The 72,089-nt window shown below is 38.5% G+C and overlaps 1 protein-coding gene across 5 annotated transcripts; it reads left to right on the top strand.

The window, feature by feature from the left end:
• Positions 1-24,062: 24,062 nt before the first annotated feature.
• Positions 24,063-52,266, top strand: CPSF6 (cleavage and polyadenylation specific factor 6). 5 transcript variants are annotated; one of them, XM_068970678.1, is made up of 11 exons: positions 24,063-24,158; positions 32,025-32,234; positions 33,607-33,710; positions 37,035-37,180; positions 38,082-38,255; positions 38,385-38,495; positions 38,944-39,448; positions 41,827-41,942; positions 42,901-43,054; positions 44,896-45,085; positions 51,761-52,266. In XM_068970678.1, exons 1-10 carry the CDS (start codon positions 24,099-24,101, stop codon positions 45,080-45,082), a joined length of 1,767 nt encoding a protein of 588 aa, XP_068826779.1. In that variant the 5' UTR covers positions 24,063-24,098; the 3' UTR covers positions 45,083-45,085; positions 51,761-52,266. The 5 variants fall into 5 exon arrangements, with proteins under 5 accessions (XP_068826779.1, XP_068826777.1, XP_068826778.1 ...); XM_068970676.1 differs by having other exon boundaries at positions 44,893-45,085; XM_068970677.1 differs by lacking the exon at positions 51,761-52,266 and adding an exon at positions 45,166-45,222 and having other exon boundaries at positions 44,893-45,085.
• Positions 52,267-72,089: the final 19,823 nt, after the last annotated feature.

Raw genomic sequence — 72,089 nt, 5'->3', positions numbered from 1 at the left:
TTAAAAATAGTAATAATAGGTTATAGTAATAAAAATTAGAGGAGAAATAGAAGATTTAACAATTAAAAAAAAAAGGTTAGAAAAAAAAAAGAAAAAAAAAAAGGAATGATTTTTAAAATAGTAAAAATATATCTGGCTCTTCTCTGATGTTTTGGGCCGTGTGGGATCACTTCCAAGGTGGTTCCCTCTGTTTAACTTCTTCCGTTTGCTGGTTTTTCAGGCTCACTAGTTCAGTCGCGCTGTGGGGAGGGGGGATGCCGCAAACAAATAGCGCTGTCGTGTGCTCACAGTGTCTCAGCCCCGCTTGACCTGTCCCTTCTCGCGGCACACAAACCGCTCCGGCTCTACGATGCTCAGCCGGGAACCGTCTGGGGCCGGCCCTAGGCTGCGTGCACTTCCCGGTCCAAGCCGCTCATGTTTGGCGCTCAGGCAGCCCTCAGAGGCACAGATTCGGCTGGGACTGCGCTTTGTGCCCTTCCCAGGTCCAAGTAGCTCAGGAGTTTGGCGAGCGTGATCGCCGCGGCTTGTCACCTTTTCTGTCACTGCTGCTCAACTTTCTGGGTGGACCGCTGGCGTCCCCCGTGAGGCAGATTGTGACTGTCCAGCACCCCCAGAAGTCTTAGCAAAGAAGCCCGCTTGCAGTTAGGTAAGTAAAGTCTCTCCGGGTCTGCAATTGCCCCTTTCCAGTCCTTACGGCTCTGGCTGCCTGTCCCCGGCGGGGGATGATCTGCAGCCAGCTTTTCCCGTTCCGTCCTTTGTTCTGTGCTCGGTCCTGGCGGCGTCTTATGTTCGAGCTTTTCGTGCTGTAGCTATCACACAGTCTGGTTTGCTAGCGCAAGTTAGATCGTTCTGGTTGCGCGTGGGGCGTTCCTGCCCGATTCTTACAAAGCACTGCAGCCCGCGCCTCCCGCGCGTCCCTGCCCTGCCCCCACTTCCCAATGGCGGATGCAGGCGTCTGTGCTGCTTATCCGCTGGGGGAGTTACTGTTGGGCTTGTAATCTCTTGGTTTTAATTATTTCTTTATTTTTCCTTCCTGTTGTGTTGCCCTCTAGGTTTCCAAGACTCGCCACAGACTCGGCAGGGAGAGTGTTTCCTGGTGTTTGGAAACCTCTCTTCTTAAAATTCCCTTCCCAGGACGGGCTTCCCTTCCCGGGACGGAGTTCCCTCCCCACCTCCTTTGTCTCCTTTTTCATCGTTTATATTTTTTCCTACCTGTTTTTGAAGACAATGGTCTGCTTTTCTGGTTGCCTGCTGTCCTCTGCCAGCCTACAGAGGTTGTTTTGTGGAGTTTGCTCAGCGTTGAAATGTTCTTTTGAGGAATTTGTGAGGGAGAAAGTGGTCTTCCCGTCCTATTCCTCTGCCATCTTTATGCTCCTCCCTGCCCAGTGGATTTAAAACTTGCCTGGTAGATCCTCATTTCACATTACTCAATTTCTTGCAATAAATCTCTTAATATATAAATTTACTGGTTCGACTTCTCTGGTTGAAAATTGACTAATACCACTGCATTGTTGTAAACAAAGATTTTTTAAATCAAAAAAGCACTACTACGAAAGAAAACATTGTAATTTGGACTTCATTAAAATTCTTTCAGGAATTCCCTGTCAGTCCAGTGGTTAGGACTCAGCACTTTCACTACTAGGGCCCTGGTCAGGAAGCTGGGATGCCACAGATCACATGGGATCAGCCACAGATCATGTGGCATCAGCCACTGATATATATATATATATATCATTATATATATATATATATATATAGTCACACTAGGAAAAGATATTCATAATACATATTTCTGTCAAAATATTCATGTTCAGAATATGTAAATAACTTCTACAAATCAATAGGGAAAAAAGTAAATAACTAAACTAAAAGTGGACATAAAATTTGAATTAGCATTTCACAAAATAAGATACCCAAACATCCAATAAACACATGAAAAGATACTCCACATCATTACTCATTTGGGAAATGCAAATTAAAATCACAATGAAATACCACAGACACCAATCAGAATGGCTAAAATTAAAAGGATCAATAGTGTTAAATAATGACAAGGATTTGGAGGAACTGGGATGCTTACCGTAGAAGGCAATGGCACCCCATTCCAGTACTCTTTCCTGGAAAATCCCATGGACGGAGGAGCCTGGTGGGCTGCAGTCCATGGTGTCGCTAAGAATTGGACACAACTGAGCAGCTTCACTTTCCCTTTTCACTTTCGTGCGTTGGAGAAGGAAATGGCAACCCATTCCAGTGTTCTTGCCTGGAGAATCCCAGGGACGGGGGAGCCTGGTGGGCTGCCGTCTATGGGGTTGCACAGAGTCGGACACGACTGAAGCGACTTAGCAGCAGCAGCAGCAGCAGCAGGGGTTTCTAGTTCCAAGAACTGTTGGGTAAAACGAACAGTATCTACCACAGCCACTTCAGAGGGTTCTGCTTTCTCTACATTGTGCTGTGTGCTTGCTGTACTAAGTTGCTTCAGTCCTGTCTGATTCTATGTGACCCTATGGACTGTAGGCTGCCAGGCTCCTTTGTCTAAGGGATTCTCCAGGCAAGAATACTGGAGTAGGTTGCCATGCCCTTCTCCAGGGAATCTTCCTGGCCCAGGGATCAAACCCAAGTCTCTTATGTCTCTTGCACTGGTGGACAAGTTGCTTACCACTAGCGCCACATGGGAAACCCCTCTCTGCACTACTTGTGTGCATTTCGCGCTGGGTCTTTGAAAGAGAACTGTGTGAGAAATACTTTCTCAGGACATCCACCTGGGAGGCTGGTGGGATTTGGAGTCCTGGGAGTTCAGAATTCTAGTTAATATTCCTCTGATCATTACTTGGAGTGGTGCAACAGGGTATAAAAGGAACACGAGGGACCAGATAAGATCTCCTTAAGTTTAAACTTGTTGCCTAAAATTCAATTTAGCAAATGTTATGGGAGGCCTGAGTTTTTACTGTCAGAACCAATAATGAAGATAGATCTAAAGACATAATTATTTATGGTTGGCATAAATAAGCACAACTTGCAGTTGACAACTGGGAACTGAAGAGCTCCACATGTATTTCATTTGGTTAGAAAGCTTAATTTAAATAAAGCACCAGGTGAAGACCTTCTGCTATCAAAATTATTCAAAGCTTGTCCCAAGTGACGTTCTCTAAAACATAGACCCATCTGTTTGTTAAACGTTCCATTTAAACCTGATGTCTATTTCTTCCTTATTTCAGACTGAGGATTTCTAGATCAATATTTTATTCGAGTTTCAAGTATAGATACTCCACTATTATCTAATAGAAAAAAAATCAATAATAATATAATAGACTGTTTGTATGTGCTAAGTTGCTTCAATCATGTCCGGCTCTTTGAAACACTATGGATTGTAGCCTGCCAGGCTCCTCTGTCCATGGGATTCTCCAGGCAAGAATACTGGAATGGGGAGCCATTTCCTTTTCCAGGGGGATCTTCCCGACCCAAGGATTGAACCCGGGTCTCTTGCATTGCAGGAGGATTCTGTACCATCTGAGCCACTAGGGAAGAAGCAATAGACTATTAGTAGCATCACCTTCTTCGAACTAAATGGGCACAACTAAAAACTTAAATACAGTAAATGCAAATTTTTACCATTTGAACCACCAGGGATACCCAAGTGAATTAGAGTTGGTGTCTCCTGTTTGCTTTTTAACCTATCTTTCCTCTGCCTTTAACCCTGAACTAGAATGATTCTAGGTTAAGCTTCCTGAGCACAGCATTGACTCCCAGTTGTTGGTCCTTACATAAAAGCTGCATTATAACACCATAGCAAGAGTCAGTATCTGTTTTCTGACGGATCTGTCTCCTGGCAAACCAGATAACTACGTTGAAGAGCCTAAAGCAGGACTATGTTCTCCTCCCTCCCATGCTTTCTTAAACTGTTCTTTGACAGAAAACCCGTAGATGACCTGGGTACATTCCTTCCTGCTGGAAGCATGAATTAGGAATGCCTTCAAAATTGCTCAAAGTTGGAATTTTCATGGTAGATTATGCCCTTTTTCCTATTTCTGTGATGAGTGATTAGTAAAACCTCTTTGAAAATTTTCCTTGCTAAGTTACCTCAACCATACATGATGATGAAAAAACAAAACAAAACTTCAGGGACTTGAATTTGTTTATTTATTGAAAGACCAAAATAGGTTCTTAAGAATGATCCTGTCTTGGTTATAGTTACTCCTTTGGTGAACCTTTGAAATGAGGAGGGTGTGGGAGACTGTAATTTACAGATGTGGCTGCAATAACATTTTTGTTCCCAAATGGTCCTCTAAACTCTACCACTTCCCCATCAGTACCTCCTGGAGTCTGTATCCCTTCGTCTTCACCTGGGCAGACCTTTGTACATTGCCTCAGTGGATGGACTGTGATAGAAGTGACAGTACATGGTTTCCAAGGCTAGGTCAAAAAAGGTAACATGATTTCTACCTGACTTTCTCTCTCTTTCTGCCCTTCTTCCTCTCCCTCTTTCTTTCATTCTGAGCCACCATGTAAGAAGCCCAGCTAGCCTAGAGCCATGCTGCTGGAGAGATCACATGTAGAACTACATAGAGATACAGTTACACAGTTGCACGGGGGCCCAGCTGTTCCAGCCCCAAGCTGGATGAGTCTCCTCAACCTGATACCAGACATGTAATTGAGCAGACCGTCAAGTGATTCTAGCCTCAGTCACTGTCTGCAACTGCATAACTGCCTAGCTAAGCCCATCCAACACCTAAAACTAGGAGAGATACTAATAATAGCCAGTTTTACTTTTAATTAGTTAATTAGTTTTTGGATGCACTGGCTCTTCATTGCTGTGCGTGGGCTTTCTCTACTTGCAGAGCGCAGGGGCTACTCTAGCTGCGATCTGCAGGCTTCTCATGGCAGTGGCTTCTCTTGCTGTGGAGCACAGGCTTGAGGTACGTGGGCTTCGGTAGTTACAGCACACAGGCTCAGTGGTTCTGGCACACAAGCTTAGCTGCTCTGGAACATGTGGAATCTTCCCAGGGCAGGGGTCAAACCTGTGGCCCCTGCACTGGCAGGTGGATTCTTTTCTACTGTATCTCACCAGCGAAGTCCACCAATGTTATTTTAAGCCACTATGTTTGGGGGTAGTTTACTAGGCACTGACAGGCTTCCCAGGTAGTGCTAGTGGTAAAGAATCCACATGCCAATGCAGGAAACACAGAAGACTTGCGTTTGATCCCTGGGTTGGAAAGATCCCCTGCAGGAGGGCATGGCAACCCATCCCAGAATTCTGGCCTGGAAAATCCCTTCTTCCCTGGAGAAGCCTGGTGGGCTACAAAGGGTTGCAAAGAGTGAGACATGACTGAAGCAACTTAGCCTGCACATACTGCTGCTGCTGCTGCTAAGTTGCTTCAGTCGTGTCCAACTCTGTGCAACCCCATAGACGGCAACCCATGAGGCTCCCCCGCCCCTGGGATTCTCCAGGCAAGAACACTGGCATGGGTTGCCATTTCCTTCTTCAATTCATGAAAGTAAAAAGTGAAAGCGAAGACGCTCAGTTGTATCCGACTCTCAGCGACCCCGTGGAATGCAGCCTACCAGGCTCCTCAGTCGGTGGGATTCTCCAGGCAAGAGTACTAGAGTGGGTTGCCCTTGCCTTCTCCGTTGCACACACTAGGCAGTGATATATAACCCCCACCCCCCAAAAAGGGAGAGAGAATTAGTCATTCATTCTGAAGAATGTTTTGGTTAGGTGCCTCAGTTTTCATAAAAGCTTGAAAAAATCTCTTTGGATAACTCTTGTATGTGTTACCATCCTAAATGAACAACATAGAACAATCACCCTTCAGGCTTTGAGAGATGATAAAAACTCCGATGATCTGCTCTCAACCATTGTAAGAGATCTAGTTCAAAGAAGTGATCTTCATGGAGAAAGTGTCTGAAGGACTTCTACTCCTCTGGATTTTCTGGATGTATTATTTGATGTAGCTAAAAGTTTAGAAAGTTTCGATCTCAAACCATATTATCCTGGTTTCCCATAAAACTGCTTTTGGTGAGTTGCACTATGGGTCATGCACCAGATTTAAAGCACTCTGTTAAGAAACAGAGCTTCCCAGGTGGTACTAGTTGTAAAGAACCTGCCTGCCAATGCGGGAGACACAAAAGTCAAAGTCCCAGGTTTAATCCCTGGGTCAGGAAAATTCCCTGGAGGAAGGCATGGCAACCCTCTCCAGTATTCTTGTCTGGAGAATCCCATGGACAGAGAAGCCTGGCAGGCTACAGTCCATAGGGTCACAAAGAGTCAGACATGACGGAAGCAACTTAGCAGGCACACATTAAAACACAGCTTTAGAAACACTTTATTGAATTTGTTGTAAGAACATCATTAAGGACACTGTTTACTACATTACTTAATGTCCCAGGTATAAAACACCATATCAGAAAAAAATTTTAGAGCCAAGTTCCAATAAAATCTTAAAAAAAAAAATGTTTTTCTTTTGTAGTGAAGAAAAATTATGATTGACCTTTATTTTTTCAGCAGAAAATTCAAATTCTTACCTGTGGCTCAGCTTAGATAATTCTGTGGAACCCTATTGCTTATATAATTTATTCCACTCCACTGACTTGTTTTTGCCTAATAGATGTTTCTAATGATCCTATTTATTATTTATATTTTCTAATGGATCATATGTATTCTTGTAAGCTTTTCCAAACCCTTACAGAAGAGGAGAGAATAGAAATAAAGTGAGAGGAAAATGAATATATATGTAAATTACTCTTCTGAGACCTTACCAGGCCTCCCACAGGTCTCATTTAATGATTTATTCATTTACCTCACAAATATGGATTAAACGTCTACTATGAGCCAGCTTGGAGTAGGAAATGGCAACCCACTCTAGTATTCTTGCCTGGGAAATCTCATGAACAGAGGAGCCTGATGGGCTACAGTCTATGGGGTCACAAAGAGTCGGACACGACTTAGCAACCAAACACATGACTCAGCGACACAACGACAAGTGAACCAGGCATCGTATACAGGGAGAGTAAGGGCTAAAGCAATTGTAACACACACACACACACACACACACACACACACACAGAGAAATAGCATGCCTGAGCATGGCCCAGAGGTTTGGGTGTCAACAGCATCGGGCAGCAAATTCAAATGGTGACCTCCTGATCCTTCCCACAAAGGGGCCCAGGGTAAGGGTGCGAGCGGGAGTGAAGGTAGATCTTGGATGAATACGCCCTTTCGGTTCTTGGCCAGGAACGTCCAGAGGCTACCATCTCAAAAAAACTCTTTCCAGTTCTGGAGAAGGCCTTGCTAAACTTGCCCTTAGACCTGGATTGCCACATCTACACTGACCAAGTCCTTTATCCACCGCAAGACAACACTTGCAACTGGTTTGTCCCACTGCTGCCAATTAGACTTTACTGATTTGTTTGGCTCCTCCTCTGGTCCTCTGGTCTTCCCTGGTGGCTCAAATGGTAAAGAATCTGACTGTAATGTGGGAGACCCAGGTTCAATTCCTGGGTCGGGAAGATTCCCTGGAGGAAGGAAAGGCTGCCCACTCCAGTGCTCTTGCCTAGAGAATTCCATGGACAGAGGAGCCCGGTGGGCTACAGTCCATGGGGGTGCGAAGAGTTGGACACAACCAACTAACGCGACTAACACTTGCGCTGGTTCTCTGCTATCTTCATTTGGACTGATTGCGTCAACTTTTGCATCTGTGTCTCAGGATGATCCCTCAGCTTCTTGTGCCAAGGGTGACAACAAGCCTAATCTTCCTTGTCAACCTTAAACCTTCACGTTCTTATACATTTCACTATTTCTTTTTCTTTCTTTCTTTTTTTGGCTTGTCCGTGGAAGCCTATTTATTAACTTATCCTCTTTTTTGCATTAAGGTTTATTCAGGATATTGAATATAGTTCGCTGTGTTAGAGAGTAGGACCTTGTTGTTCATTCATTCCCTATATAAATAGTTTGCATCTCTTAATCCCAAACTCCCAATCCATCCCTCCTCCTCCCACCTCCCCCTTGGCAACCACAAGCCTGTTCTCTGCGTCTTACTTCATTATTTCTGACAGCATTTCCGTGAAACGTTTCTACATTTTTTTGGTCTCTGATTTTCTTTGCTAGTCTTTGCCAGAAGGGGGCGCTGTACTCTTGTCTCCAGGCATCCCCTCTATCACTTGAGATATTTTTCTGTCTTCTAAGAGGGCTGTCCCTCCCTATTCTAAAGTTGGCAAATGTGGTTACTAATCATATTACCCTAGCATTGAGAGTCCAAAGACCATGATGTTTGGTTTGCTAATGAGAATATTCATAAATATTTTGTAGTTAAATAATAAATCTCTGTTGGCTTCTCCAAATGCTGGGTTCTAGGTACTTAAAAATGAAAATAAGCTTGGGATTTCCCTGGTGGTACAGTGGATGAGAATCTGCCTACCAAAGCAGGGGACGAGGGTTCAATCCCTGGTCCAGTAAGATTCCACATACAACTGAAGACACTACTGAGCCTGAGCTCTAGAACCCAAGAGCTGCAACTACTGAGCTCAACAACAAGAGCAGTCACCACAACTAGAAGCCTGCGCCCCACAACGAAGAGTAGCCCCCACTCGCTGCAACTGGAGAAAGCCCCCACACAGCAACGAAGATCCAGCGCATCCCCCCACCCCCCCCCCCCAAAAAAAAAGAATTCTGTAAAAAAGAAAGAAAATAAGCCTGTCCCGTACAGGCCCTTATCTATGGAGTTTTAACAAACTGCAGTATTCTGAGCTAAATTTAAATAGATGCGAATTGCTTTTTTTTTTTTAAATATTCACATGCTGTCTTCCATTTACCTAATAAGAGATGCATGATCTCAGCTAATTTCTCTGACAAATTGCTGTCATAAAGTATGAGTACTCTTCCTGGCAAATAGTCCTCATGGCTGCCATTTTTTCCTCAATGGTGCATGAAAAGGGATAGAAGTTCCCCTTCTGCATATAGGGAAATCATCGAAGAGGTGACTTTAGTAATTGCTCACATCACTGAGCACTCTTTGCTTAAAGTGTCAGTGCTACAGAATGAAGCTGCATTCAGATGATGATGGCCCCGTGAATTCAATACAACCTTGAAGGTTGAGGTCATCTCGCATCAATATGGTACGTTTCATCTCTGTTCTAGCTCTCCATTAACACCATCCATCTGCCGTCCCCCTAACATTTGGTCAAAGAAATATCCACCTCTAAGAACTGCTGTGTTGGCTGCTATTTTGAAGGATATGACTCAAAAAGATATAATTTTTCATCTTTTGTCCACTTGGTTGGGTGTATTAGTTACATCTTAGAGCAATACGCCATGTTGTGCTTCTACAGAGAAGAGCTAGGTCTATCCCATAGCCAAAGTGGATTTTATACACAACTCACTGCATTTCACTACACAGAACACTTTTTTTCACAGCAGCTGGTTCCATGTTTGCTATTTATCCATACTTTTGAGTACCACCTTTACCCGCATCAACTGGGCAGTACCTGAAGAAGATATAAGCCCCTAGAGAGAGCCTGCAGGAAATCCTCCTATTTGCCAGAAAGCAACCTGTGTTTATTAACACTGACCATCAAGGAAATACATTGAGTGGAGGACATCATCATCTAGTTATTTGTCTAATGCAAACATATTACCTGCCCATTATAAAACTGTCATTCCTCCAGGTCTTTAAAAACCTTAACCTCATGGCTTACTCTATCAGTTAGAACACTCTGCATTACAAGTGACAGAAAATCCAATTTAAAACCATTTAAACAACAAAGCCAAAGCCTTTGGTACATCTTAACTCAAAGATCCAGAGTGAGGGTTGGTTTTAAGAAGCCTGAACTAATTATATCATTAAGGACTGGGTTTTCTTCTCTCTGTCTCTCCACTTAGTGTTGATTTCATCCTCAGCCTCTGCAGCAAGGTCCTCAGTAGTTCTAGAATGCTCTCATGATGACAAGATGGCTGCAGCAGTTCCAGCACATTCCATCATATCACATCACCCGGCAGATGCAAGTAGTTCCTCAGGAACTGAGTGGATTTCTTAGAAGCATATATTCCTTGGATTTCATCAGCTGTGACTAAGATATACGACCCCTGAACAAACAACTGGTACCTAGGAAATAAGATTGGAGCTTTCTACACCAAAGGAAGTCAAGATGTGGAATGGATTTGGGGCAGTGAAAACAAAGTCTATGAAGTATCTTACTCACGTGCTTTTACCCTATCTTCTACAATGCTCATGCTACCTGACACCAAGTAAAGAAATCTTTGCTTCTCTAAACTGATAAAATTTTTCTCCTTTCGACTCAGGAGGTCACCTTCCATGAGTTATCTCATCTACCACCAAGGCCTTAAATAACCACTGTGAAGATGCCTCTCAAAGTAGTACCTTCAGGCCAGACCTTTCTCTTGAATGTTAAAGAGATATGCCCAGTTGTCTACTAGATATCTACATTTTTTTACTCAAAAGCATTTGAAACTCTTTAAAAAATCCACATGCTTTAGAGACACATGCTAAAGTATTTATAGAAGAAATGATACAATATTTGGAATTGGCTTCAAAATATTCCAGTGGAAAGAGGGGGATGTGTGAGTTTAGCTTAAATCAGATAGATGAAGTGGTTGTTGTTGAAGTTAAAGTTAAGTATCTATGACATTACCTACTATTCTTTCTACTTTGCATGTGTATAACACTTTTCATAAGAAATTTTAAAGGCACCTCAAACTCGACATGCATATGAAAGTTAAAGTATGGTTTCAGCCATACAAATAAGACTTCAAATAACAGTGGCTTCACAGGAGAAAAAGTATTTATCTTTTATGTAAGAGTCTGATAAATCACTTCACAGTGTCAGGGGCCCAAGTTCCTTCTATCTTATTGTTTCCCTATCCCTATGGTGTTCTCTTGGACTTCATGGTCCCAGATGTAATATCGTATCACATTTCAACCAACAAGAAAGAAAAGAGGAAAAGAATATGCCACTCCTTTTAAGAGTGCAACCTAGAAGTCACAAACATCACTCCCTCTCAGATCCCATTCAGTTCAGTTCAGTCACTCAGTCGTGTCCGACTCTTTGCAACCCCATGAACTGCAGCACGCCAGGCCTCCCTGTCCATCACCAGCTCCCGGAGTTCACTCAGACTCACGTCCATCAAGTCGGTGATGCCATCCAGTCACCTCATCCTCTGTTGTCCCCTTCTCCTCCTGCCCCCAATGCCTCCCAGCATCAGAGTCTTTTCCAATGAGTCAACTCTTCTCATGAGGTGGCCAAAGTACTGGAGTTTCAGCTTCAGCATCATTCCTTCCAAAGAACACCCAGGACTGATCTCCTTTAGAATGGACTGGTTAGATTGCATTACCTAGGTCTTAATAAATTAGGTGTAAGCAGGCAGGGAAATATACCATCTTCCTGGGTAGTCATGTGCCAAACTAAAGAATTCTAATATTAACAAAGACTTCTCTGAGGAGCATACTGAGGGGCAACTAACAGTCTTTGGCCCATTCTGTCTCTCAAGTCACCCAAATATTCACATGCACCTTTCTTCTTATACATTTATTTCCTCTCTGAGGGCAGAAACCACCAAAGTCCCATCTAGTTTCCGCATCCAGCTCAAAGTTCACAATCTCTGGTTAATTCTCATTCCTATTTATAACATCCACCCATAATTCCTTATGGTCTGGTAGCCTCCAAACTAAAAGAAAGTCACCTGCTTCCAATGATCCTGTTATAAATTGTAAAACAAGAATAGGATTGCCTATTATATATATAGAGAGAGAGAGCGAGAGAATGAGTAAAGAGAAGAATGGGAAAGAGGGAAAGACACAGCAGCCTCTGGTTCATTGCAACCATCAAATCCTACAGATCAGTAATTGCAGAGATTCCCTGCCCTGGTATTGGAATGAGTCCCTAGGTTATCCCATATAGCAGTTGCTATTATTGTTGCCTGGGGGATGTGGAGATCTCTCTTCTGAATCCTTGCCCTTTACTCTCCATGACCCAAATTTTACCCTATGGGAGGTTCTTTCTGCCTATTCTTGTCTCTGGTTACATCTAAAATAGTCTTTGTAGAATGTGCTATACTTGGGGCTGCTTAGTTTTCAAAAGGAATATCTCTGCTACAGGCTTGGGGGCTATTGTGCACATAATTACACAGTCAAGGTTTCTGCTAGATATTTTTAAGCTGAAGACTGATCTTTTATCAAAAAGGCATGGAAACAGATTCTCCCCTGAAGCCTCCAAAAGGAATACAGTCCTGCCAACACTTTGATTTTAGCCCAATGAGACCCATTTCAGTCTTCTGACCTCCTGAACTCTGATTTTGGAGGTTACCTTTAATTTTCTGAGTAACGTATTTAGCGTATATAGCAATACAACAGAATCTGTATCTGCCTTTGTCTGAAGTTTTTCAATAGTTCTATCATAATGCAGAACAGAACCTTAGCACAAGCTACTGTATTCTGCCATCATTATTGTGCTGGCTTTGTTTATACGTTTACTGCCTTGTGGTTGCCATACTGTTGCCATGACTCCATTTGGTACCAAGTTTACATTCAAGGCAGAAAAAAGGAGGAAAGCATGGCAGTGAAGAAAAAGGTTATATCTATCCTATTTATTAAGAAACCAAAACTTTTCTCACATGCTGCTAGCAGAGTTCCAATTAGTTTGCATTGGCCAGAATGAAGTCCCTAGCTAGAAAGGGGAAATTAGGAAAACTAAGGCAACAAAGTATGCGTTGATAGATTAGGACTCCAGCTCCACTTTGTAAAACTTGATAATGGATTTTAAAAAGGGAACAAAATGCATCCCTTCTAATTATGATCTGGAGCAAGTCACCTTCCTCCATTGTAAAATTAGCACATTGTATCAGATTATCTTTGTTGGTGATGAAGGCCTGGGGCAAAATAATAAAAATAACAGCAGAATGGAAAGTATTTGAAAAATAGTTAAAGAAAAATGTAATAGGTTTGAGACTGAATGAGCCCAGGCTTTTCAAGAATTTGCTTTTTTTTTTCTTTTCCTTTTTTCAACATACCTAGTGAAAACCTATATCTTAGTTCTAATTTCTTTTACTTATTTATTCAAAACTTTGAATAATCTCTCTACTACTAACCTGTTTAGGATTAAATTTTCTCTTCCATTAAAAAAAGGGGGAACTTGGGTTTATACATCCTTCTTAGCTCTGAAATTTCTTGATTCTTTTTTAAGAAGTCAATTCAGCCAGCATTCATTTAATACCTTTTAAAACTAAGACATCCTTCCAGATGTTGTCAAAATATAAAGATGAGTGAAATATGTTCCTTGACCTCAAGAAATTCACAGTATAGTAAGTATGACATTACGGTTTATCATCATCACCATCAACAATGCCAATGTTCTTTTCTTCAGGCCCGCTTGCTTCCAAGGTCAGTCTTAACATCATTGTAGCCTAGTGCAGAGATAGTTTGCAACTTCACTCTAGGTATTTCCATCCCTACTGTTGTTTAGTCGCTAAGTCGCTGCAGTCTGCCAGGCTCCTCTGTCCATGGGATTTCCCAGGCAAGAATACAAGTGGTTTGCCTGGCTCACAGACTCTAGTTGTATCTCACAGGCTTAGCTGCTCCCCTGCCAGTGGGACCCTAGTTCCCTGTCCAGGAGTGGAACCCATGTCCCCTGAATTGTAAGGCAGATTTTTAACCCCTAGACCACCAGGGAAGTCCCTGGGATTGCTTCTTGAAGAAGGGAGACAGCACACAGAAAAAGGAGTGGGTGGCAGGATTAGCTTTCTTTTGGAAGGATCCATGAAAATGAGGTGGGACTGAAGCCCCAAACTCCATAATAGCTCTCTTAACTCCTGAGATGAAACATTTCTTCTTGACTTTGAGTGAAGAAGAGACATTGAAAAAAAAAAAAAAACAACTGGTATAAATGCTCACTAGTGAAGAATTAAATCATTGAATTGGTCATGTGGAGGGCTTAGCCATATCTGACTAACATGTTTTCCTTTTTTTTTTTTTCTTTATGGCTATGCTTTGAGACTTGTGGAATCTTATCTCCCTGACCAGGGATCGAACCCACAAATCAGGCAGTGAAAGCTGTTGACCAATACATTTTAATCTCATTACTCTTAGGCTAAGATGTGAAGTAACATTAGCCTTGAAAGATCCCTTTCTGAAGTCCCAGTCTCCAAAAAGTTGAATTAAAGCTTTTTGATCCCACAAGTGAATGAACATAAGAGGTAACACTTCATCTCTTTACATTCTATGCTACACTTTCTTCTTGGTCTCTCTAGATCCACTTTCTGCCATTTGGCACCCTGCTCTCTACCCCTTTATGGTACATCTTCCACCCTCCCAGTTGGCTTCATTCAATGAAAGGCCCTACCAGGAGATCCAAGGTCAAGAGAGGAGAAATAACAGGCTTCCTAGGCTTTCTCTGCTGTGTGCCTCTACTGAAGGCTACAGCCTAGGCAAGCAGTCTTCTCTTAAAAGTTAGATTTATCCCTGAGTTTTAGCAACTGATTGCTCTCTTTGTCCCTTCAGGCTTGCCCTACAGTGCTTCATCATCCTTAACTAGTTTCTCTTATCCCTGCCTATGCTCTCATAAATGATTGCTCAATTACATTCTCTATTTTCCCCAGTGAGTGTGGCATCCCTTTCCTGCTGGGTTCTGACTGGCACATGTTCCCAGAGAATTCCAAAGGAATATCTGTGCTTCTAAGGATTACCAGCTCCCCTACCCCACACTGTGCATATACTTTCTAGTTTGAGTTGATACTTATAAAGCATTCATCTCAGGGGCACATATTACTAGATGCTTAATAATTGTTGGCTCTTTCCCATTTCTCATGTCTTCAACCTAGAACTCCAATTGAGGTAGATCGTACTAATATTATTCTTACTTTTTTTCAACAGGTCTCATTGAGGTTAAGTAACTTTTGCCCCAAATGTCACAGTTGGGTCCCAAATGACGGAGCTGGGTATCAAACCAAGACCTGTCACATTGCAGGCTACCATGCCACTTCTTACTACAACATGATGGAATTTTATTTACATTTGTAACACTTGTTACTACCTACCACAGTGGTCCACACACAGTAGTTGCATTAAAAATAAGTGTTGAGGGAATACCCTGGTGATCCAGTGGTTAGGACTTGGTGCTTTCACTGCTGAGGGCCCAGATTCAATCCCTGGTCTGGGAACTAAGGTCTCTCAAGATGCAAAACAACAACAACAAAATGTGTTGAACAACGAAACAAATAGAATTTATTTGTTTCATTATTCAATTTTCTCTTTTTTGTCTTGTGTCTTGCAGAATCTTAGTTCCCGGACCAGGGATTGAACCTTGGCCATCAGCAATGAAAACACAGAATCTTGGGCTTCCCTGTTGGCTCAGACAGTAAAGAATTTGCCTGCAATGCAGGAGATCTGGGTTCAGTCCCTGGATCGGGAAGATCACCTGGAGAAGGGAATGGCAACCCACTCCAGTATTCTTGCTTGCAGTATTTCCATGGACAGAGGAGCCTGGCGGGTTACAGTCCATGGGGTCGCAAAGAGTTAGACAAGACTGAGTGATTAACATTAACATTATACATTTGTTTAGTTGCCATAGAAATTGTAGGAAAAAAATAAACAGTATGATTACTAATTTTGAGCCCCATTACTCCATAAAAAGTGATTTTTGATGTTGAAAAATACTTTCATTCACATTAATATTATTGTATTTTGCTGAAGTACAATCCTTCATGTGGATTGCATATTTCCATTTCACCTCCAATAATTTCCAGAAACAAATCATTAAAAACACAGAGACAGGGAGAATGGCAGTGAAACATGTATAATATCATATGTGAAATGAATCGCCAGTCCAGGTTTGATGCATGATACAGGATGCTCTGGGCTGGTGCACTGGGATGTCCCAGAGGGATGGTATGGGGAGGGAGGTGGGAGGGGGGTTCAGGAGGGGGAACACGTGTACACCCATGGCGGATTCATGTTGCTGTATGGCAAAACCAACACAATATTGTAATTAGCCTCCAATTAAAATAAATAGATTTATATATATATTTTATAAAGTAGTTTCCTACGGCTACCTACAAATTAGTCTTAGTTTTTAAAATAAGTTTTAATATTTAATAAAAGCTATAATTAAAAAAAAAAATAAAAACACAAAGACAAATACATTTTACAAAGCTCAAAATAAGACTAATTGCAACAAACAATACACTTTAAAGTCATGGAGAGAAGCTTTTTTTTTTCTTAAACATTCAGTTCAGTTCAGTTCAGTTGCTCAGTCATGTCTGACTCTTTGAGATCCCATGGACTGCAGCATGCCAGGCTTCCCTGCACATCACCAACTCCTGGAGCCTACTCAAACTCATGTCCGTCATGTCGGTGATGCCATCCAACCATCTCATCCTCTGCCATCCCCTTCTTCTCCTACCTTCATCTTTCCCAGCATCAGGGTCTTTTCCAATGAGTTGGTTCTTTGCATCAAGTGGCCAGACTATTGGAGTTTCAGCTTCAGCATCAGTCCTTCCAGTGAATATTCAAGACTGATCTCCTTTAGGATGGACTGGTTGGATCTCCTTGCAGTCCAAGGGACTCTCAAGAGTCTTCTCTAACACCACAGTTCAAAAGCATCAATTCTTTGGTGCTCAGCTTTCTTTATAGTCCATTTGTCACATCCATACACGACTATTGGAAAAACGATTACCTTTGACTAGATGGATCTTTGTTGGTAAAGTAATGTCTCTGCTTTTTCATATGCTGTTTAAGTTGATCATATCTTTTCTTCCAAGGAGTAAGCGTCTTTTAATTTCATGGCTGCAGTCACCATCTGTAGTGATTCTGGAGCCCCCCAAAATGAAGTCTCTCACCGTTTCCATTGTTTCCCCATCTATTTGCCATGAAGTGATGGGACCAGATGCCATGATCTTCATTTTTTGAATGTTGAGCTTTAAGCCAACTTTTTCACTCTCCTCTTTCACTTTCATCAAGAGGCTTTTTAGCTCCTCTTCACTTTCTGCCATAAGGGTGGTGTCATCTACACATCTGAGGTTATTGATATTTCTCCCGGCAATCTTGATTTCAGCTTGCGCTTCTTCCAGCCCAGCGTTTCTCATTGTACTCTGCATATAAGTTAAATAAGCAGGGTGACATTATACAGCCTTGACGTACTCCTTTTCCTATTTGGAACCAGTCTGTTGTTCCATGTCCAGTTCTAACTCTTGCTTCCTGACCTGCACACAGGTTTCTCAAAAGGCATGTCAAGTGGTCTGGTATTCCCATCTCTTTCAGAATTTTCCACAGTTTATTGTGATCCACACAGTCAAAGGCTTTGGCATAGTCAATAAAGCAGAAATAGATATTTTTCCAGAACTCTCTTGCTTTTTTGATGATCCAGCGGATGTTGGCAATTTGATCTCTGGTTCCTCTGCCTTTTCTAAAACCAGCTTGAACATCTGGAAGTTCAAGGTTCATGTATTGCTAAAGCCTGGCTTGGAGAATTTTGAGCATTACTTTACTAGCGTGTGAGATGAGTGCAATTGTGGGGCAATTTGAGGATTCTTTGGTGTTGCCTTTCTTTGGAATTGGAATGAAAACTGACCTTTTCCAGTCCTGTGGCCACTACTGAGTTTTCCAAATTTGCTGGCATATTGAGTGCAGCACTTTCACAGAATCATCTTTTGGAATTTGAAATAGCTCAAATGGAATTCCATCACCTCCACTAGCTTTGTTTGTAGTGATGCTTCCTAAGGCCCACTTGACTTCACATTCCAGGATGTCTGGCTTTAGGTGAGTGATCACACTATCATGATTATCTGGGTCATGAAGATCTTTTTTGTACAGTTCTTCTGTGTATTCTTGCCACCTCTTAATATCTTCTGCTTCTGTTAGGTTCAGACCATTTCTGTCCTTTATTGAGCTCATCTTTGCATGAAATGTTCCCTTGGTATCTCTAATTTTCTTGAAGAGATCTCTAGTCTTTCCCATTCTGTTGTTTCCCTCTATTTCTTTGCATTGATTGCTGAGGAAGGCTTTCTTATCTCTCCCTGCTATTCCTTGGAACTCTGCATTCAAATGAGTATATCTTTCCTTTTCTCCCTGCTTTTCTCTTCTCTTCTTTTCACAGCTATTTGTAAGGCCTCCTCAGACAGCCATTTTGCCTTTTTGCATTTTTTTTTCTTGCTCCGTCTCCTGTACAATGTCAGGAACCTCCGTCCACAGTTCACCAGGCACTCTGTCTATCAGATCTAGTCCCTTGAATTTATTTCTCACTTCCACTGTATACTCATTAGGGATTTGATTTAGGTCATACCTGAATGGTCCAGTGGTTTTCCCCACGTTCTTCAATTTAAGTCTGATGTCAATATAACATTTCTCAATAAAATAATATTTATATTTTCATATATTATGGCTGCATGTTTTAAAATATACTAATAGGGGTAGGTATTTTTAAAAGTTTGGGGACCATAGGGCTAAACTATGACCTGTGGTATGTTAGAACCAAAATCATGTTCCTGTAGAGTCATGGCCTTGACGTGTTTGGGGTAAGTAAGAATGATAGCCCGTACTAAGTATTTATGGACTGGATTTGCTGTCCCCAACCATCAGGCTTTTGTCTATGTGATGTCATTCAATAAGGGGAATGTGTTAGATAACAAGTGGAGTGTCTGCTTGGCTCAAAACAACCATCTTTCGCTCACAAGTCTCCACACTTCCCTAACTAACACGGTAGAAATTGTAAGCCAAGTTGTTATTCTGGGACCCCACTGCCTTAGACAAACTTGGCTGGACTAGGAGTAGACTTCCATTACAGCTGTGCTAAACAGTTGCTTTCTCCTTAGGTTTTATAATTGAAACTAAGAAAGATGGCCATTTTCTTGAATAGTAGTTATTTGAAGTTTGCAGCTGAGGTTGCCATTGTTGCAAGACCATGTGCATGGAAAAGGAGAGAAGGTTCTTCCATACAGAGAAAAAGCAGATATACAGGGAACCTTAGAACATGATCTCTCTTCTAATCCCTTTGCTAATCTTAAATATTTTAATTTTATATTATTCATATTATTAGAGTAATGGAAAGGGGGTCATAAAGAAAGCATGTGGGCAGCCTCTAGGAGACAGATAAAGCAAGAAAATGAATTATCCTCTAAAGCAGGGTCCTCAACTCCTGGGCAACATCAACTCCTGGGCAACAGACAGGTACCAGTCTGTTACCTGTTAGAAACTGGGCTGCACAGCAGCAGGTGAGCAGTGGGAGAGTAAGTGAAGCTTCATCTGTACTTACAGCCACTCCCCCTCACTCGTATTACTTCATTCTCACAATGTAATGATAATAAAGTGCACAATGAAAGTAATGTGCTTGAATCATCCTGAAGCTATCCCCATCCCACCCCTACCAGACACACTGTCTTCAACAAAACTGGTCCCTGATGCCAAAAAGATTGGGGAACGCTGCTCTAGAGCCTTCTGGAATGCAGGCCTCCCAACACCTTGATTTTAGCCCAGTGAGATACATTTTAGACTTCTGATCTTCAAAACTGTATGATAATATACTTGTGTTGCTTCAAGTCACTCAATGTATGGTAACTTGTTACAGCAGCAATAGGGAACAAATGCAGGTGGGCTAGTAGGAAACTCCTCTACAATCTTTAATATATGATTGTCACAAGGCACCTTGAACTTTCAGAGAATTCTCTGTAGTTTTAAACAACAGAAATTTAGAACTGAGAGGGAACTTCATGGAGAATTTGAGGGAAAGGACTTGTCTAAGGTTACTTGGCTAATCAGTTGTAAAGCCAGTATAAGAACCCAAGTCTCCTATCTTTCATCTATGTACAGTAACAACTGTAAGATGCCTAACAAAGAGACTGTTATGTAGAAGATACTCAATAAGCTAAAGAGTTTGTCACTGCTGTCATTATTATTATGCTTTTCCTTTGTAATTCACTACAATGCCATTTTGTGGCCAAATAAAGAAGTACCCTGGAACAACATTTTTAAATCATCAAAATGTTGGGGGAATGTGAGATGCAAATTACTGGGTGTAAGAGAGGCTCAAGGATGTATTTTAAAGTACAGGGAATATAGCCAATACTTTGTAATAACTGTAAATGGGAAGTATCCTTTAAAAGCTGGATATGAAAATTCCCTGGCAGTTCAGTGGTTAGGATGCCACACCCTCACTGCCAAGGATAAGGGTTCAATCTCTGGTCGGGGAACTAAGATTCTGCAAGCCACTCAGCATGGCCAAAAGAATTAAAATTAAGAAAACAAAACTGTATAAAAATTATTTTTTTAAATAAAATAATCAAAAAGATAACCAAGAAGTGAGTTAGGAATTATCTGACCAAGAAGCAGAAGGGAATAGTGTCTATACATTCACAGTGATTTTGTCCTAGGGGCCATTTTAATTTAATTTTTGTGTCTTTCCCTTTTTTTCCCCCTTTTCTTTATTTCTTCTTTAAATTTTTTTTAATTTTTTAAAACTTTTTATTGTATATTGGAGTATAACCAATTCACAATGTTGTGATAGTTTCAGGTGCATGGCAGGAGCAACTCAGCCATATATACATATGTGTGTGTTCATTCTCCCCTGGGGGGCATTTTTAGATTCAAAAAGAGATGACTGAGAGGTTGAACTCCACTTTTGACAACTAGAAGAACAAAATATGGAGTCTTGGATCTGTCAAAAGTGTAATTCTGGACACATCAACAGCGGGTGATTTTCGGGACTTCCCTGGTGTCCAGTGGTTGGGGATCCGCCTTGCAGTGCAGGGGACGAGGGTTTAATCCCTGGTTGAGGAGCTGAGATTCTACATACTATGAAGCAACTAAGCCTTCGTGCACCAACCTGATGTAGCCAAATAAATAAATAAATAAATAAATATATATATACACTACTGCTAAGTTGCTTCAGTCGTGTCCAACTCTGCGTGACCCCATAGACGGCCTCCCACCAAGCGCCCCCGTCCCTGGGACTCTCCAGGCAAGAACACTGGAGTGGGCTGCCATTTCCTTCTCCAATGCATGAAAGTGAAAAGTGAAAGGGAAGTCGCTCAGTCGTGTCCGACTCTTAGCGACCCCATGGACTGCAGCCTACCAGGCTCCTCCATCCATGGGGTTTTCCAGGCAAGAGTACCGGAGTGGGATGCCATTCCCTTCTCCAGTGATAATTTTGGTATACCACGTTTTGGGTTGGTCTTCACAAGGGCAGTACTCTGGGAAGTAAAGGCCAGCCAAACTAAAGCAGTCTCCCCAAGGTCCCCAATCACCTGGGTTAGGCTGATCCTGTTTGTTGGTACTGCAACACGCCTCAAAGAAAATGAAAATCATCTTCCTATCATGGAAGAAAATCATATGCATCTCACATTATTTCTTCATATGTTTCAATTACGATGCCCAGCTTACAGTCAGGTAACAAGACAACATGAGTGAGAATCAGCACAGTGAAAATAAATAACTAGAACAATGAAGCAATAACAGATACAAAAAGACTCCAGATAATGGAATTATCAGTGATGCCCACTATATACAAAGAGATAAAACCTAAGACTGACAGTTTGAGCACAAAAAAAAAAAAAAAAAAAAAAAACTGATGCCATTAAAATGAACCTAAGTTTAAAAAAGAATCAAATAGAAGTTCTAGAATCTAAAATTTAAAAAAAATTTAAAAACTAAATTATAGTTCAGTAGATGAATTTAACGCTATAGGAGAAAGAATTAGTAACCCAGAAGAAAAGGAAAAAGCTATTCAAATGAAGCATAGGGAGATAAAGATGTAGAAAATAAAAGAGAGAAGGCAGGAGAAATAGTGGATAGAAAAGATCTAACAAACATTTAAATGGAGTTATATGAGAGAAGAAAGAGTGGGGCATAAACAATATTAAAATAGGTAATATCTGAGAATTTTTCAGAACTCATGAAAGGCATCAATCAATATATCCAAAAGGCACAATGAATTCAAGGCGTCATAAATAAAAAGAAATACACTTCCAGACATACATAGTAAAAGGGCGGATAACCAAAGTGTAACAGAAAGAAAATCAGCCAAACAGAAAGAAAGCAGCCAAAGGGGAAAAATACTCCAATGACCTTCAAAATAACAGTCACACTAAGAGCTGATGTTTCACAGGTAGCAATAGAAGTCAGAATCTTGAAATGATTTTTAAGTGTCCTGAGAGAACAGAAACTACTTTTATCCTCACGGTCTCCTTAGACTCTTCACTTGCTCTTTCACTTGTCAGGACTCTTGGGATTCCTTTGGGCCACCCCCAGGAAATCCAGTATTCAAGGTTTTTGTTTCAAGGTCCATAACTTAATCATATCTGCAAAGTCTGTTTTGGAATGTAAGGTAACATAGTCCCAGATTCTAGGAACTGGGATGTGGACCTCTATGACAGGCCATTATTGTACCTACCACATTACTAGTCTAAAAAGTGCTCTTGCCTTTTATCAGGAGTGGTTCTTTTTTTCCTATAAAGCCTTTTGGAAAAAGAGGAAACCAAGTGTTTCCAAGAAGCAAAAGTGGATAGGCATTTTTTCATACATTAAACCACTATCAACCTTCAACCTTGATGCGGTAAACATTACCACCCAAATTTTAAAGATCCTGAGATTGAACCTGAGAGCCAGTAGTTATCTTGACTGAGGTCATCTAGCTGGGAAAGTAACTGACTAGAAATTTGTATCCAGATCACCAGACCTGTCTCTAAAACTTCAACCAACCAAGGTTTTCCACCATATCAAGTACAGTTATCACTTTTTGCTTACCATTGTATCAGTCATTTCTGGGCAGGGTGTATCTTATAAACACACTCTAACTTGGTGGGGTTTTAAAAGGATGAGAAAGAATAGGAAGAAGTTTCAAACTGGAGAGACACCTTTGAATTAAAGTGGAGTAGTGCCCACTTGGGGCTTCCCAGGTGGCTAGTGGTAAAGAACCCCAGAAGGGATATGCTCCAAGACCCCTAGTGGATGCCTGACACTGCAGTAGTACCCAAACCTAAATATACCATGTCTTTTTTCTGGACTAACAGGTAGTGTATAAAAGGTGTTAGACAAAAAGATGATTCATTTCCAGGGATGGTTGGTGTAGGATGGCTAAAGATTTCTTGGATGCTACTCAGAACTGTAGCTACTTAAAACTTAGGAACTATTTCTGGAATTTTCCATTTAACATTTTTGGACTGCAGTTGACCTCACGCAACTGAAACTCAGGGCAGACTACTACATTGGCTGGCAAACGCTTTTTTATTAACCACGTGACTCCTGTTAAGCCACTTAAGATTCTTTAGGCCTCAGTTCCTTTTATCATCTGTAAAATGAGATGTTTGGACCTAAAGTCATCTTTTCTAGTTCCCCTCCTTCTCTGACATTCTATGAGTCTAAGAGAGGAGTCTCCTCGTCTGAAGATACCTCCACTTTATAGGGTGGGCCCAACGGGGACCGCATTCAAGTCTGAGACATTTAAACTATCCCAGGAACAACCAACTGCAGCTCAAAGGAGGTTAAAAATGACGGGCGATGAAAAGGGGGCGGGGGAGGAGATGAAAGAAGACGATGCAGAAGATACAGATGGAAAGATAAACGGTATGCAAATGACATAAGTAGCATGCAAATAACTCAAGAAAACCATCAACCGGTAACTAGTATTTACAAGGCAGACGAGATTCTGCTAGTCTTTTAAGGATGCAGAGGTAAGACATCCTCTGGAGGCGCTCATGGAAAGCCGGGCTACACTTTTGGTGTTTCATCTAGACATAAAACTTCCACCTCCCTAAAAGCCCTGGCTGTGAGAAAAGTAAGAAAAACTGAGAAATGAAAATATCACAAAATGCTTAAGTGTGCCAAAGACAACGTGGAAACCGTCTGGAGACAACTGGGACCACCCCCGCCCCGCCCCCCAAGCCTAATCCAGACACACAAAAGAAACCGCCAGCGCCTTCGGAGACGCAGTTTCCCCTCTCCGCCAGCCAAGCAGGCGGTGGCGGAGACCCGCGCCCCCGGCTGCCCCCGCCTCGGCCCTCGGGCCTCGGAAGTGACGCAGCGCGCCCCGCCCCCGCCGCTAGATCCGCTGCTGCTGCCGCGGCGGGCGGACCTGCAAGAGGCGGCGGCGGCGGCCGAGGCCGAGGGAAGATGGCGGACGGTGTGGACCATATAGACATTTACGCGGATGTGGGCGAAGAGTTCAACCAGGTACGTGTGGGCCCGGGCTCACGCCGCCGAGGTGGGCGGCGCTGCGGCCGGGACGCGGACCTCGGGCCCGCTGCGGGCCACGAGCCGGCGCGGCTGCAGACCGTGCGCCCTTGGCGCCAGTGGGCCGCGCCGCCCGATCCCGGCGCAGCGCCCGCCTCGCCCCTCGTTCTACCGCGTCGTTTCGTGGGCGGCGGGCGCCGCCACCCTCCGCGGGGATCCGAGCGCGGACGCCGGCCACTGTGCAGCCGCTGCCGGTTCCTCCCTCGCCGCCGCCTCGCTCCCCATTGTTGGCGGAGGCCGGCGGGCGCTTCCCGCCTCGCTAGGCCCGGGCGGCGGGGCGGCGTGTGCGCGGCGGGGAGGACGGGCCGCCCCTGCGCCCCCTCCCCCGCGGCTAGGTCGAGGAGGAAGCCCGGCGGGGCGCGCGCCGGCCTTCATCTTGCCCCCGGCCCTGCCGCTCGGGCTCCGATTCCTCCGGTCGCTCCATTTTGTGTCTCTGTCGTCACTGGGTCGCCTCATGGAAGGCCGTGTTCACGGCCCTTTGTATCCCGCGCGCCCAGCTTCCTGAGCTCCCCTGCCCGCGTTTGCGACAGGTTTCGGCGTGGCGCCATCCCTTTCCTTCTCTCACTCTTTGGGAAGACGGCTTCGGTGCGGGCACGTTTGCAACAAGTCCTTTGACTTTCGGACCCATGGATCGTGTTTGAAAAGTCGGTGCACTGGCCCTTCCTCGGTGTTCGAGGGCTTGCAGTGCCTCTGAGGCCCAGTCGTTCTCGGTCTTTGTGATGAAAATACCAGTGAAGATAGGTGGCCCGGGCCAAAAGGAAGACTTGGAAGCGCGAAGGTTGGATGGAACAAAAAAGATGGTAGCTCACCAAGAGAAGAGATCAGAGTAGTGATTAAAGAATCTCACCCGAAATTCACATGGTGTTTGTTAGTTTTATAGCTGTTTCCCGATTTCCGAAAGCAAAATGTTGACTGTTCTCCGAGGGGTTTGGAAAGGCTGGAGAAAGTGAGAATGCAAGGTTTTTCCGGTATCTCACAGGCCACAGTTGCCTAGAAGGACTATCCGCGGAGCTATGATGTCTGATGTTGTGCATCCTTGCAAAAGGTTGTTACTAGACCAGTGACGTTTAAGCTGTAAGCATTCTGGTCACATCTGCTGTCTTTTATATAGTAACACATTTAAAAAAAGCAAATTGTGTTTAACTGCAGTGTTCCTAATAGCTTTTTTACATTTTCCAGGTCCATGTAAGCTTAGTAAAATTCTGGTTAATATGTTTTTGTGGGTTTTTTCCCCCTCCTTTAAGGATTTTATTTGTGCTAGGAGTTAAGGATTTTTTTAAATAGGGAAAACTAGAAATCCTTTTTTTTTTTGTTTTGAGGGATGATGGTGCCCTTAAGTTTAAAATTAGAAGAAAAGTTCAATTAGCTTTAAATGTTTTCTACCCCATTAAAAAAAGAGTATATTTAAACGTAACTCATTGTTATCAAATGTTAAGTTTTAAAATCTTCATTGTGTTGCGCTTAAGGTTTTTTTTTTTTTTTTGCTATGCCTGAGTTGTGTCAGTGACAATTTAGAAAGTTACCTTGAGTGCTAAACACAGTCGGATTCTAATGCTTTTTTTAAGGTCAGTAAACAAAGACCTCTGGGAAATTTCTTTTCCTTTTATTTATCAAATGAGTGTAACATTCCATTGACAGGAGGTCCATATCTGCAAGTAAAAAAAACAAATGTTCAAGGGAGTCTTCATTAGCCCTCTTCCAAGAAATATATTTCCTTTTGTCTTTCTAGTTACAGTAAAGGAGTGCTGGACTACAATTTTAGAAGTTGAGCATTGTTCACAACCTTTTAATGAGATACTTTTTAGGCTTTTGCATACTTCATTTGGGATGGGCATTTTTGTCATCTGTGTAGCTGGATGGAGTGATACTTGCTTATCCCCGAGCACCAGCTAGTGCTGACCCAACAGGAGGTAAGAAGAGATTAAAATTTGGTAGCCCTGATGAACTGCTTAATAGGGTTCTTTTAAAAATAACATTTTGTGGATTTTACCTATAGCATTTATATTGCACATGTATTTGAATGGTTTTTACCTCTAGGATCTTCATACTTTTTAATCAATTAATGGCATTAAATAGAGGCTTTGTTTTTGTTATTACTTTGTGTATCACTGGCCTTTGTATATCTACTGCTTGCTGTGATAATTGCTGTTCACAATATAACCATAAAAGGATAGTTGATGGTTTTTTAAGGTTCGTTCTTAATTTTTTAAAATGTTACTAGTATTGAAATATTTACCTGAAATTTTATCAGAATTAGAAGCAACTACAAAATTGTTGATTTAATTTGCATTCTTATTAGCTGGTGACATTACTTCTATTGGTTGCTAAACTGGCTTTATTTTGTTGTAGTTGAGTAAAATGTCTTGCTAAGTATAACAGGTTTTATTTCGGCTTCTAAACTGCTGTAAACATTTAAAAAGTCTTCAATGTGAGCTGTAGTTTTAATTGCATTGTATACTTTGAAATTCTTTGTAATATATGTGTTTTTTATTTTTTCTGTTTTAAACAGTTATACTTGTATGATGTTTATTTCATGTATGTACTTTGGTAAAGAGCAGTGTAAACCTGTTTCAAAAAGTGAGACATTCAATTGTTTTAGAAACTTTAATTTGGAGATGGTGTGAGAAAAAGTTACTGAAGCTGTAGTTCTTCACCAGATGAGTTTAGAATGAAGAATAAAATTGGAAAAGGGAAGAATGCACAAGGGCCTCAGTTATCCTTTATAGCTGCTCTTTAGTTCTTAAATTGAAGATCTTTGGATGGAACCAAATTGAGAACAGTTGCTCAAGTGGAAGAACTTCAACTCCTTCCAAACCTCTATATTACTTGGATTTGGAGTTGGAAAGAAAGCTGCTGGTTTCAGTCTCATACTATCAGCTGAATTGATAGTGTGTATTAGTTCAGTTTGAACTGGAATTTGTACTTGAAGATAGTAGTTACTAGTCTCGTATTTAATAATTACAGACTTTTATTTTGACCTAAACTAAATTTTTTAAACTCAGTTGTTCAGTATGCATTTCTTGAGTATTTTATATGCCAGCAAGATAGGGCTTTCCTGGTGGCTCAGAGGTTAAAGTGTCTGCCTGCAGTGTGGGAGACCAGAGTTCGATCCCTGGGTCAGGAATTCTTCTGGAGAAGGAAATGGCAACCCACTCCAGTATTTTTGCCTGGAGAATCCCATGGAAGGAGGAGCCTGGTGGGCTACAGTCCACTGGGTGGCAAAGAGTGGATAAGACTGAGCGATTTTCACTTTCTCTTTCACTTTCAAGGAAGGATACAAAGTATATAGATAGTGTCTAGACTAAGTGCACTGTAGTGGGATTACATAAAGAATGGCACACTGACAGGTCATGTGTTACAGAAACCACTCTTTTATGTCTTTCTTATGTGTAAACTTTTTGTTGGCAGAGGAAAGGAGAGGGAAGTCAAATTCTGAACTTAAGGAAAGCTTATACTGGGTGCACTGAAGTAGTGTGTATTTTGCTTGTTTGGGAAGCAAAGCCCTTCATGTAGAATTTAGTTTTTGATGTACCTGGTGGTAGGTCACTGAGAGCAGTGCTCATTCAGTGATCTGACAGTCAGACTTTAAAATGAAAATGTATGTAGATAGTGGGAACAAAGTCATTCGGAAGTTACAGACTTAGACATCCTTATAAGTGTACTGGTCTTTATACCATGACTCATTATACTTTACATTTAGTTATTGTGTATCTACTATAGCCAATGTTTAGCTAATTTTGGAAAATAAGTTTTATTAGGCAAATATCTATGGAATCTTATTTCTACCAAATATATATTGAATAGAGAACCCTTGAAGATAAGGCATGTAAGATGGAAACTGAGGTAGGCAGAGACTGATTCAGAAACTTGGGTAGAAATGTTTAGGGGAGCTGGAATTCTTAATTATCTTATTATTTATAAGTAGTTCATTCTGTTGTTCACTTTGTGATTTATGTGCCATATTTTTAATACCAAATTGGCTTCCTTACCATTAGTTGAGCTTTTAACAGGGATTGGAAACTGGTTTTAATATGTACTTGAAATGTAAACAAAATCAGAAAGTGAAATATTTTCTAAAAAGATAGGTATGTATTAAATTATCTGTTTTGTGGATTTTGTGTGTTAGTGTATTCTTTTCCATGGTATAGAAAACATTTTATAAGTGCAAACTTGTATTTGCTTATATTTCTCTAAATGGAATTTTTTTTTTCCCCCAATAGAGGAACTTTGAACAAGTGGCCTTTGCTGTGACATTAGTGGTGGTAACATATAATGCAGGAGTGGCATTAATACAATTTTAGGAACACCAAAAGTAGTGTTGTGCCTGTCAGGAAGACTGAAGGTTATAGGACAACTACCACAGTCTTCCCAGTGATGTACAGTATATCTGACATTAAAATTATATGGGAGGTGATTAGTAAAAGTATGTCCCTCTTCAGAGCAAGGGTATGGTGATAATGCAAAAAACGTTGAGAAACGTTTCTTTTAAGAGGAGCTAATTGAAATTTGGTTATTTTACTATCCGTCTTAATTTCAGCGTTGTCTCTGACCTGGCTACAGCTGCTCATGTGTCATGAGGAACATGATCTTGAGAGGCAGAATCTTAAAAGGCTACCTTGCCTTTAAAATGATTATCGTAATTAAATGTAGGGAATGAAATAACTTAGTAGATTTTTTTTTTTTTAACAAAACCTAAGAGTTGTTGCTTACTGGAAGTTAAGTATAGTGTATAGTTCTATTGGTTATTAGTTGCTATGAACAAATTGGGCAATATTTGGTAATCTAAAATAATTAGAGGGGTAATATTGATTATTTTTTGTTTTTGAGTAGCATTAAAATTTCCCAATGGTAATAACTGAAAAGACTGCATATAGAACTTGACACTGTTGACTGCTTTTCTTTGACAGAGTTTGTCCAATAGACTTTCAGAGCTCACCTTCTGTATGTGTGATCTGTGGTATTATTGTTGTTGTTTAGTCCCTAAGTCATGCCCAACTCTTTGTGACCCCGTGGACTGTAGCCTGCCAGGCTCCTCTGTCCATGGTATTCTCCAGGCAAGAATACTGGAGTGGGTTGCCGTTTCCTTCTGGGGATATTCCCGACCCAGGGATCGAACCTGGATCTCCTGCATTGCAGGCAGGTTCTTTACCACTGAGCCACCAGGGAAGCCCTGACTTGTGATACTCATTTTACATAATTGTAGAACGTGCGTGTTTTCCCCCCTTTTAGAGTGGGAACAGAAAGTAGGATGTGTTCTGTATAGAAGTATTTTTTTAATCTGGAAGATAGGTGTGATATGGTGAAGTTGAAAAGGAAGGTTACTGATAACTACAGAGGAGTGTGTGTTTTAAGTTGCCTCGTAGTAATGGTGGTAATGTATTCAAATTCATTAATATTTTTTCACCAAGTCCAAATGCATACCATAGGGCTAAAAGTACAGGCTGTGGCCTTGGAACTGAGCGAAGCTAACTAGTCTACTTGGAAATCAAACCCCAGGACTATGGTCTCAGTTAGTATCATATTTCAATTAGTTGGGAGCAAAGTACCAGACCAAGTGACTGATCGTAAATATTGGTAGAATCATATCAGTATGGAAAATGGGTTAGTGTCAACATAAGAATTCATCGATGGACAAAAATAGTAAGTTGTGACTCATCAGGTTAGTGTAGCTGCAGTTATTATGCCTGTAAATTATTGTCTACTTATGTGAACATTTTCCTAGATTTATAACTAGTGAAAAATCAAATCATATTTCATGAAAGTATAGATTGAAATACCTTTAGTGCTGCTATTAATAACCTTGCATTCTGTTTTACTCTCCCTCAAACCATATATTATAATTATAGTCTCTGCAGAGGAGGATGGAAACACAACTCCTTTTAAATAATAGTAACAATAATTGTACTTGATGTGCAGAACTGGATTGCAAACGAAAGTGCCTGCTAGCCCTTGCGGGAAACTTTTTGGTATCTTAAGTGTGTGGAATCACTGCTGCAGCTGTGCTACCTGAAGCTTTAGCTACACTGAAACTTCTGAACAAAACTCTTTTTCTAATTTTTTCTATCACCGCAGTTTGATCGTGTTCCTTGGTTTCAAAAAACTCAGTTCTCAAAGATTATTTTGGTACTGCTGTGGAAACACAATTATGGCATTATTCAGTGATTTGTGGTCTTAGTTTCTGCCCATTGCTGAAGAGGGCTTTCTTCTCTGACTTACCTTAAGATCTTGTCCCTTATTAAATAAGTTACATACATTCAGCCTCATAACAATATTGTTATGTAGGGATTGTGTTACATAATCAGCAAATTGGATAACTTCATTATGTAGAAGATTACCTGATATGCTATGTGTTTTGAACTGATAAGTGGTATTTCCCTTTCTAGATTTTTTTTTTTTTCTGTTTCTTTTTTAAAAAATCTTTTTCTGGCTTCCTTCTCAATAGCAAAACAAGAGCCATGTTCCCTTGGGACTCTTGTACAGTATTTTGTTGATCTGTTCATAGTCATATTGCTAATGCCTTTTCAGTGTCATTCTTTATCCATAAAACAGTTAGTCCCTAAAACTGTTAGCTTCTCCTTATCTGCCATTTGTATCCATTCTTACTGAATTGTATTAATGGAGAAGATAAGAATTATATTCGTTTTCTAAGTGTAATTGCCTCTCTGCTTTTATTACCTCGGCAGAGGAGCCTGGTAGGCTACAGTCCATGGGGTCGCAAAGAGTCGGACAGGACTGAGCAACTTCACTTTCACTTTTCAGAATGAAATAGTTCATATCCATTTAGGTACTTTGTGGTGGAAAGGAAGATAAAAATAGAGCTTTTCCTCTGCTACTGGCTAGTCAAGCCAGTGGCCCAGTAACTGTTACCAAAGGCAATTTAAATGATGCTCAGTGTTCTGCCAATACCTGCATTTCATTTTTCTTGTGCTTATTTACAGGTTGAACCCCCCTATTTTTCCATTTTTCTTCTGTTCACAGATTTGCTTATTTTTCATTTTCCTCTTACTTGCATATTACTTAGGCATGTAAGTGGCATCTAGTAGCCTTGTTTTAATTCTGCTGGTGACACTTAATGGCAAAACTTGACTAGATTCTTCCTTGTTCATGTCCCTTTTCTCTTGACCATGTAGATATGTTTTGCTAATTGACTATATAGCTAAGAAGTCAGGTAAGCATTAACTGTTTGTTGACTGAGAATAATAAAAGTTAATATAGATACTGATTTGGATAGTTTAACCTGTATTTTGTTTCTCTTCCCCCTGTTCATTTGTTGTGACATACAGAATCATTACATAGCCTTATTTCTTTATCCCTTTCCTGTGGCCTAGCTTACTATGCTTTTTCTAAAACTAACAGCTTCCACAGAATTGGGAAGCATGATCCTGAATACTATATAAAATAATAGTTGTATTTTTCTGCAGTTAAAAATATTAAAGATTGGTAATGGCTCTGATTTTTGTTTGTGATATTTTTGTATCAAAAATTTGTAGTCACTGTTGTTACTTTTAGAGTATTTCGCTTCCATGAAAAGTTTATTATTTTATTTTGTCTACATGGTATTCTGTTCCTAGAGGAACATTAGTTCCTATAATAAGTATCAGTGGGGAAATAGGATTCCTTGTATAGAAATACACATTATAGGCACTGTTCAAGAAGTGCCATAAAGTGAAAGATTTGTACTGAGATCTTTGACCTATGTCTTCTACCAAATTTTTAGAAGAAAATAGTTGAATAAATTTGCATTCACATCTGTTTTAGAAGTTGTCTGACTGTTGTGTAATCTAGAACATTATTTCTGTATCTCAGGAAGCTGAATATGGTGGGCATGATCAGATAGATTTGTATGATGATGTCATCTCTCCATCTGCAAATAATGGAGATGCCCCGGAAGATCGGGACTACATGGATACTCTCCCGCCAACTGTTGGTGATGATGTGGGTAAAGGAGCAGCACCAAATGTTGTCTATACATACACGGGAAAGAGAATTGCGCTGTATATTGGGAATCTAACATGGGTGAGTGACTTGATTTGAATTAAATCCTTGGTGATTGGTTTCAAACTATTCTAGTAGTTACTTTTTTCTCCAGTATATAAAATAAGAATTTCAAGTTATTAAATTGGTTCTGCATGCTTGCTTACGCACCAAGGGGGGGACATACATGTACCTTTTAAATATAGTAAGTACCAGAATCTTCTAGTTCTGAATTTTGTAGACATTCAGCTTGTTTTGGTAGAGATTCCAGTTAAATGTAGTTGAATTATTTTATCTTTTACTACTCCTACACTTCAGCTATCCCAGTTTACAAAGGAAAATGCTCACATAAAGTCTCAAACCAGGATTCAGAAATATAGAAGGAGAGAAAGATACACAATATGATTCTTGTTTTTAAGAGTTTTCATTATTCAAATCATAATTACACGCATGCTGAATTTCATTTTTGCTCTTAAATTTGAAATGTGATTTACAGAAATACTGCTATTATACACTGTACTTTAATATGGTTTATGAGACTGTAGGTTTATTGATTGGAGTTCCATTAGCTGAATGTTTAGTATTATTATCTGTGTTTTATTAGCATTGAATCTTAAATATTTACTAAAATAGTCCAGTAGAATTTTTGCATCTCTATTTAAAAACATTTATTACACATACTTGAAAATTTAAAAATTGCCTAGAGATCAGTTGTTACTGTACATTTCCTTAATAGTATTTTATTTTTAAATGTTTACATATTTAAAAAACTGGCCAATCTCCCATCATCTGAGCAATTTTTATAATGTTGGAGACAGTAGCATTGTAGATATGAAGAGTGTGGTTGCTAAGTAAGGCTGAGTCTTGGCTCCTACATGTGTTTTATAACCTTGGACAACTTCTGTTGCATAGAGTGTAAAATAGGAATTATATGTAAAATGGGACTTCTGTGTTTTGAGAATTAAATATTTGGTAAAAGGGTATGGTAGGCACTGAATACACGTTAGGATTTTGCTTTGTATACTTTGAAACATAAGGTGGAGTTTATTTCCCCAAATAATTTCTTTTAAGAAAAAAAGCAGCAGATGAGATTGGTTTACTGAAAATTTAAAGTCATAGCAGTTGAAAGCTGGAAGAGACTAAAAGCTCATTAAGGGTTTTCTTTTTTTAATTCTGTATTCTCTCTGAGGGTATGTACCTTCTATTTCCAAAACTCTTATCAAGGGACGAAATTATGTCTTCAGGTGCTTTTGTGCTATTTAAAAATTGGAGACTGACTGGTGGTAATTGTACATAGTTTGCACTAAGGATTAATTTTCTCTTGTCTGTCCTGAGTTTACCCTTACAAACTAAATTGAAACAATAAAAATCTTAGATATGTTTTGATGGTTAATGAGGGGGAAATATCTTGCAGTGGACAACAGATGAAGACTTAACTGAAGCAGTTCATTCTTTGGGAGTAAATGATATTTTGGAGATAAAGTTTTTTGAAAATCGGGCAAATGGCCAGTCAAAGGGGTAAGAATTTTGTTTTAATTCTTTTTTTTTTTTCACCCAATGGGAGTTAGTAGCTAGCAATTACAATTTTAGGGGTGACTTTCCTTGAAGTTAATACTTATCTAGACATGTGTAGGATGTTTCTTTTCTACACTGACAGGAGGTTCTTGGGCAAAGATTCATACTTGTTTAATGTATCGTGTGATCTACCTCCCTAAAACTAGTGGAGCTGGGAGATTAGGTCTCTCTTCCAATTTTCCTGCTTTGTCTCCATTGTGGTTGAACAATGACAGTTTGAAGAAGCATTACTGTCCCCATGGTTAAGGGGTATTGGAAGATGGGCAACTGAAGAATAATGTAGCATGGATGTTTTGCAATAATTTTTTTAACTATTAAACTACACAGATGAGGTAGGAAAATTATGAAATGCAGATGTACAAAAGTAAGACAGTAAAAAAATATAATGTCATCTGTAGATGATTACTCTTGTCATTTTAGTGAATATACTGTCAAGTATTTTCCTAGTGCTTCATTTTTATTGCAAAAACAATAAGATTGCAATTTACGTTTTACAGTGAGTTTGATACAGTAAAAAAAAACAATAAATATACATCTTCTCTAATGTATTAGTTCTTTCCATCATACTTTGCTACTGTAATTTATTTTACCGTTCTTATTTTTGGCTATTTGAGTTTTCAGTTTTTGTCTATCATAAATAATGTTTTATTTAAAGCTCTGGTATAGATTTTGGATTTTTTAAAAGATAATTGGCTAACTACAGAATGAGAAAGTAAAAAAATATGCTTAATGTGCTTATTTTATATCCAGTGTACAATAACTAGGAATATTTTCAAACGTGCAGAGTCTGACTGCTTTTCACGAACTTCACTTCTACTGCCTGGTCCAAGCCACTGTTATCTCTTACTTGAACAGTAGCTTCCTATCTGGTGTACCTGCCTTCACGCTCATTCTCTACAGTCTATATAGAGACATAGCAGAAGTTGAAAAAAGAGTGACATCAATATTTGTCTCCTCAGAATGTTGTATTGATGATCCGTTTTATTCAGAGTAAAATCTTCACCGTGGTCTATAAGGCGCGAAGGCCTGTTTACCCCCGACATCTCTGGCCTGATCTGCTACTGCTGGTCACTTTGCTGTGCTGCTCAGCTACCTTAATCAGTCTTTGCTGTTCCTCAGACACATTGCCACTTAAGACCTTTACACTGTTTCTTCTGTTTGACTTACTTTTCCCCAAAATATCCACCTTTGGGATCTTTCACTTCAATCAGGATCCTGCCTGGGTTCCCCTTCTCTGGCTGTACTGTGCAGGATCTTCGGCTCCCATCGCTGTTTCCTTTTCCCCAGCTTTTCTTACATTGTATGTTATTCGTTTATCGTCTTGTCTCCTTCTAGATTTAGATTGTAAGTTCCAAAAGAGCTTTTTTCACTATTGTATTCCCTAACCCTAGAATGGGGCCTGGCATATAGGAAGTGGTGCTCAGTTAAATTAGTGAATTAATTAAATTGTTTCTAAATGTTGTGACCCAAGGTAATCTCGAATCAAATAGCAGACTTTGTTGACCAGGATCTAATTAAAGGACCATACTAGGGAGTAAAGGCTCCTAAGAGGCCTTCTGAGAATAATTTAGAATATCGTAGAACTTTATGAATTGACACTCATTCATTTTTTTCTGTTCTAAATTTATTTTTCCTAGTGAGATACAATTCACCTACTATAAAATTCACCCTTTTAAAGCATTCAAATCAGTGGACTTTATTTATAAAGTTGTATAACCATTATTATTGTCTATTTCCAGAATGTTTCGATCACCCCCGAAAGAAATCCTGTGTCTATTAGCAACTGTCTTTGTGGATTTGCCTGTTCTGAAGTGGTATCATAAAGAATGTGGTCCCATGTGCTTAGCTTCTTGCTCCTAGCATAATATTTTCAGGTCTCATCATGTTGTAACATGTGTCAGTACTGATTTTTTAAAAATTAATATTCCACTAAATATTACACTATGTGAATACACCACATTTAAAATTTCAGAAATTTAGAAATTCTGAAAATTTCATCCATCATTTGGTGGACGTTTGGTGGTTTCCATTTTTGCTATTATGAATAAGGCCCCTATGAATATTCATATATGAGTTTTAGCATGAGCATTTTTTTAAGGAAATTGTTTCTTTTATCTCAATAGATTACACTGTAGTTCCCATATGATTTGCAACTGTTCCAAAGCCACAGACAGAAAAATTTTTAGTGAAGTTAAATTTATCAACATTTATAAAAATTTCTAATTTTGTTCTTAAGAATAATACTTCTCTAGATTCATGTACCAGTTTGTATGAACATTTTCAGTCAGTTCTGTTAGGTACATGTATACACTCAGGAGTTTTGTTTTTTTCCTGCCATAAGGCTTGTCGGATTTCAGTTCCCTGACCAGGGATTGAGCCTGGGCCATGGCTCTGAAAGCTCCAACTCCAAACCAGTAGACCGCCAGAGAATTCCCAGGAAGTTTATAGGGTCATATTTTAACTCTCTTATATTTAACCGTTTAAGAAGCTGCTGGGATATTTGTCAAAGTGTCTGTACTATTATATATTTTTTTATCAAGCAGTGTATGAGGGTTCTAGTTTTTCCCACATCCTCACTAGCACCTGTTAATTGTCTTTTTGATTAGTGGGTGAAGTGGTATCATTACAATTTTGATTTACATTTTGCTGTTGGCTAATGATATTGAGCATCTTTTTATGGTGATGTTTTTCGTAATAATTAAAAAGTGGAAACAACCCCAAATGCCTGTCAGTTGGTGGATTTTGAGGAAATGTGGTATATCTATATAATGAAATATTATTCAGTCATGAGAAGGAATTAATCGCTGACACATGCTTTAACATGCATTAAACCTTGAAAACATCATGCTAAGTGAAAGAAGCTAGTCCCCCTGAAGGACCACACACCGTATTATTCACATTTAATGAAATGTCCAGAATAGGCATTCTACAGATTTGTTCTTTAGGGTTGGAGGATGGGAGGAAATGGAGTGACAGCTGACAGTTACAGGGTTTTTTTTTTTTGAGTGATGAAAATGTTCTTAAAATTGATGTGGCTATGATTGTAAAACTCTGAGTATGCTAAACAAACAAAGCCTTGAATTCTGTACACTTTGAATAATATGATGTGTTATTATAAAAGTTAGAGGTGGAAGTGTGACCATTGTGTTCTAAGAAATGGTTTTTTTTGGTAGGTAAAATTAAATTCAGATCATTTCTTTTTTAATAACTGCAATAACAGTTAATCCCTCCTCACTTTCTACCCACATCCCTTTAAACACCTTTTAGGTTTGCCCTTGTTGGTGTTGGATCTGAAGCATCCTCAAAAAAGTTAATGGATCTGTTGCCTAAGAGAGAGCTTCATGGTCAGAATCCTGTTGTAACTCCATGCAATAAACAGTTCCTGAGTCAATTTGAAATGCAGTCCAGGAAAAGTAAGCACCCCCTCAGAGGCTTTTATTAAAAGATGTGCATTTTAACCAGTCTTGTTAGCATTTGTTATTTGTTGTATTAGAGAAGTCATCTTTATATTTAGTTCATTGGAGAATCCATTTTAAAAAGTCCATGCTTTGAGTTAGATTTAAATTACTGATTATGACTGGTTCCGTGTACTGGAAACCTATTCCCATTTTTCTCTAAATGTTACAGACCCAACATTATACAACAGTGTGCAAGTTTTATAGCCCTGCCATTCTTATCCTGTCATTCCCATCCTAAAGAAAGGAAGAGACTACATTCTAATCCTTAGGTTGAAGGAGAGTTATGTGGATGTCTCTTATGGTGGGGGAAAAACTACTGACAACCAGAAAGTATTCATTGGTTTTCTGCTTGGCACCAAGACCTGTCGCCACTTGGTAAAGTGACTGTAGAAAAGATCTGCCATTATATACTTAAAAATGTTAGCACTTAAAGAGACAAATGGATGATTATGTAATTAACAGAAATTTGAGTGGTGGTTTTTCTTAATGTTCTAGCACTTAGAACTTAACTGGTGAAAAGAGTTTGAATGATTTATACTTACTGAAATTTAGATTTCTGTTAGAGAATTTTGGTCTTGGCTGCTGCAGAATACTGGTATTTTGAAAGTAACTCATTATTTGTTTATCAGAAATACATTTAAGCTTAGATCTTTGAGACTTCAAAAGAATTTAAATAGATGTGAATGTTTTCCTAAGTGGGTACTTCTCATGTAGTTTGGACTGGCCCAAGGCATCTGGAAGTTAGTAAGCAGTATACATAAACTTTGATTTAGAGTTGTTTCTAATATCTAACAGTGGTTACATGTCAGAGAACTATTTTAATAAATGCTATTTATGAGTATTTGGATATTTGCAGCTACACAATCAGGACAAATGTCTGGGGAAGGTAAAGCTGGTCCTCCGGGAGGCAGTTCACGTGCAGCATTTCCACAAGGTGGTAGAGGACGGGGCCGTTTTCCAGGGGCTGTTCCTGGTGGGGACAGATTTCCTGGGCCAGCAGGACCAGGAGGGCCACCTCCACCTTTTCCAGGTAAAATTTTTCTTAAATTGCCATGGATAAAATGTGTCTACCTAATACCTCTTTTCCTTTTCTCTCTTTTTCAAGTAATGCATTATTAATGTGACTTACTCTCCTTGTTATGCTATTTTTGGAATCCAGGAAATTTGATCAAGCATCTTGTTAAAGGAACTCGGCCTTTGTTCCTGGAAACTAGGATTCCATGGCATATGGGGCACAGCATAGAGGAATTACCCATTTTTGGCCTAAAAGGTCTTTATTTTTCTCCAAACTTGCTTGACTTATATATAGAATATTTACATCCGTCTTATTTTCTTACCTCTTAAAAAATCCTTTCAAGACCATTTTTCCTTGTTTCACTTTCTAGCTTGACATCAGAGTAGACTATAAGGTGGGTGATTTCGCTGTAAGAAGTGTGTGTATGCTGAAAGATGGAAACTATCTCTAAGCACTGTAATCTGTTAAAGTTTTTGTCTCAGTAGTTTTTCTTAAGTATTAAATTGAGCTAGTTAAATGTGTAAGGATATACTTCATCTTTGTAACTTGTTAGTGTAGCATTTATCATATGGGTTTCATTTAAAGAGAAGGAGTCTTGGTCTATGAGTTATGCTTTAAAAGTATAATTGTGGCATGAAGATTAAAACACCTTATTGAAGTGTTTTTCTTTTCTTTTTCTCTCTCTCCCCCCTTTATTCTGCAGCTGGACAGACTCCACCACGTCCACCCTTAGGTCCTCCAGGCCCACCCGGCCCACCAGGTCCTCCACCTCCTGGTCAGGTTCTGCCTCCTCCTCTAGCTGGGCCTCCTAATCGGGGAGATCGCCCTCCACCACCAGTTCTTTTTCCTGGACAGCCTTTTGGGCAACCTCCATTGGGTCCGCTTCCTCCTGGTCCTCCACCTCCAGTTCCAGGCTACGGCCCCCCTCCTGGTCCACCACCTCCACAACAGGGACCACCTCCACCTCCAGGCCCCTTTCCACCTCGCCCACCTGGGCCTCTTGGGCCACCCCTTACACTCGCTCCTCCTCCGCATCTTCCTGGACCACCTCCAGGGGCCCCACCGCCAGCTCCACATGTGAACCCAGCTTTCTTTCCTCCACCAACTAACAGCGGCATGCCTACATCAGATAGCCGAGGCCCACCACCAACAGATCCATATGGCCGGCCTCCGCCATATGATAGGGGTGACTATGGGCCTCCTGGGAGGTAAGTTAGTATGCGTCTATAAAAGTAGCCTTGGTAATATTTGATCTGCAAAAGCTATTTTTCACTCTTGTCTGCGAAGTTTTAAAAAATTAGGAGCTTTCCCCAGGTACATAATGTTCTGTATGTTTTCTCTTACAAGAAGCAGTATGATATGGTGAGAAACATACAGAACAGCGTTGGGAATAATCCAGCTCTACCACTTCCATAGGCTTGTGATTTTAGGGCAAGTCACTTTATTTCCATCATTTTTAAGTTAAAAGAGGTTGTTAAAGATATACTGAAGCAAGCTAATGGGATCCTCAAGCTACTTTTAAAATTTTAACGTCAATATCATCTACCATTGATGACACTACATAGAAAGCTAAAGTTTCTTCATTGTTTTAGAAATTAGGTCAGTTTATTAGATAGTATCTCATGTTTATCAGGAGTCCTGTGTAGCAAAATTACTAACTTTTAATTAAAGTGGGAACATTAAATAATTTATAAGCATCTTTGGGTAGACAAAGACTTGTAAAACACAGGCTTTATGGGAATTAAAATAGTTAATGGCAATCCTTAGAGAAATGCTGCATGGAAACTAAAGTACTTTTAAAGCTGCTGCTGCTGCTAAGTCGCTTCAGTCGTGTTTGACTGTGCGACCCCATAGACAGCAGCCCACCAGGCTCCCCCATCCCTGGGATTCTCCAGGCAAGAACACCGGAGTGGGTTGCCATTTCCTTCTGCAGTGCATGAAAGTGAAAAGTGAAAGTGAAATTGCTCAGTCGTATTCGACTCTTTGCGACCCCATGGACTGCAGCCTACCAGGCTCCTCCATCCATGGGATTTTCCAGGCAAGAGTACTGGAGTGGGGTGCCGTTGCCTTCTCTGACTTTTAAAGCTATCCATGCTCAAATCGTAATCTGGAGAGCTGTGTTAATCTTTAAAAATTTTGTCCCCTTCAGTTTCTTTTGAGTTTATAGTTTGATTTTATATTCTTTAACTGTTACTGTTGAATTACTGTGTATTTCAGTTTGTCTAACAATGTCCTGCAGGGATGGATTTGAGCATCTGCCTAATTTCATACAAGTATACAGGGCCAGGGAAATAAATTTGATGTTGTAGATAAAGTCTTCTGACAGTTATCTATCCATAGACATTGTGTCTTTTTTTGAGTGCCTGGAATACTTTGTTTTCTTTTGAGAAATGTTACATCTAGGAAGGTAGCACAGTTTTTCTTCTATTCAACTTAATTCCAGTGAGCAACTGTCTGTTAAGTGTTCATTGTATGGGTGTGGGTTAGGTGGCTTGGTTTGTAAGTTTAAAGTTTGAATTGCATGCCTTTTTTCCAACATAATTGAATTTCTGTAGTACCAGTTTTTCTAAAAATACTTGTGTATATATATTTGGTTATTATTGAGTAATTTTTAATTGGAAGTGGGAGAAAACTGACTTTTTTTTTTTTTTAAGGAAATAGGATGGGTATGAGTCACAGAATTTATCTGAAATCATACATGGATGTTGGAAAACTTGTAATTTGGTTAGACTGCTTACAAAGTTTTGAGAATAATAATAATACCTTATAAACATGCAGAAGGTTGTATTAGCTCTTTCTCATCTCATCTGAATGAACTGCTTCTGCTTGCCTCGATTCAACATCCTACCTAGTAACTAACAGCTAAGATGGTAAAACGTTTACCTTTTTTGTACTACACACGTAGTCACAATTTTTTAAGTTGTCCGGCAGCTTTAGAAAATCTTGGGATTTTGTTACGTTTTTTTCAGTAAATATTTGTAGGTGTTGAGGGTCTTTTATTTGCCAGATATCCTGGGGATTCAGTAGGGCATACAAGATAGGTCTAAGATCTTGTCCCTCCTGAAATTTTATTAGTTAGACATTTATTATTATTCTGTTGTGAGTTGGGCTCTGCGCCTAAAGGATCCAAATATAAATGAAACCAGATTTTGGCCCTGGCTTGTATAGGGTTGTAGTTTTTGCATTCAGCATGTTTTGCTTAGATATACATACATATATAGACAGACATCAAAACACTTTTATACATGTTTTTGTATGACTGAAAAAATATTTTATTGCAGTTATGTAGATATAGCATTTCTTTTTTTTAAGTACAAAATAATTTATTACAGTATTAGATATAACATTTCTGACCTCCAGAAAGATAGGGTTTTTAAGTTGCTACTTTCTTTCAGCTGAAAGATAATGATTGTACAAAGGAGTTTTGCATACACCTGCTCTGTACGAAAAATAGCATATTTCAATATGAGAAAATAACTTAGTTCTGAGGCACTTGTCAAAAGCAGTTATTTGAATTGCATTACACTATTACGACTAATTTAGAAAATCTTTTGAGTATGATTTAAGGTTTATTTTGATTTTATAGGGAAATGGATACTGCAAGAACGCCATTGAGTGAAGCTGAGTTCGAAGAAATCATGAATAGAAATAGGGCAATCTCAAGCAGTGCTATTTCAAGAGCTGTGTCTGATGCCAGTGCTGGTTTGTATATTTCTTTCTGTATTAATATTTCTTATTTATGTTATTAGGAATGACCTAGAACTTTTAAAAAATGATTTTAGTTTTGGCTGTGGGCAGGCTTTCCCTGGTGGCAGCAAGCAGGGGCTGCTCTCTAGCTGCGGTGCACTGGCTTGTCATTGTGGTGGCTTCTCTTGCTGTGGAGCACAAACTCGGCACACAGGCTTCGGTAGTTGCAGCACCCTGGGTCAGTAGTTGTGGCGCATGAGTTTAGTTGCTCCGAGGCATGTAGGATCCTCCTGGACAAGTGATCGAACCTGTGTCCCCTGCATTGGCAGGCAGACTCTTTTCCACTGTACCACCAGGGAAGTCTAGGCATGACCTATTAAGTACAACTTTGAAGATGGGTCATCTACATGTAATAGTTATTTTTGTATTTCCCAATCATTATCTATCTTTTATTTAAAAGGCATTGAAGGAAACTATATGTCACAGTGTAGTGAAATACCCCCGCTGCTGCTGCTGCTGCTAAGTCGCTTCAGTCGTGTCTGACTCTGTGCGACCCCATAGACAGCAGCCCGCCAGGCTCCCCCATCCCTGGGATTCTCCAGGCAAGAACACTGGAGTGGGTTGCCATTTCCTTCTCCAATGCGTGAAAGTGAAAAGTCAAAGTGAAGTCGCTCATTTAAACATTGTAGGTATAAATTTAAGTATTAGCCCTGACATTTAATGGCTTAGGGGCCTCAGGGCAGCTCATTTATTCCCATATTTACTAAATGATCATGTGTTTCATACAGCTATAACAATAACAAACTTCATGTACATTAAAGCCTTTCCCAAATGATGAAACTGAAAAAATTAAGATATCGTCTGTAATCATTTTTAAGTGCATTGCTTTTTTAAAATGGTTGACTCAAATGGTTAGGTGATATTTTTGAAAACAAGATTCGTTTGACTTAAACCTCTCTCCTTCTACTCGCAGGTGATTATGGGAGTGCTATTGAGACACTGGTAACTGCAATTTCTTTAATTAAACAATCCAAAGTATCTGCTGATGATCGTTGCAAAGTTCTTATTAGCTCTTTGCAAGATTGCCTGCATGGAATTGAATCCAAGTCTTATGGTTCTGGATCAAGGTAAAACTTTCCTGTCTCACGTCTGTTTAAAATTGCTGCTTTGCAAATAGAGAAGAATATTGTTTGGGACTCTGTAGGACTTTGATTTTACTTATTACTGTTTATTTAGCAGCTAATGTGATTTTGTTGTTAAATGTCAGGTGTTTGCTTGCTTAAAACACCTCAAAGGCTTTCAGTTATTCTTAAAATTCTTGTTCTCGGAATAAATGTAATAATGCAAATGTAAGCATTGTAAACAGTATGATACAGTTTGCCTCATTATGTGCCTGTTTTGCTCACTGTTCTCTAGCAATATTGGTTTCCCTTCTCTTCCTCTTGACATATCAAACTCTTGTTTCTGTTTTAACACTTGGTATTTCTTCTACTGGAAGCTCTTTTCTTTGGCTCTTCACATAGCTGTTCCTTGTTCTTTTCTCAATTCAATCTTTCTAGGAGGGTGTCTTCTCCCAGGTTATTCTGCTTATTCTGTTTATTTCTTTAATAACTCTTCCTGCAATCTGTTCTTTCTTATTGTTGTGAAGTATTGTTACTTATTGTTCTTATTTCTTTTCACTAGAACACATTGAAAAATGGGAGGGGTCTTATTTACCTGTCTTGTTGATTACTGTGTTGGTAATGATGTAGATAATGGGTGCTAAATAAATATTTCTTGAACAAGAGAGTTTATGATCTATTTCTTAGGGCTTTTTAAAAATTAGGCAATTCTTTTTTTGGCATTACTGCTAATGTTGAAATTTTACATATTTTAGAAAGGTAAAGCTTAATCTTGACATGATATTTTTAGGGCTTTAGTGTACTTAACAGGTGGTAGAGTCATCTTCATTAAGCTAGGAAAAGGAGCTTGTCTTTGTCATGGTCCCCAACTTTATAATTATTACTTTTGTGACCCAGTTTAAGGATCTTTGGATCTGAACAAATTTTCATAGCTGAAGACTGTATCTTACATAGTCTTTTAACTTCTTAAATCCAGAATAACTTCTACCTTGATCACAAGCTTAACACTTAATAATGTTTGCTAAGTTGAGCTGTCTGGTACAGAAATACAGAATAGAGATTAAACTAATAGGCAGTTATTTCCTAATTGTGAATTTCAGAACTTAGACTAGTAGGATTTCTAAGATACATGCTTTGGTTAAAGTACCTGTTTTGTGTTTGTTTCTAAAGGAAGTTCATGCAGCATTTCTCTTTACTAAATAACAGTGGGAATAATTTCTCAGTCTTTTCTAGTGGTCGTGTGTACTAAGTTTCTTCTTTGCTTCCCGCCATGCTGCTCAGCACTGTCATCCTCTGAGCATACATATGTATATATTTCTTAGCAGGGTAGCACTTAACGATGAACCATATTTTGGCTAGTTATAAATGTAAGATTGATACCTACATACATGTTTAGTAATGGGTGATAATTTTAAGTAGTGAAGTCTCATTGTGTATTGAGTGATTTCATGAATTTTATTTCTATATATTCTATATATATATTCTATATATTCTTCTATTTATTCTTTTGGTTAAAACACAAGTTCTATGAGATTTTCTCTACTTTACCTTTCTGCTTTTCATTCCGTAAATATTGCATGTCTCTTTTAGGCTCCTGGTTATAATAGATGGTATGATGTATTGCCATGGTGTGTCTGGTTCCCAATTTTTAGGTGAATAGTTTTTAAAATGGGATTTCTAGTTCATGCTTGTTGCTGAGTTGATAAATCGTTAATTGTCTGTTCAGGATATTTTAGTCTAAACTGTATTTTTAAGGTTTTTTTTTGCCTTGGGTATTTTTAAACATCAAAATACTAAATTTTAAAGCTAATTATGGAGAGCATTAATCCAGTAATTTCTTTTAGAAGACGTGAACGATCAAGAGAAAGGGATCATAGTAGATCACGAGAAAAGAGTCGGCGTCATAAATCCCGCAGTAGAGATCGCCATGATGATTATTACAGAGAGAGAAGCCGGGAACGAGAGAGACACCGCGACCGGGACCGAGACCGGGATCGAGAGCGTGACCGAGAGCGCGAGTATCGTCATCGTTAGAAGGTGGGTATTCCTTGTTCCTGTTGGTTTTAGCATACCTATTATTAATAGTAATTATAACTCCAAGGCTATTGTTTATACAGTATATACCCACATTTTATATCGTCCAACTACTTGTTCTGAATTTAATCTTCTGGAATCATCTGAGGTAAATGACAGGTGAGTAATGACAGGTAAACATTTTGACCTCTTATCCTTAAATATTGCTTGCTTGAGTTAACAGCTTTTAGGTTTCAGACTGTTAATGATCCTAAGAAAGCAAGAAAATAATCAAGAGGACTCATTGTCTACTTCTAAAATCTAAAAATTGGAATTCTCTTAATCACATACATAGTTTGCATGTGATTTAAAATATAAAGGATGAATTAATTATTACTATAATATGCTTGGACTTAAAATAAATTTAGTTTCTCTCCTTGAACTAACTTTATTTATTCCTAAAAATTTTATAGACAATCTGACACTTGTTGCTAGTTGGAAGCTGGTTTGTTAGCATTGAGAAAAACTTTTTTTAAGAAAAGACACTTTTCCTGCCATCTGGGCTTTGTTTTTAAAAGAAACAGTATTCTTTGATTTGCGAAGAAGATAAGAAAGTTACTCAGTTAAAATGAATTCAGATATTCCATATAGAGAATTTTAAGTTGTATCAAATCATACATCTCAGGTTAGAATAACCTTGAAGTAATTTTATTTGATGTTTCATTCATAAACCATAATCATTGTGTCTTTTTTTTTCTGTATTTAAAAACTATTGTGTACATTTTTCATAAAGCGGGAAGAGTTGTCTGTTTATACTTCATTTTCACGTGTAATTTTATTTTTATATTTGTGAACAGCATTTATTCATGTGAAGAGTGGGAAGAGGGCACTATAAGGCTTGTGCATGTGACACAAAAGTTATTCTGTAAACAGAATTTTTTTCTTCATAGGTTGGTGGCATATCCAAATTAAATTAGACTAAAACAAATCCCTTATAGGTTACTATTCTTTACATGATTATTTTCCATAACTAAAATTGGGAAATACTGAAAATTCAGTAATTATTAGTGTTTACATTGTTATAAGCAAAACCAAAGATTTGTATGTAATTCTGTGACAGAATAGCAGTTTCTTTAAGTAAAGTAGATATATTTTAACAAATGAGATCCTTTTTTAAGTAATACTACTTAGAAAACAAGCAATGTAAATCTTATTTTTGTGGTTTACAGATAAGTTATATTACTTACAGTTTTAAGAGCTTTTTGAAGGGAAAAGGCAAATTTTAATACTTTTCCTTGGATTTTGAATATGCATCTTGAATATATAGCAAACTGTAATTTAAAAGTAGTTCTCCATGTACTGTATTATAAACTTAATACAATTTTCAAAACATTATTTTAATATAAGGCAAAATTTTTTTTACTTTTAAAACTAAGCTTTTTGGAATTGATACTGTTCTTGGATGTAAGAATTGAATGTTGTGTCATGTGAAATTAAACATTAGATTTTTTAGATGTAGTCCCCTTCCTCTCCCCAAGTTGAATGGGCCTAATCCCATCTTAAAAAAAATTCCCAGTGCTCATCAGTTGCTTTAGGTGAATTATGGCCACTTTAGTGAAATGCTTAATGTTCATCAGCCATTTCATTTAAAGTAAGATACAGGTCCTTCAAGTTATATTTTTACTTAGACTTCGTCAGTTACCAACAAGCTTCTAGTTAACTGAGGTCATGAGAATGGAACTTGCATAGCTTTTCAATCTTCTCCAGGACTGGACATGCCCATTAGGGGCATTCTGAACCAGTTTATATCCAAAGTTAATTAACAGGCTTTCTTACTAGTTTTAGTTAAACTAGCATAGATAGATAGGTAAACTCTTTCTGAAAAGTCCATTGTTAATTTTAAACACCTTGAATTAACTAACATTACATTCCAGTAATGGGTACACCTAACTATATCATGGTTTGAGTTTCATTACATTCAGACATTAACTATGAATTCTTAACTTGCAAACTAAATATTGTCGGCATTTTTTCTTAATCGCTGATGTGTACCATACCAAAATTCCCATGTTTTGTTTGTACATTATAATCAGAATTGAGTTGTGATACTGTTATGTGCCTTCATCCAAGCAAAATTTTACATACGCATTTCCAGTGCAAAAAATTTTGTTAACTTGGAATATTGTACCTTTGCTATATACCAAAAAGTATTTATTGCTGATGTAGACATGGAATAAATGGGGTGGGGGGGAATTGGGATTAAATATATCCAAGTGAAAAACTTTCTTAAGCAAATAAAAACTATTTGCACATTTAATCACCATCAAAATAAGGTCTATTGACCTTTTTTTAGAAGTTTTAAAATATGAGTCCTTTTGAACTTTTATGTAAACCTTAAATGGACTAAATGGAATAAGAGTAATTTGGAAGCTGAAGTGAATGTCACTGTTAAGTCTGTATACAAATAAAACAATAATGTGACCTATTATTAAAGTGATGAATGGCTAAAAGGGCAAGTTCTTAATTTAACTGGAAACTTAATGATGTTGGCAAGCTGTTAATGTCTGTCCCATCTTAATTTTTTTGTGTTTGAACTGTTGGTAATGTTAACTGCATTCTCTCATTTAAAAAATGTATTAGTTTTTCTAAAAGCATTTAATATCTAAGTTCAAATATATAATATTTTAATGAGTATCAATATTGTGAATTTCAGCATGTAAATACATTGTGCTTTATATTCTGTAATTTCTGCCTCAATTCTCAGACCACTCTGAGCAAAACAAAAGTAGTTCAGTGTTTTTAATATTGTATGCTTTTTACAGAAAAAATTTTATTTTCATAGTTATTTTCTTTCATGTTTCTGTTATTACTTGTTGGGAACAATGCTGCTTAGCAAATTTCTGTTAATGGTTTTGCTTTTGTTTGTATCCTGAAGATTAATGAAAGGATATTTAAAAAAATACTTTCTATTCATGCTTTTCGTCTCCCTGACACATGACTTGACACATTCTCAAATCATTATCCATTCCTTTGATTAGATTTTTAAGCATCATGTATGGGGAATAGGTTAAATAATTATACTTTCCTTTGCTATATGGTTTCTCTTCTCCTATCATAAATATTATGATCTTAGATTTTGTTGTGATTGTACAAGATTTAGGGTGTTTTGCATTCTTTACTCAGTTTTTTAGCTTTGCATTAATTTGGGAAAAACAAACCAAAAAAGCTGAAAGAATCGAATGTTCTTTTTTAAAGGTTAAGATGTTTTATCTCCTTAAGAGTTAGTGTTTCTTTGAGTCTTAGGTGAAAATTAAATACTTCTAATTATCTGATGAACGATACTGGTGATGAGATTTAAAAATTATTTCTGCAATTCTTAGGTCATCTGAGATCAGACTAATATTACCCATCCCTGTGTTTATGGTCTCCCTATATATTCTAACTGCTTCTCTGGATATGCTGCCTCTCACTTTTAATTTTCCTTGCTTTTAGTATTATTAGCAAAACCTGTGTGACTATACAGGTATGTTAATTGCAGTGAAAATAAGGTAGTAAGTGGTCCCTAGAATGTATGTGTAGTGTGTTTTGCTCACTGTGGTTTAAGAATATGGTTTTATTTACAAATAATTAATGTTCCCTGTTTCTTTAAAAAAAAAAATCAGTACCAATGTGAGTCACCTTGATCTCTCACCTTCATTTCAGTGTAAAATTTGCTGCCATTGGTTTAGTTTGTGAATTAGATTGTTTTGAATAAATGCTTAATTAGAATGAACAGTTAGCATTGTTTAAGAGAAGCCTAATAACTAAAAAAGGAGTAAGGGTGTCATGTATGCTATTCAGATTTACTAATATAATATGCCTTGGTGGTAGCATGTTTTAACTCTCACAGTGAAATCTAAATCACAGCTTATTTTTAAATGGCCATTTTCTCAGATTTTGGAGCAAAGATGAGTATTCTTTGTGAAGTTTATTTCTGCCATTTAGTGGACTGCCTGGAGCAGCAGTCATGTTATATTTCATAGTGTAATAAAATTCGTTAGTTAAAATGAGGTAAGTACTGTCTCTAGAAGTGGAAAGATGAAAGTACAAAATGTTTTGGTAGTAAGGGAGTTTTTTGTAAATATCTACCATAAACAAAATTTTGTGTACTATGTTTTAGTCAATGCAAGAAGGGATGTTGATTTTAAAGAGTTGTATTTAGATATTTCTCTGTCTTCTGCCCACCTCATCTCCATTTCTCTCATCAAGAAATTTTCAGATTAAAAGTGAACTTTGTTACACTGAGTTAATAAATTAGAATCCTTCAAATTCAGTATATTAATGTGAAAACCTGTAAAAGATCCATATCTAATAGATATTTGAATCTTTTACTTGAAAGATGAAGTAACTGATACCAGTAAATTTTCTTGGATAAATTTCTAACAGAAGCATTCATTATTTGAGTTGTTAATACTGGCTTGATCTTAAATTATCTCGGGATTCCCTGGTAACTCAGCTGGTAAAGAATCTGCGTGTAACGCAGGAGACCCCTGTTTGATTCCTGGGTTGGGAAGGTCCCCTGGAGAAGGGATAGGCTACCCACACCATCATTCGTGGGCTTATCTCAAAATGCAGGTGCTTCTCTGGATTGAAATTTTAACTTAGTGATCACTTTATATACTCATTAAAGAGCCGTAGATTCCATCTGTCTCAGTTTTTTTACATCTGTTTACATAGATCTTCCTTCTAGAACTGATAGCTAAAGCAAGACATTGTGTAGTTTTGACGTTATAGATTTGACTGCATGGTATTCTGAAAATATGACCACTGAATGTATCTGTTACTTTTAAGCTTCTTTTTTATATCTTTGTTTATGTAGATTTTTGCCTAGAAATTTGAGACTATAATATGGAATTGGGTTATTGGAAATGGGTTGTATTGCCTTCAATTTTGCCTTTTTTTGAGATTGTAAAATTTGTATTTCCAAATGGATACATGTAAAGTGTTCAGAAATAGAAATAAAAACTGTCCGATTATCCCCCAGATTTTATGTTTGTATGGTGAAAATTAGAGATTTATTAGTAGTAAAAGTCTTATCTTTAAAGCAAACAATAAATGTATTCATCCTAAAGATACATGTTGTAATTTCACAAACAGGATTCTTTACATATAAAGTAATAGAACTTCTCCATTCGGAATGATATAAAATTGCAGAATATGCCATATGGTTTTTGGAAGGGTTGGGTATTTTTGTTTTGCTCATTGTGACTTAATTTTTCCTTCTTAATTAACCCTTTCAGTATGACAGAATAATTAGGGAGATAGCGTTCTCTTACAGTAAGAATTGTGAATTTCCTATTAATTTTTTTTTTTTTTGGTTGGAATATATGCCTTGTCTCTCTTAAATGCTTCAATACCAGTTTGTTAAGTATATTGAAAAGTAGTAAAGATATGTGAAAGCCAGCCATCTTCCAGATTTTTTTCCCTGAAATAATTCCACCAAAAGCTTTATCAACATAAGATAAAGTACAATAAAAGTTAGCATTAAAAAAGGCTTAAGTATCTATATGAAAAATAAGAGCAAATAAAAATAGTTCAAAAGTTTCAGGATTATAGTATCTGCTTTTCTCTTTTGCAGTTGTAAAATTTAGTTTTTTACTCAGGCAATGTGAATATGTGTATTGATGCTCTTAAGATGTTTACACCCTAGTTGAGGAGGAAAGGACATGAAAGAAAATTTATAGTTAGTTGTGACAGAATACTAATTATTCTTAATTGTAGAGCAAAAAGGATTTTTCTTAATTTTATGGAAGACTGTCACTAAACATTGTGCCCTTTTGCCTCTTACATCATCTTATTGACATGCTCTCTTGGAATTGATATTTCAAATAACTGGTGTTTCAGTGGTCACTAATATCACGTTAATTGAATATGTTTCCTTTGTGAACCTCTACCTGAAGTTTGCATTTTTATGTATTCCTAAAATTTTAGTTTATCTCATTTATTGGGGTTTTTTTTCCTTTTTGTGAGTTTTCAGTGAAATTTGTAGATTCCCATTTAGCTTGTTTTGGCTTAGTTTATATACATTAGATATTTTGATATAGGTGAAATAGAGTGACAGTACTGTTATAAATTTGTATATGTCTAAAGATTTGTACGTGAATGTCATTATATTTACATGTGCATACTGAGCTTATATTTACAAGTTTTGTAACATGGAGGTCCGTTTGATTTATATTTGCAGAAGTTCCTGTATACTGTCAAATACAACTAATTTGTAAAATAATTTATTGCATTTATATTCAGTTCTCATTTGTTTATGAGTTATATAGAATTTATGTGGATGAATGAAAAATATTTACATTAAAATCATACAGGCATTTTCCATTTTTGTAGTATGAATACTTTAGAAAATGACTTACAAATGTTTCCATTTTCACAGAAACAGTAGCTGCTACATTTTCATTTGTTTCAGTCATTAAATTTATAAGGCAGTAATACTTAAGAAGAAGGAAATCAGAATGTCTCTTTTACTCATCATATAAATTGGGAGCATTCTCCATCATAAAGGCAGCTACTGTTTCGGTTAATTCTTATCTTGTGTTAGAATACGTAACAGTGAAGTAGATGCACGACCTGTGTATGTATAGTTAAGCCAGCGTTTTTCTGTGTATTGTGGGGAATAGCAAAATCTACATCATAAATTTTGACACATTACAGCTGAAGGAAGAGGAACACCTTCCAAGACAAAACAGCCTTCTGGAAAAATGACGCTTGTCCAGCAGTTTGCTTCTTGTGATTGAACTGAACCTGTAAGGATTCATGGATAAAATGAACAGGAATAGATCTGAATAAAGCAAATCTGCATAAATGGTAACCAGTAGCTCTACTTTTATTTTTTATGTTGCTTAACTGTTTTATTTGAAGGAAACCTGTGTGATTTAAAAAGTTAAAGCTTTTGCAACTTTATTACTGGTTATATACATTTGGCCATTATAATGTGCAAGCAATTGGAAAAAAAAACGTCAAGTACATGCTTGTTTTATAGTAGTTTGTTCTTGTTAAAAACATGTTCATATGATAATGTCTGTAAACAGCACCACTTTGATTACAATAGATGTAGTGTTGTAATAAACTGTTTAATGGGGCTGATGTGTAAAGCTGTTCAAGTTATTTGATGTTTACACCTCAGGGAAAGTCTTGTGTTCAGCAATATCTAAAGATAATGTTACTATGACATTTATACTGTCGTTAAAAAAAAAAAAACATTGCAATAGCGTTTTTGGATATGCATCAACCTAATCTTGCGTTCAGTGAATTAAACATACTAATTAAGTGTCTCTTGCCCTTGATTTTGATATTAGAATAGGTGATTACCTGGATATTTAATATTTCTATATTCTGCTTTTCTAGCTGTTTTTACCTAGTTAAGCTTGTGACTTTGCTGAATGGTATGTAAACTTGTAAAAAATTGAAATTTCACGACATAGCAATCCAGTCATTGTGTTAGGGGTCAACAAAGATTTTGTGATTTTAATGTTTTAGTAAAAACCCACAGTGATTTGCTACAGTCATGCAGCTTAATTACAAGACACATGTATTGAAACGCTTAATTGTAAACTGCTAGCATTGAAGAAATATTTTGACAATTCTGATTTGATGCAGCGGTTATTTGCTATTTTATATTGATAGTGCTTATGGTTTATTTTTGAAGCCATGGGCGATGTAAATATAGGCAGCCGTGCAGCAGACAAATGTGAGTAAAGAAAGCCTTAGTTTTATTTTCCAGTTACAGAAAACATACTTCTAAAGGGTACATTGGGTTGTATTCTCCTGTATGTGTAATGGGAGATTATAGGTGTACCTGTCTCCACAGTTTAAGGAGTTCGGTGTATTCATGCAGTCTGTTTAATTCATGCTAAAATTACCTAGTTAATCAAAGGTTTTTTCCAAACCTGCCTTGCATATGAGCCCACCTTTAAAGCACCTGGCTAGCATGTGTTCTTAATCAGCATAGGCAGAGTGTCAATTTAGGAAGGTCATTCTGAATCACTGCTTCAAAAATTTGAGTTAAAACCTTTCAGCTTGTTTTTAATGTTTTTAAAATCTAATTATCTTTGAGAGATCTTCTGATAATACACATTTTTAAAGTATAGCTAAATTTTAGGACAATGCTAATTTAAGCACCCTGGATATTATGTAACGTGCAACCTTAGAAGCCCTCCAGAGAACTGCAGTTCTTCACTTTCATGTTATTCACTATCATACTAGCTCTTATAGAATTAGCTGTTCCAAATATTGCCAGTTTTATTTTAAAACATTTTGTGATTAGGGTGTTTATGCATGGAATCACTGGTGTTCATCAGAACTATTTGCTCTCAGAAATGATTTTTTAAGTGTTCTATCTTGCTGAAAATGTAGTTGGCTTTTTAACATTTGAGAGTTGTATCAAAATCAATTTTCTTGCTTTGTGTATAGGTGTTGTTAGTTTTTATTATTTCTTAGCTTTTTTAATATTACATTGCCGTAATGCGAAGAAGTATGGACATAAATATTACAAGGAAATTAGTTAATAGTTTAAAAGGTAAGTAAATGTCCATGAGGATACAATTTTCTCTGAAAAGTTTAAAAGTGGAACTGTGCTTGAACTTGAAATGAAAACTGGAAGTTTTATACTAATTAAATCCTTCGTATATGTTTTCATTTTTTTAATCAGTGGAACCCTTTAAATTGCTCATTCTATATCATTCTCCCCGCTTGGCTGATCTCATTACGTACTTTTGTTGCAGACAATGTGAGTGTACTATACTTGTTTGCTGTTAGTCTATTATTTTTAAATGTCATCAAAAGGGAATAACTTTTTGATTTGACCAGTTTTTGCAAAGTCTTTATCTGATACATGAATGTATAGCAGTAAAGGTGAAAATGCAAGCTTTGTTTTATTCTTCATTCCCTCCCCCCTCGCTTTTTTAATGGGCTGATGTTACTGAAAACTTTTTTAATGTTAAAAACAATCCAAAGAGATTAATCTTTACATAGACACCAAAAAAAAGTCCCAGAGATCTTTTTTATTTCTTTTTGATAATAATTGTAATGGCTATGAAATCAAAACTTGAGTTTAATTTTAAGCCATAGCATTTGTTAGTGCTATGCAGTCACATTCCTTTCAGCTGGTTAAGTTATGAATGAGTGATATAGCACCTAAATGGTATTGCTTCTGAAGCAACCCTTCGAATTGAAAGTGCTTTTGGTTAAAGGACATAGGTTTTGGAAAGGATATTCCAGTATAAATTTGTGAGTGTTTTGTCGATTTTCATAAGCAAGATTTGGAGTAAGTTGCAGTGGCTAATGATCATAATTTAGCCCATTTACCTAGAATATTCTTAAGCAGTTAACTACAATTTGGAGTTCACAAAAAACTTATGGATTGTAGCTTAAGGTATTTATTTTCAGTTCATTCTCCTATGGAGAATATTACTTTGTTTTCTACTAGTTTATGGTCCGTTCTTAAAATAAACATGGCGGTTTTAATCAATGTTGTATAACATTTTATAGTGAAAGAGGAAAATTGTTGGAATGGTAAAGACTTTCTTTCCTTTATGTGTTAAAATGTGCCAATAACCTAAATACATACTGTTTGATACAGTGAGATACTACTGCAAGACTTTCTGTTGCAGTGCTCTCGACATTTTGGTTTTCATACCTGAATGATCATTGTGTTTTCTGTATTTTGTAAGATGGCCTCACTTTTTTGTTTTAAGCATTAGCTTGTTTTTTAAGAGGAAGTTTATGTTCTAATTCTTTACTGAGAACACAGTATTGAGATCCTAGCTCTTTTACATATAACTGCCTTTTAAATTTTATCCATTAAGTTCATTTGCATCCCATGGCCATCTGTAATGTTTCTTGTAGTTGTATGTACTTTTAAGTGCACGCTTATCCATTGTACACATTAGACGTTTTCTGTGCTGAAATATATTAAGTGGGATTTTTGTAGCAAAGCATTCTATTTTTCTGTTCTACAGTATTTGTGGTGTTGTTTTCTACATTAACCTTCAGTTTAAACACTGGTGTATATGTTTTATTTTTTTAGCAACTTGACTCTTAGAAGCCTTAGACTAATTTTTTAATAAACACTAAACCAAAAATTATAAATTTATTAAGATGTGGCCTTACATATAGCATTCCTTGTGTTTGTAATGTGAGATTTTTGATTTAGAGATTTCAAAAGATTCAGGATTAAAATAATTTATTGTAAGCTGAAATAGAAAATGTGTTTTAAAATGTCTAGGCTTCTGGGAGGAAGTTCTTATACTCTTCTTTCTTAGAATCAGAAAGAAGTAATATGAAGTTTTATAAATACTCAATAGTCAGGCAGTTGTATTGTGTTTGGATTGATTTAGGTTTGTCTTAACCAATTTCTTTAAAGTTTCAGGTGGTTGGTATTCACTCTGAATGTGCAGCTATTATGGTTTTTTATGGGACATATAAACACTTGGTTAGGTTTATATAGATTTTAATGTTTTAAAGACTTCCTGCTATATTAATTAGCCTCTTGTAATGGGAGTTTTTAAAAATATTAAGTAGAGTTTAATTGAAGTCACACAAATCTTGAAACGGTATCTGCAGACAGTAAATACTTAAGAGAATTTTTCATGTGGGAGTATCCTAAAACTCCGCCATAGATGTAAATGTTTTACATCAGTTTCATAATTGGACAGACCCTGCATTTAGTGGAAACATTTCATTTTGAAGATGTGTTCTTTTCGTCTCCTTGTTACTGCATAGTCCTTCCCAGCATTTGTAAGTTAAATTATTTTAAAATGGTGAATTCATGTTTATTTTTTTACTTTGAAAATTGTAGTACTCAGGTGGTATTTAATGGGAAAAGATCCTTTGGGGTAAATCATAATGTGTTCTAAGGAATGCATCTATAACATTGATGACTTTAGCCTTAAAAAAAAGGTCTATTATTCCTCCTTCCTCTTCATTCCATGATATATTAGCAAAGTAGTTTACAGCCTTGTACAGCCTTACGAAGTTGTTTTACAATTTTTAATGGAAAGCCCTTAACAAAAAATTGTATCATATTACCAGTATACGTGAATTACTGAACCACGGTTTGTAAATAATTTTATCTAATACCAGAAGGCCAAAGAAAGTCTTAAAATTTTAGCTATTGACTCTATGGTGACTTCACAATAAAATTTCTGTGCAAAAGGTAAGGTGATATTTGATCAAATAAATACATCTTTTTGATGTCCATGAGAAATAGACTTCCATATTAGCTTCTATTAAAAAGCTCATTCCATTTTATTAAAATGATTGTAATTGCAATTTTGTGTTTAATGTTTACTTTCTGTCTTTTCTTTCTTTAGCATTTAGGTGACTGTTCAGCAGTTTGCTATATGGCCATTGTTGGCCTTTAAACTGCACTAGTAACGAGCATGGTATTTATCTTGTATTGAAAATAAAACACAGTTTTTATAAGACTTTGCAGTTTGTCTTTTTTGTTTGACTTATGATTTGTTAACCATTGTGTATGGTGTGAATAATAATCCATATATATTCAATATAACAGAAATTGGACTGTTGGTATTTTATCTTTAAGCCACCCTCCTGGATAGTGGGTTTTTTTTTTTTTTTAATTGCCATTTTGATGGTCTTTAAAGCAAATGATATCTGACTAAAATGAGGATTTAGAAACCTAAAAGATTTTTAGGCTGCTTTATTTTTAAATTTAAGTTTCAGAGAACATTTGTTTAAATTTTAGAGGATTTAAACCTTACTAGACTTCAGTCAGACCTTTTTCTCCAGCTGGAGGCTTAACTGGCAGCTAGACATCTCTACGGGAATGTCTGCTAGGCATCTCAAAGATAACATGCCAAGGCTGAATTCTTTTACCCTCATGCATTCCCCACCACCTGCTGAGCCCCAACATCTAGCATCAGCATCATTTCAAATGCTTAGGGCCAATACTTTGAAATTATTGACTCTTCTCACACCCTATGTCCAGTACAGCAAGAAATCTTCTTGTCTACTATATCTAGAATCTGACAACTTAATTGCCACTCCCACTACTTTAATTTTTTGCCTGTATTACTGGAGGAGTTCCTAACAGGTCTCCATGCTTTCTGCTCCTGCCTCCCTATAGTCTGTTCTTGGCACAGCTGTCAGAGTTTCTGTCATATCTCTGTTCAAAGTCCTGCTATGACTCCCCATTCCTATTAGAGTAAAGCTTCAGTCCTTAAAATGTTCCTCAGTGATTTGGCTCCTAGCTTCTCTCTGGCCAGACCTCCCAGTACCTCTCTCCCTGCTCACTGCATTCCAGCCATTCTGGCCCTCCTTTTTATTTATTAATTTCGGCTACATCACATGCCTTGTAGGGTCTTAGTTCCCTGGCCAGGGATTGAACCTGGACTCTCAGTAATGAGAGCTTGGAGTCCTAACCACTGAACCTCCAGGGAAGTACCCTGGCCTCCCTTTTCAGTTCAGGCATGTTCCTCTAAAATTCGTAAGAGGGTGACGAAGGATGATTGTTGGATGGCATCACTGATTGAATGGACATGAACTTGGGCAAACTCTGGGAGATAGTTAGGGAAAGGGTGGTCTGGAGTGCTGCAGTCCATGGGGTCGCAAAGACTCAGACACGACTTGGTGACTGAACAGCAAATGTTCTCTCAGCATTTAGGCCATTTTCCTTGCTTGGAATGCTTTGGATATCTGCATGACAGTGTCCTCTTAATAAGGTTTGATTTCACCTTTCTGTTGAATGGAACCCACTGTCTTCCTTCATTCTGTGTTTTCTAAAGTGTTTTTTTAGCTAACAATACATAATATTAGCACAATATGTTACGTTAGTTGTATGTAAGACTAAAGCATATGAAAGCACGGATCTTCTAAGTCTCAAGTGCCTACATAAATAAACAGATTGTATGTAGATGTTCAATAAATAATGAATGAATAGAAAGTTTAGGTCTACCACATTATCCTGTTAGCTTAAGCTTATGACAGGATAGTGATAAGAGCTAATTCAGCATCTTTCAAATTTTAAAGTATACAACACAAGAAAACACTGGTCATGGCAAACACACTCTTCCAACAATGCAAAAAACGACTCTACACGTGGACGTCACCAAATAGTAGTACCAAAATCAGATTGATTATGTTCTTTGCAGCCAAAGATGGAGAAACTCTGTACTATCAGCAAAAATGAGCTGACTGGCTCAGATCATGAGCTCTCAGATCAGGAGATCCTTAGCAAAATTCAGGCTTAAATTGAAGAAAGTAGGGGAAAACACATAAGCCATTCAAGTATGACCTAAATTCAAACCCCTTAGGATAATACAGTGGAGATGACATAGATTGAAGGGATTAGATCTGGTAGACGAGTGCCTGAAGACCTATGGACAGATACACAGGAAGCAGTGACCAAAACCATTCCAATTGCCTCAGATACACAGATGATACCACTAATGGCAGAAAGTTAGGAACTCAAGAGCCTCTTGAGGGTGTCAGAGGAGAGTGAAAAAGCTGGTGTGAAGCTCAACATTTAAAAAACTTAAGACAATGGCATCCAGTACCATTACTTCAAGGAAAATAGAAGGGGAAAAAGTTGAAGCAGTGAAAGATTTTGTTTTCTTGGGCTCCAGAATCACTTCAGCCGTGAGTTGAAAGACCCTTTCTCCTTGGAAAGTTATGCAGGCTGAGATGTATGAAAAAAGTTAACACTTTGCCAACAAAGGTCCATATAATCAAAGCTGTGGTTTTTCCAGTAGTCTTGTCCAGATGTGAGAGTTGGACTATAAAGGCTACTAAGTGGAAGAGTTGATGTTTTCAAATTGTGTTGGAGAAGAGTTCTTTGGACTGGAAGGAGATCAAACCAGTCAATCCTAAAGGGAAGGGAAAGAAGGAAGTGACATTGTTCAGTTGTGACCCCATGGACTGTACCCTGCCAGGCTCCTTCGTCCATGGAGTTTTCCAGGCAAGGATACTGGAGTTGCCATTTCTTTCTTCAGGGGAATCTTCCTGACAGGGATTGAACCTGGGTCTCCCACACTGCAAGCAGACTCTACCTTCTAAGCCGCCAGAGAAGCCCTTCTAAAGGAAATCAACCCCGTATATTCATTGGAAGGACTGATGCTGAAGCTCCAGTATTTTGGCCACCTGATGCGTAGAGCCATCTCACTGGAAAAGACTCTGATACTGGGAAAGATAGAGGGCAAGAGAAGGGGACACAGGATGAGATGGTTAGATAGCATCAACAATTCAACGGACATGAATTTGAGCAAATTGGGAGACAGTGGAGGACAGAGGAGCCTGGCTTACTGCAGTCCATGAGGTTGCACAGTTGGATAGGACGTAGGGACTGAACAACAGCCACAAAATAAAACTGGCCATTTAAACCATTTTAGTGGCCTTAAGTATATTCACAGTGTGCAATCCAGCCATTACCTCTATACATGTCCAGAAAGTGAAAGTCGCTCAGTTGTGTCCTACTCTTTGTGACCTGATGGACTATACAGTCCATGGAATTCTCCAGGCCAGAATACTGGAGTGGATTGCCTTTCCCTTCTCCAGGCGATCTCCCAATCCAGGGGTCAAACCCAGGTCTCTGGCATTGCAGGCAGATTCTTTACTGAGCCACAAGGGAAGCCCTACATGTCCAGAACTTCATCCTAAAGAAATCCTGTCCCCAGTAAATAATAACTGACCATTCCTCTCCCACTTCTAGACCCTCCCTGGCAACTTCTGTGCTTTCTATGAATATGTGTATTCTAGATACGTTATATAAGTACAGTTACAGAATATGTTGTCTTATGTGGCTGACTTATTTCACTTAGCATACAGTTTTCAGGATGCATGTTGTAGCGTGAATCAAAATTTCATTCCTTTAAAGACAATATTGTGTTGTACGTATATGCCACATTTTGTTTAGCAGTTTATCTGTCAGTGGCCATTTGGGTGGTTTCCACCTTTTGGCTGTGGTGAATAATGCTGCTTTGAAGATCAGTGTATATGTATCTATCTAAATCTCTTCTTGCAGTTCTTTTAGATACATATATGGGAGTGGAATTGCTGAATTTTATAGTAATTCCCAGGTGGTGCTAGTAGTAAAGAACCCACCCAACTGCCAGTGCAGAAGCTGTAAGAGAAGTGGGTTCAATCCTTGGGTTGGGAAGATGCCCTGGAGGAAGGCATGGCAACTCAGTCCAGTATTTCCTTGAGAATCTCATGGACAGAGGAGCCTGGGGTTGCAAAGAGACACGACTGAAGCGACCTAACATGCACGCACATGATAGTTCTGTAACTTCCCACGTGGTGTAGTGGTAAAGATAATACTTGCCCATACTGGAGACACAAGAGACATGGGTTCTATCCCTGGGTTGGGAAATCCCCTGGAGTAAGAAATGGCAACCCACTCCAGTATTCTTGTCTGGAAAATTCCACAGACAGAGGACCCTGGTGGGCTATTGCAGCCCATGGAGTCACAGATTCAGACACAACTGAGCACACAGACACAAGGTAATTTTATATTTACCTTTTTGAGGAGCCCTGAAGCCTTTCCACAACAGCTGTACTGTTTTATATTTTCCATGAGCCATGCATGAGAATTTCAGTTTCTCCATATCTTGAATAAACTTGTTATTTTCCATTTTTCTTATAATAGCCATCTTTTGGCTGTGAAGTATGAATGACACTGTGAACTGTGGTTTTTATTTTTCCTTGAGTTTGACAGTGTTGTGAGAGACATACACATAAAGCATTGTCATGTGTCATGGAGAATTGACCCTTTTCTCATTATGTAATGTTTCTATCAACTGTGATTTTTAAAATGACTCATGTTTAGCCAGTCTTTCTAAAGCATTTAATGAAGTTTTCTTTGAACCACTTGTGTTTGCACTCATATTTTGTTGCTTTCAGTTCAGTTCAGTTGCTCAGTTGTATCCGACTCTTTGCCACCCCATGAATTGCAGCACACCAGGCCTCCCTGTCCACCAACTCCCGGAGTTCACTCAAACACGTCCATCGAGTTGGTGATGCCATCCAGCCATCTCATCCTCTGTTGTCCCCTTTTCTTCCTGCCCCCAATCCCTCCCAGCATCAGAGTCTTTTCCAATGAGTCAACTCTTCGCATGAGGTGGCCGAAGTACTGGAGTTTCAGCTTCAGCATCATTTCTTCCAAAGAACACCCAGGACTGATCTCCTTTAGAATGGACTGGTTGGATCTCTGCAGTCCAAGGGACTCTCAAGAGTCTTCTCCAACACCACAGTTCAAAAGCATCAATTCTTCTGTGCTCAGCTTTCTTCACAGTCCAACTCTCACATCCATACAAGACCACTGAAAAAACCATAGCCTGTAAGTTAAATAAGCAGAGTGACAATATACAGCCTTGATGTACTTCTTTTTCCTATTTGGAACCAGTCTGTTGTTCCCTGTCCAGTTCTAACTGTTGCTTCATGACCTGCATACAGGTTTCTCAAGAGGCAGGTTAGGTGGTCTGGTATGCCCATCTCTTGAAGAATTCTCCACAGTTTATTGTGATCCACACAGTCAAAGGCTTTGGCATAGTCAATAAAGCAGAAATAGATGTTTTTCTGGAACTCTCTTGCTTTTTCCATGATCCAGTGGATGTTGGCAATTTGATCTCTGGTTCCTCTGCCTTTTCTAAAACCAGCTTGAACATCTGGAAGTTCAAGGTTCACATATTGCTGAAGCCTGGCTTGGAGAATTTTGAGCATTACTTTACTAGCATCTGAGATGAGTGCAGTTGTGCGGTAGTTTGAGCATTCTTTTGCATTGCCTTTCTTTGGGATTGGAATGAAAACTGACCTTTTCCAGTCCTGTAGCCAGTGCTGAGTTTTCCAAATTTGCTGGCATATTGAGTGCAACACTTTCACAGCATCATCTTTCAGGATTTGAAATAGCTCAACTGGAAATCCATCACCTCCACTAGCTTTGTTCATAGTGATGCTTTCTAAGGCCCACTTGACTTCACATTCCAGGAAGTTTGGCTCTAGGTGAGTGATCACACCATTGTGTTATCTTGGTCTTGAAGATCTTTTTTGTACAGTTCTTCTGTGTATTCTTGCCATCTCGTCTTAATTTTGTTGCTTGACATAATATTAAGTCATGAAATCACAGAAAATTCTATCTGTAGTTTCAGAACACACAAACTGAGTCTTGTGTAATTAGAATTTTTTCTACACGAATGTGTAAATGAGTTTTATAGAGACTGTATAGCTAGGTTAGGTGGAGGGCAGTTTAATCAATTCTTGTCATTGGGTACACTCAGGTTATTCCACTAGATTTTTGACTTGTATAAAGGATACTATAATGAATATTCTTATGAGTAAGTATAAATGCACATATTCTCCAGAAAGTAGTTTCTTGTGCTTGATTTAACAAATATGAACAGTTGATGTTTTTGACACATAAAATTGCCCTCTGACCACAGCTGTATGTGAAAATGGATATTTCTCCATTTCCTTTTGAATAATGAATGGTTTTAAAATTACTGATTTTAGAGATGAAAATTGGTATCTTTTTTAAAAAATGTGATTTTTTTTACGGTATATTTTAAAATATTTAACTTTAAAGATATCTTACAATGTTTGCTGCCATCTAGTGATAATTTTATTTAAGAAATAATAGGGTAAGTCATAATTTAGTAATTTTATCTTATAATTGAGGAAACAGTTAAGTGTATGCATTCAGACCCCAAATAATATAACCAATTAAGAGCAAACTCAAGAGCTGAAAAATCCAAGCCAAGCTCTCATCCAAGATCTGAAAGATTCTTTTCTAAGCTGTTGTCCCTGTTAAGTCACAGCAGTACAGTCAAACCAAAAGATCAGGTGATGATGAGAACAATACTCTTGATCATTCTGATGAAAGCCATTAAGAAAATTTTATATCTTTATATTGTAAATATTTAAAAATTTATTCAGTCACATAAGTGTTACTTGAAGGGAAGGAATTTTGTACCTACATATTTTGTATTTACATGTAGATTATTTATTTGGAGAATATATTTAATTTTTCTTTGAATAGTGTATAGTACTCTAATGCCATTCTGAATAGATTTCTCAGGATAGGTTTAAGAGTGTGGGCTTAATTTGACTTAACTACATAATACCTGTTTTATTTTTAATCCTAGGTGAATACCCTATCTGTTTTTCTTTTTTTTTTTTTTAGCGTTTGAGTGGCCACTCTGTGCTATATGTGGCGTTCAGAAAGGATATATAAGCCAAGGGATATTCATTTTGCCCTTTGAGAGGAAATAAAATAATTTATACCCGATGAATATTCAAAATGACTGCAGTGTATGAAATACCATGAAAACACAAAACCATGTGCTGTCTGGAAGAAAGCAGTTGAAGCAACAGACATCTACTGGGCACTGTCCCAGGCGGTATTTTTAAGAATCCAGTTCCATTGGAGTTCCTCATTTTATAGGTGAGAGAAATTTAAGAAGATTCAGTAGCAAAGATTCAGTAATCCACTTTTGGGTCAGAAGAGCCCATATAGAGAGTGTGACAGTGGGACTTAATGGCCATTACTTAGAGAAGATAGATGGTGTGAAAGACTACAGTTACTAGAGTCAAAAGGTTATGAAGCTCTGTGAACATCAATATAGAAGCAGATTAAGGAGTTAGTATTAAATTTAATAAAAGATGTGCAAGTGCTTTTGGAGAAAGTTTTGAATATTTTGAGTCCTTTTGATTTGATATGGACTCAAATCAATGGACAAACCCATGTTCATGAATCAGATTTAATGTAAGTATAACAATTCCCTCCAAATTGACTTAGCATTAATACAGATTCAACTAAAATTCCAAGAGGTTTGTCAAGTCTTACTGTATATTACAGTCTGGTTCTAAACTTTATGTGGAATTAAAAGCAAATAATATGGACTTGCCTAGGGGCCCGGCTAAGTTCCATGGTCAGAGAACTAGTTCCCGCATGCCACAATGAAGATAGAAGATCCATCTTGCTGCAACTGAGACCTGGTGCTGTCAAATACCCTTTTTTTTTTTTTTTTAGTTAATAAAAATTTAAAAAGAGAGGAAGGGAAGAGTTGCTGTCACATACCAAGACCTGTAATAAGATAGTGCAAACTTTATACGGCAATAAATTCATAGGCCATGGAACAATACAGAGGGACCAGAAACCACATATAAATGAAAACTAGAGTTTATGCTAAGATGGAAATTGTACGGATTATACTGAAAAAGAAAAATGGACTCTTTACCTAATGCTACACATAAACATCAGTTCTAGGTGGATTAAATGTGGATTTAATGGGACAGACAAAGCTAGACTATTAAGAAAAAAATTCATAGGAAATAATTTCATGACCATGGATTAGACAAGGATTTCTTAAGATATAAGTGCAAATCATAAAGGGAAAGTGATAAATATGAATAAGAACTTCTGTTCATTAAAGACACATTAATAGAGAAAAGACAAGCCCCAAAGTGGAGACTTTCCAAAGAGCTGACTTGTTAGACTCTGAAACTGGGAAAGATTGAAGGCAGAAGGAGAAGGGGACAACAGAGGGTGAGATGGTTGGATGGCGTCACTGACTCAATGGATGTGAGCTTGAGCAAGCTCCAGGAGATGGTGAAAGACAGGGACTGCAAAGAGTCGGATGCAGCTGAGCGACTGAACAACAACAAAGTGGGGAAAGATACTTGACACATAAAACTAAGGATTAGTATCAATAATACATAATAAACTACAGCTCTATAAGAGAATGACAAAAATCCAGTGAAAAAATGGGCAACAGACATGAGTTAATATTTCACACAAAAATATTCCATAAGTACACGAAATGTTCAGCTTCATTAGGAATCTGAGAAATGCATATTGAAATATTCCATAAATACATGAAATGTTCAACTTCATTAGGAATCTGAGAAATGCATATTGAAATCACTTAAGTGTGATATACGCTTAGTGTATATACACTTAGTATATAGGCCAGAAAAAAAAAGTTTGATAAGTTGTGTGTTGGCTAGGATATGGTGCAATGAAGAGTACTGATGGAAAGGATGTGAATTGTTACAATGACTTTGGAAAACAGTTTAGCATTACTTTGTAAAGTAAATGTGCATATATATACACCGGTGAAACTTGCTTCCTTGTGTGCGGAGGCTTTTACAAGAATGTATATAGCAACATTATTTCTAGTAGCAAAAAACTAGAAACAGTACAGATGTCCACCAACAATAGATTAATAGTAGGACATCTGTACAATGAAAATACTACTCGAGCTGAAAAGATAACTCTGGCTGCACACAGCAACATAAATGAATCTTAAAATTATGTTGACTAGAAAAAGCAAGTCACAGAAACATTCACACAGTATATTTCTATTTATATAATGTTCCAAAACAGGCAAAATTTTGAAAGTGTATTAGAGATTCCGATACAAGGAAAACAGTAGAAAAGTTCAAGGACGTCATGCACAACATTTAGTATAGTCCTGGAGGCAGGGAGGCAGAGGAGTACAGTGAAGGGAGCATGCCACAGGAGGCTCATGAGGTGGCATATTGCATTTGTTAATTGTATGGTTTGAACTGTAAATATACGTTCAGTTCAGTTAAGTCACTCAGTCGTGTCCGACTCCTTGCGACCCCATGAATTGCAGCACGCCAGGCCTCCCTGTCCATCACCAACTCCCGGAGTCCACCCAAACCCATGTCCATCAAGTTGGTGATGCCATCCAGCCATCTCATCCTCTGTCGTCCCCTTCTCCTCCTGCCCCCAATCCCTCCCAGCATGAGTCTTTTCCAATGAGTCAACTCTTCGCATGAGGTGGCCAAAGTACTGGAGTTTCAGTTTTAGCATCATTCCTTCCAATGAACACCCAGGGCTGATCTCCTTTAGAATGGACTGGTTGGATGTCCTTGCAGTCCAAGGGACTCTCAAGAGTCTTCTCCAAAACCACAGTTCAAACGCATCAATTCTTCGGCACTCAGCTTTCTTCATAGTCCAACTCTCACATCCATACATGACCACTGGAAAAACCATAGCCTTGACTAGACAGACCTTTGTTGACAAAATAATGTCTCTGCTTTTGAATATATTATCTAGGTTGGCATAACTTTTCTTCCAAGGAGTAAGCGTCTTTTAATTTCATGGCTGCAGTCACCATCTGCAGTGATTTTGGAGCCCAAAAAACAAAGTCTGACACTGCACTGTTTCCCCATCTATTTCCCATGAAGTGCTGGGACCAGATGCCATGATCTTCGTTTTCTGAATGTTGAGCTTTAAGCCAACTTTTTCACTCTCCTCTTTCACTTTCATCAGGAGGCTTTTTAGTTCCTCTTCACTTTCTGCCCTAAGGGTGGTGTCATCTGCATATCTGAGGTTATTGATATTTCTCCCTCCAATCTTGATTCCAGCTGTGCTGCTTCCAGCCCAGCATTTTTTATGATGTACTGTGCATAGAAGTTAAATAAGCAGGGTGACAGAATACAGCCTTGACGTACTCCTTTTCCTACTTGGAACCAGTCTGTTCCATGTCCAGCTCTAACTTGCTTCCTGACCTGCATACAGGTTTCTCAAGAGGCAGGTCAGGTGGTCTGGTATTCCCATCTCTTTCAGAATTTTCCACAGTTTATTGTGACCCACACAAAGGCTTTGGCATAGTCAATAAAGCAGAAATAGATGTCTTTCTGGAATTCTCTTGCTTTTTCGATGATCCAACGGATGTTGGCAATTTGCTCTCTGGTTCCTCTGCCTTTTCTAAATCCAGCTTGAACATCAGGAAGTTCACGGTTCACGTACTGCTGAAGCCTGGCTTGGGGAATTTTGAGCATTACTTTACTAGCGTGTGAGATTAGTGCAATTGTGCAGTAGTTTGAGCATTCTTTGGTGTTAGATATATTTAATACAAAATAAGATTGCAATTATAGAAATTGCCTGTTGTGTAAGTCCAGCTGAATTCTAGATCATGCTATCATACCTAGATAATGTCACTAACAAGTATTTAATACTTAAGGTAGATCTCCAAAAATGTTGCAAATGTTACTTTAAAACAACTGATTTCCTATTTGTGTTTGAAGATTCACTTGAGTACCAGTTTACTTGAAGTATGAGCACAATCTGTTGAGGGCAAAGTGATGGTAGACAGATAATGTTATAACCACTCTCCTGGTCTAATCAGATTCTTAACAAGTAAGAAGCATGTATAGTCTAGAAAAGTGTATTTTAAACTAGTATTGATTTTATGTTTTATTTCAAATTTTCAAATAATGTAAAGCATTGTTTTTGTTCAGTTGCTAAGTCAGTGTCTGACTTTGACCCCATGAACTGCAGCACGGCAGGCTTCCCTGTCCTTCAGTGTCTCCCGCAGTTTGCTCAAACTCATGTCTGTTGAGTCGGTAATGCCATCCAACCATCTCATCCTCTGCTGCACCTTTCTCCTATTGCCCTCAATTTCCCCAAGCATCAGGATCTTCTCCAATGGGTTGGATCTTCACATTAGGTAGCCAAAGTTTGGAGCTTTAACATCAGTCCTTCAGTGAGTATTCAGGGTTGATTTTCTTTAGGATTGATTGGTTTGATCTTGCAGTCCAAGGGACTGTCAAGAGTCTTTTCCAGCAGCGTAAGGTTTATATTTATCAGAAGTGAGCTAATGACAATACTTTCTCTCAGAACAGCCTGAAAGTACAGTACGGGTTAAAGGAAGCCAGCTGCTTGGTGACCAGTGTCCCAGGGTACTGGAATAGGTGTTGAGAGAAGTGCAGTTACCAACAATGGTCAGTAACAAGATAGACAGCCTGAAATTTGAGTTAGATGTGAGGCTACACAAAAGTATATTCTGTGTATTCATTTTCTTAGATGGGGTGCAGTGGGCGATACAATCAATGTATATGGACGTAGACTGAATAGTCACGCTCCCTCACCGAGCAGACCATTCTGGAGTTTTCTGCCTCCTAGAGCCACTCTTGCCTGGAGAATCCCAGGGATGGAGGAGCCTGGTGGGCTGCCGTCTGTGGGGTCGCACAGAGTCGGACACGACTGAAGCGACTTAGCAGCAGCAGCATTAGAGCCACTGTGGATGAAATTTTGAAAAACAACTATTCATGCTAATGACTCCCACAATAGAGGCAGTCTACTTCTTGCAGAAATTAGCTAAGATGGAGATAACCAGAGCTAGAGTCATCTTGAGACAAAATGGGGCTCTAGTGGCACCCCACTCCAGTACTCTCGCCTGGAAAATCCCATGGACAGAGGAGCCTGGTAGGCTACAGTCCATGGGGTCAGGAAGAGTCGGACATGACTGAGCGACTTCACTTTTCACTTTCATGTATTGGAGAAGGAAATGGCAACCCACTCCAGTGTTCTCGCCTGGAGAATCCCATGGACGGTGGAGTCTGGTGGGCTGCCGGTCTGTGGGGTCGCACAGAGTCGGACACGACTGAAGTGACTTAGAACAGCAGCAGCAGCGTAGTGTTGGAAGCACCTGCCACTAGGTGGCAGGCTAAGATGGGTTAGGGAAGCTGGTATATGGATGGCAGTGAATAATGTCTTAAGGTCCGTCTAGTCAAGGCTATGGTTTTTCCTGTGGTCATGTATGGATGTGAGAGTTGGACTGTGAAGAAGGCTGAGTGCCGAAGAATTGATGCTTTTGAACTGTGGTGTTGGAGAAGACTCTTGAGAGTCCCTTGGACTGCAAGGAGATCCAGCCAGTCCATTCTGAAGGAGATCAGCCCTGGGATTTCTTTGGAAGGAATGATGTTAAAGCTGAAGCTCCAGTACTTTGGCCACCTCATGCGAAGAGTTGACTCATTGGAAAAGACTCTGATGCTGAGAGGGATTGGGGGCAGGAAGTGAAGGGGACGACCCAGGATGAGATGGCTGGATGGCATCATGGCTCGATGGTCGTCAGTCTGAGTGAACTCCGGGAGATGGTGATGGACAGGGAGGCCTGGCGTGCTGCGATTCATGGGGTCGCAAAGAGTCGGACATGAAGGAGCGACTGAACTGAACTGAACTGAACTGACAAAAGGCCTTAATTACCAATTACTGAGTGCTTCCTAGATGCCAGGCACTCTTCTAGGGGCACATTAAAAAAAAGAAAAACCCTTCATCTTAAGATTAGTGAAGAAAAGATAATTTTTCCTTGAAGCAGTGGATTTATTTTCCTCAGTTTGGAGGGCGCCTATCTATGACAGTTCTTTTTGAATATTATGGAGCTAAATTGGCTGAAGAAGACATCGCTCAGGAACTTAACTTTTTGAGTGTCTTTATATGTGCACTTTCCGGGGTTAGTCCCAAAAGAGGTGTTGCTGCAGTATTTAGGATACCTTGGGAAGAGGGGTTTATGTGAGGTCAAATATGCTGTTCCAGTCAGAATTTGTCTAGTTAGCGTCTCTCTCCAGGTAGGAGAGATTCGTTCATTTAACAAGTGTGCTGGCCACAGATCTAGGAGCTACACATGCAGCCCTGGGTGTGACAGATAACCTCCTTCTTCTCTTGGAGCTTGTTTCTAAAGTCAGAGTTACCAACTGGTGTTAAAGTTATTAAGTGAAGTAAAGCAGGGTATTTTTCTACAGGTTCATCAGGGAAGGCCTTTATAAAGTGCAGTTTGAACAGAGATGCAAAGACAGTGAGGGTGTCAGCTGTGTGTGTATCAAGGAGGAGACCGTCCTAGTGGAGGGAATATTTGCTTTCAAGTGCAGATGCCCTGAGGGGTAAGTGAAGCAGCAAAGGCTAGGAGAATGAGGGAAGAGGCGAATGGTTGGAAATGGATTTAGGAAGATGTTTGGGGGCATGGCTGGGTAGGGCTTTATAGGGAATGGTGAAGATTTTAGTTTTTACTCACAGTGTGACAGGAAGCATGGAAGGGTATGAGTAGAGGAGTGTCGCAATCCCCCTTTTATCACTGGTCACTATCTGGAGAAGAGATGGTTAGGGAACAGTTGTGGGAGCAGGCAGACCAACTGGCAATTTTGCATTAGTGTGGTGAGAAATTGAAGTGGTTTGATTGAGGCAATAGTTGTGAAGAAGCAGTAAGGCAGTATATTTTAAAGGTAGAGCTGACTTCATTTGTTGATGGACAAAAGCTGAATGAGAGAGAAAGAAATCAAGGATATCTCTATAGTCTTTGACCTAAGAAATAAAAAAATAGAATTGTTTTCTACTGAGATAAAACTGGAGGGTTGGGTGGGATTTTTGTTTTTAATTTTTTGGTGGGAGCAGAAATAAAAAGTTTCATATTGGGCATGTTGAGTTTGAGACAACGATTAGGCTACCAAGGGGGAGCTAGGTACTCATTTGGATGTACATATCTGGAATTTGGGACAATTTCATGACTAGAGGTACAACTGTGTGAGATATCAGTATCTAATAATATTTAAAGCAGTGGGACCAGGTGAGATCACCAGGAGAACAATGATGGACAAAGAGGAAAGGTCAACAGTCTGAAAAAGGGGGCTCTTATACCTAGAAATAGGGAAGATAGAATGATGCAACCAAAAAGATAGGCAGCAGCTCGTGAGGTAAGAGAACCAAGGAAGAAAGGAAGAGAGGAGAGAAAGAAGAGAGATGGAAGTGTGGGGAGACAAGGAGGGAGTGTGGGATAGAGAGGGAAGGAAAGGAGAGGAAAGGAGGGAGAGAGGGAAAGAAAAGGAGGGTGTCTTGGGAGCCTAGTTTCTCAAAACGGAGTGAGGTGTGTCACATACTATTGACGGTTTTGATAAAATGAAGACTGAGTTGACCTTTGGCTGTGACATCTGGAACTCATGGTGACTTTGGGTGGAATGATATTAATGGAGTGGTAAGGATAAAAGGATGATTGAACTGAATTCAGGAGGGGATGATGGGAGAAAACATTTTATGGGAAAGTAACTGGAAGGGAATGTTGTTAATCAGTGGATGTCTGGGGTCTTTCACAATCTGAGTGTCATGTTGTGTTCAGGAATGGCCAAGCCACATTTTAGAGGCCATCTTCCATGTGTTGCCTTGTATAAAGCTGAAGCTCCCAAGGAGCCCACATTTTTACAAGATAGCCACCTCCCAGTGAGCTGGTCAGAGAGTAGTGAGTGTGTTTATTAAGTTCTGGAATAGTGACCTCATTAAGTGTCCACAGTCCTAATGATGGACCTTCATTTTGTTCTCATATAGTAAGCCAGTGTCCTCATAGGGGACTTGGAGGGCATAATGAACTTTTACCAGAATTTGGTGTATATCTACTTAAAAAGAGCCTCTGTTTCTAACAATCCAAGCACTTGGCAAGGACACAAACTCTCACCATAACTCTAGCTAGCCTCACATATTGCCGTCACACTGGAGAAGTTCATTTGCCTCCAGGTACATGGGTTGGGAAGATTCCCTGGACTAGGAAATGGCAACCTACTCCAGTATTCTTGACTGAAAAATCCATGGACAGAGGAGTGTGGTGGGCTACAGTCCAGGGGGTCTCAGAGTTGGACACAACTGAGGGACTGAGCATGCGTGCATGTATACTCCTTATATATTTATTTAGGATAATTTGTGAGTTAGCATATGGAATTAGAATCTTTTTGGAAAATCATGTAGGCAATTCTAGTAACAGAATTCTTTTGTAAAAGTGGAGAATTATACCTGAAAAGAACACAAATAATAGTTGCAAAATGTTGAATCCAACTCAACAAATCCTAATATCAAAGATGTGACATTTTCTCCAGTGAATTTAAAGAAACTAGACAGAGCACATATTCTGTACTTGTTCATGTTTTTAAAAAATGCTTTATTCACATCTTTCATTATAGCTTTCTTATCATACAGCTGACTACAAATACCATTCAACAACAGGTTCAAGTCATCCAGAAGTTGCTCCACTTTGTTAAATAAAGCCATAGCTAGTTTTCAGTTGATAAGAAAGTTAAAAATCACTCATAAGGTTTTCTATATTAACCGTATTACACAACAATCAACAATTGATCAGGGCTGTTAAATCTGAAATAAAATCTCCAGTAATGGACTATTACTTGCTATCTGATTTGTTTCTTTACCAGTTAATTTTATACATATTTTTCCATTTTAAGTTTT

This window comes from Capricornis sumatraensis, chromosome 4 (genome assembly GCF_032405125.1).
Source record: "Capricornis sumatraensis isolate serow.1 chromosome 4, serow.2, whole genome shotgun sequence".
Lineage (NCBI taxonomy): Eukaryota > Metazoa > Chordata > Mammalia > Artiodactyla > Bovidae > Capricornis > Capricornis sumatraensis.
The sequence above is the reverse complement of the archived record's forward strand: the minus strand, read 5'-3'. Positions and strand labels throughout refer to the sequence as shown.

What these genes read in the sequence shown, in the direction of transcription:
- CPSF6 (XM_068970676.1), top strand. Translation starts at nt 24,099, where the DNA reads ATGGCGGACGGTGTGGACCATATAGACATTTACGCGGATGTGGGCGAA. An exon ending in ATATTGGGAATCTAACATGG is followed by an intron (nt 32,235 to 33,606) that starts GTGAGTGACTTG and finishes AATATCTTGCAG; the next exon opens with TGGACAACAGATGAAGACTT. An exon ending in TCTTATGGTTCTGGATCAAG is followed by an intron (nt 43,055 to 44,892) that starts GTAAAACTTTCC and finishes AATTTCTTTTAG; the next exon opens with AAGACGTGAACGATCAAGAG.